The 64,077-nt window shown below is 35.1% G+C and overlaps 4 protein-coding genes across 12 annotated transcripts; 1 reads left to right on the top strand and 3 right to left on the bottom strand.

Moving 5' to 3' along the window:
* On the bottom strand, nt 1,548–7,513 carry LOC18609752 (uncharacterized lipoprotein syc1174_c). 3 transcript variants are annotated; one of them, XM_007045038.2, is made up of 10 exons: nt 7,289–7,513; nt 7,035–7,169; nt 6,832–6,948; nt 6,320–6,448; nt 5,894–6,070; nt 4,759–4,899; nt 3,821–4,006; nt 3,530–3,601; nt 2,119–2,317; nt 1,548–1,952 (listed from the first exon to the last, which is right to left on the bottom strand). In XM_007045038.2, exons 1-9 carry the CDS (start codon nt 7,412–7,414, stop codon nt 2,156–2,158), a joined length of 1,245 nt encoding a protein of 414 aa, XP_007045100.2. In that variant the 5' UTR covers nt 7,415–7,513; the 3' UTR covers nt 1,548–1,952; nt 2,119–2,155. The 3 variants fall into 3 exon arrangements, with proteins under 3 accessions (XP_007045100.2, XP_007045101.2, XP_017971815.1); XM_007045039.2 differs by having other exon boundaries at nt 1,548–1,898; XM_018116326.1 differs by having other exon boundaries at nt 1,548–1,832.
* Nucleotides 20,238–23,986, bottom strand: LOC18609751 (multicopper oxidase LPR1). Of its 2 annotated transcripts, XM_018116300.1 has the most exons (5): nt 23,087–23,181; nt 22,827–23,004; nt 21,036–22,493; nt 20,671–20,761; nt 20,238–20,570 (listed from the first exon to the last, which is right to left on the bottom strand). In XM_018116300.1, the coding sequence occupies exons 2-4, from the start codon at nt 22,827–22,829 to the stop codon at nt 20,708–20,710; spliced, it is 1,515 nt and encodes a 504-aa protein (XP_017971789.1). In that variant the 5' UTR covers nt 22,830–23,004; nt 23,087–23,181; the 3' UTR covers nt 20,238–20,570; nt 20,671–20,707. The 2 variants fall into 2 exon arrangements, with proteins under 2 accessions (XP_017971789.1, XP_007045096.2); XM_007045034.2 differs by lacking the exons at nt 22,827–23,004; nt 23,087–23,181 and adding an exon at nt 23,663–23,986.
* Nucleotides 26,659–35,710, top strand: LOC18609749 (actin-interacting protein 1-2). 4 transcript variants are annotated; one of them, XM_007045028.2, is made up of 8 exons: nt 26,659–27,473; nt 28,042–28,203; nt 29,005–29,191; nt 31,023–31,445; nt 32,679–32,823; nt 32,947–33,086; nt 34,026–34,315; nt 34,883–35,201. In XM_007045028.2, exons 1-7 carry the CDS (start codon nt 27,082–27,084, stop codon nt 34,281–34,283), a joined length of 1,707 nt encoding a protein of 568 aa, XP_007045090.2. In that variant the 5' UTR covers nt 26,659–27,081; the 3' UTR covers nt 34,284–34,315; nt 34,883–35,201. The 4 variants fall into 4 exon arrangements, 3 of the variants coding, with proteins under 3 accessions (XP_007045090.2, XP_007045092.2, XP_017969976.1); XR_001926299.1 differs by adding an exon at nt 35,222–35,709 and having other exon boundaries at nt 27,062–27,473; nt 32,679–33,086; nt 34,883–34,942; XM_007045030.2 differs by having other exon boundaries at nt 32,679–33,086.
* LOC18609748 (myb-like protein I) lies at nt 36,837–39,654 on the bottom strand. 3 transcript variants are annotated; one of them, XM_007045024.2, is made up of 4 exons: nt 39,425–39,654; nt 39,070–39,143; nt 38,810–38,885; nt 36,837–38,197 (listed from the first exon to the last, which is right to left on the bottom strand). In XM_007045024.2, the coding sequence occupies exons 2-4, from the start codon at nt 39,106–39,108 to the stop codon at nt 37,134–37,136; spliced, it is 1,179 nt and encodes a 392-aa protein (XP_007045086.1). In that variant the 5' UTR covers nt 39,109–39,143; nt 39,425–39,654; the 3' UTR covers nt 36,837–37,133. The 3 variants fall into 3 exon arrangements, with proteins under 3 accessions (XP_007045086.1, XP_007045083.1, XP_007045084.1); XM_007045021.2 differs by having other exon boundaries at nt 39,430–39,654; XM_007045022.2 differs by having other exon boundaries at nt 39,070–39,313; nt 39,430–39,653.

The following is a 64,077-nucleotide window of genomic DNA, read 5'->3' as shown; positions in this document are numbered from 1 at the left end:
AATAAGATTGTGAGATATAAAACATGACTTGTTGCACAAAATTTTACCCGAAGACCTATGTAATTACATTTTTATATTTAATTAGTTTGACAATGCATGAATAGATTAAAATACATCTAATGAATATAACTACAACCTATTTGTATGGCTCAATTGATATCAATGTCTAGACGAAAATCTTTGAAAGATTTAAGTTGCTTGAAACATATAATTCCTAAAAAATTTATTCAATGAAATTAAATAAATAATTATATGGATTAAAACAATCTGAATGCATGTATTATAATTACCTTATTGAATTGTCTTAGTAAATATTTGTTGAAAGATTGCATTAAAAATGATCCTATATGCTTTTGTGTTTATATGAAAAAATTTTAATCTAAATTTATCATAATTATTGTTTATATCGATGACCTAAATACCTACTAACACCTAATTTTCTTAGGTTTTATTATTTAGTGCTTGTTTGACCTGACTTTTTTTCAACTTACCTACCTCTTAAAAGTAAAAGTCAAGCCCAAACATAAATTTTGAGAAGCTATTAAAACTCCTCATAGGAGCTTTATCTTTTTCTTCTTTTAAAAATACAAAAAAAAATTTATTTTTATTTTCTAAGATATCNAAAAAAATACATTCTATGATAATTTTAATAAAAATTATAACTTATAAAAAAAAATTTCCCAAACAACTTTAACTTAATTTTAAAAACTATTATTTTTCATAAAAGCTATTATTTTTCATAAAAACTTCATAATAACTTTTAAACTAGAAAAAAATCAAACCAAACAGACTCTTAGTTTGATTTTGATTTGATTTCTTGTTTATTTTAGCTTATATTGATCATATACTAATTGTTTTAATTTGTTTTGGAGCACGTGAAGCAGAGGAAATACTCCAAAATAAGAGAAAAAGGAGTAGAAACTGAAACCAAGGAAGAATTTTGTAGTTTGCAGGCGAAACACGTGTCTCCTGCTAATTGACTAAAATTGATACAAATCCAGTTCTATCCGGTTTCATCAGAGGATTGGTCGATTCTTGACCAGTTTGACATCCCTCTAGTTTAGTTACTCCTTCAGAACCAAATAGGGCAACGATTTCCAATTGGACCGTTCCCATCCACAGATCCAATTTAATATTCAGAACACTGAAGAATTATCAATAAAATTGAGATATGTAAATCATATAAGTTTTCTAGTATACTGTCAAAGGGCGATGTTAGGCGCCGTTGACAATGTAATCCACTTACATCAACATGGTTGAAATTTCCAAATAAATAAATTTCCATATTAGGAGATTTGTTGAACCCTAACTAGGTTACCTTCTCCTTTGAAAAAGCAAGCTTATGAACAATATCCTTGAAATACTTTAGATGCTTGTAATGTATTCTGCATCCTAATTCCTAAGTGCTGCCTTAATCATTCTACATGAGCATAATGCAGAGGACAAACCTAAATATCAGGGCTTTAGCCACTTTGTGAAGGCAATAACTGCAGTTAAAGCCCACAGTCTGAATTCTATGCAGTGTCACTATCATATAAGCTTGGTCACAGGCACTACTGCCTATGGAAACAATCATAGCATAAGTATTAAGCCAATCTGATAAAAGAAAAAAAGGTATACTGCATCTACATCAAGTTAAACTATTTTACTAACCAGTATGAGGCACTCGTTGCATTGACTTACAGTTTTATGTTCCATCATCAAAGAACAACATTTCTCAACAACCTCTCACCAGTGGTTGAATATAGGTACTTTCAGTCAAATTGCAAAGGTGCTTTCAAAGCGATAGCTTTAGATTCAACTTTGGAAGTAGCTATACTTCAACTTTGGAGCTGCAAAAGCCAATCACGGTGCTTCTTACCAACTCACATGACTAGATAACATGAATATTGTATCACCTTTCAACCAAACCACAAGCGTTTCAGCACGTTGAATTTACTTGGACATTATTTCTGGCAAACATATATCACTATATCATATATGTAACAATAAAAATTTTCAACCGAAGAATGTTTTACATTCACTTGAGGTCTCACCCAAAAGATGCCAGAAAGAAACAAAAATTCTTGTACCAGGTGTGATATGAATCAAAAAATGATGACTTCATTTAACACATACCTTCAGTTTTCAATGAAGACTATCCATATTTTTATGATTAAGTGATGGATGTGGCTCTTGAAACTGCAAAGCCATTAGCAGGGACAATGGAAGAGCAGCGAATGTTATCAATTCTGTTTCTACGGAGTGAATTTGGGTCTATTCCTGCCTTATGAGCTGCAATAACACCTATAGCTTCCCAATAGTTTGAGACCTTGACCTGCACAAAAGATGTCATTGCTACTGTTATCAAGTGTTTATGCTTTTGATTTTAACACTAACTATGATTCCACTGCATTAAGTGATTGAAATACTTGCACTTGATTTGTGAGAAAATGATGGCTTTTTAATGCGTCTCTCTTTCCATTTCAAGGAAAAAAATCGTCATCGGTATAAATTTTGATAAACCCTGAAACTAGTTTGCCTTGTTTAACAGAAATAAATTCTGCACTCAAAGGATTGAGAAGGTTTCTTTCCTCAACTTTAGAGAAGCAAACTCTATGGCAAACAATCCTTTTCAACAATAGGTGTTTCTAGAGACAATAACTCACACCATTGTTGTAAGGTTGATGGAGGCAATTAAAACTGAAGGGGGCGAATTAAACTAAGCTGATGAAAGGCTTATACGCTTTATTTTAGAACATGAATTTGGATTTCATTTGTTATAGAAAATGTGATGATGACTACACATATTACGTATTGACAGTAAAATATTTAAAAATACTGAAGTACTGTTTGAGAGAGCATGAGATGAATTTCAAATTCACTTTATTATCCAACCATTTCAAATTCACTACTTTTTTTTTTTTGAAAGGCAAATTCACTACTTAATAGATATGTAACAAATCCACATATTTGAAAATATAATCATAAATGCACAAGTTTATACTAATTTGAAATCCAAATCCTCCATTTAACATTCAAGTTCCAAACACAACCATGATGTATTTACTAAAACATAACTATGATAGTAAATATCTATATTACATGATCCATGAACTGTTTAAAATGTTGCAAATTAGGCCTATAAAGCTTTCCAAGGTTATACAGCTTACATGGCATTTCTCAAGTAAATAAAATTTTGCATTTAAATTAATTGCAAAATCTGAGACCACAACATTTTATGCAAATGCAGAAAATCTGTTGTTTACTGAGTTCAAGGCACACAAAAGAATAGTTTAGAACATGTGCCTTGAGTCACCCTAAGGAACCTCTACTGTCACATAAAGCAACCACCTTTAATTCCCAAACCTGAATACCTAGTTACTCAACCAGAAATTAAACCAGGCAGTTAAAACAGAAAGAGGCTGTTAATATGAGCATCCTTTCTATTAAGAAAATCTTTATTCAAAAACCTGTCTAAAGAAAACTATTCAATGAAAATAGAAAGAAATTGAAAACAAAAAAATTGAGCCAAGAATTAGAAGCATACCACTTTGATCCCAAGTTTATCTGCAGTGTCATTCAGAACTGTTTCATTTTCCTCCACACAGATTATTAGAGGCTGGAAAGGGGTGAGGAGGGGAGGGAAGAGAAGAAAGGACTGTCATTATATATTAATTGAAGCTAATTAAAATTATCATGGTTAAAATTAGAAGATGCTTTTGGTGGATCAAAAAAGTAAGATACCAAAAATGCTAAAGCATATTTCTCTTTAATGAATTTGCCAGCCATTTTGAACCAGAAAAGAAAAAACATACAAAGTTTGCCTTAAAATTAGTACCTTATTTTTCTTGTTTCTTGCAAAAGCAAGAGTAGCATGTCCTGCACAAGCATCTATTGGAAGAATAATGCTGTCAACATCACTTGCCAAGATACAACCTTTCTCTGAGAATTCAGGGTTTTTAACCAAGTACCGTGGAGCGTTACTTAGCCCCGCAAGCACACATGGCAAAAATGTGTATCCTATCTATTCAAAAGGATTGGAATAGACATAAGCATATAAGTGTGCAGGAGAGTGCATTCCTGCATGCATACATGTGTTCGTGAAAAGTTTGTATCCATGAATATTCACACAGAAATTGGCAGAATAATCCATCATATGATTTCTTTTGAATTGTCTAATCTATTTATTTATTTCCCATGTTATAGCATTACTCTTTCAAACCCTCCCTTATTCCAATTACTAAGAAAAAAAAACTTATTGATGCCATCAAAAGACAATAGTGCTCATAAGATTTGTTACTCAAATCTGTGAACATGGCATACACCCTTTTTCCATCTTTTCTAATTTTATTGGCTTAATCTATGAATATTTCATCAATCAACCTTCAAAATATTTCCATCCACGAAGTATTTTGGCCCTTTGGCCATCTATTCTAGTTCATTTATTAATAATTCAGGCTCCATTTGATTGTTACTTTTGCTACTTGCTTTTGGCTTCTGTAAGTTAAAAACAACCACCAATTAAGGGCTTAGTTGTTTAAATTGATTAGGAAGAAATAATTCACATCTTGAAGAGGACAGCTCCTAAAGATAACATGTTTTTCTAAGAAGATATGTTACTCAAGAATAGTAAGAAAAGGCTTATGCTGTACCGAAGTTCACATGCCAAACCCACAAAAGAAAAATGAAAAAGAAAACACCCAGTCACACATAAACATGCTCAAGCATGCGTAGCAAGAGAGAGAGCAAAACTTCTTTTCCTAAAGCTTCACAAACCTCCTCAGCAGCTGATTTTGGGCTAAGAGATGAGGTTAAGGGAAGGGGAGATAGTGCAGGCGCATGTGCACAAGGTATCTGAAATTCCTTCACCACAAGATGACTTATTACTGCCTCCACTCCAGCCAATATATCTATTCCCTGGAAGCATGTGCATGATAAAGAGTCAAATAAAAACCAAATCAAAACCCTATCAACCTTTATAAGTGACATTAGCAGTATCTGCCATCCTTTTTAATTTAAAGATGAAAAAGGAATTGGTAGCTAATTGAAACTTAACAAGAGAAAACCACATACAAGAATGAACCATGAAGGATGGAAGGCAAGCCACGTGAAGAATAAAATCATTTAATATTTTCTAGGTTTAATTGTAATTTTTTTACATAAATTTAAGATAGTTTAGATAATTTGGGTTATTTTATTAGTTAATACTTTGCTTATTTCTCAAGTATTAGGGTTTTAAGGTTACATTAGCTATTTTGCTTTTCTTATTAGATTTTAGGGTTTAGCCTATGAAAAACCTATATTCTTTCACTTTCTAGTAGGTTTTGATTTATGAGATGTTGATTTTTGGATATTTTGATATTTAGACTTTGAGAATTCTTGAGATTTTGGAGATATTCATACAGATTTTTATATTATCACTGGATTGTTATTGTTTGAGAGTACATGTTAAACATCAATAATGCTTATTTAACTTAATACACTTTGTAAGTGTAAGGCAAATATAGCATTGTCTCAAGCTAAGCTCATGGGTACAGAGTGATCACTTAAAATTAATTTCAATGCAAATCAAACTACCACCAACTTACTAACAGGACAAAAAGAAAGTTGAGAATAAAGGGAAAAAGAGTAGCATTACTAGCATCTATTCTTTTATCTATGACATTCAAAAGCCAAAAATATCAAAACTACTTAGAAGACTTCAAACCATGCTAATTCTCAGGTAATTTGAATAAATTTATAAACAAAACAACCGATTGCATACAGCTGCAAAGTTGGAGTTTTCAGCAAAGAAAAAAATCACAGAAACTTCCGCCTTCTTTGTGCACATATACCAGAACTTCCAAAGGGTAAACATAATAGATTCTTTACACCTTACTCACAACGTCAAGGAGAAGAATAATTGCCTTACAATTCCTTGTCTATAGTCATCAAGGTCATCCACTTCATCATCTGGGAAACGCCCAACAACCGCAACAGCATCCACTTGCGATCGTTTGACTAAGTTCTTAACAGCCCGCAGTAAAGAATCAGGGTGTTTAATCCTACCTGTTGATTGCCCAGTTGTTGGATTGACCCACTTTTCCACCTGCAAAACTTGTTTTAGTTTATAGAGCATTAGATTATTCTCTTCTTTTGACTTTATAAAGTCAAATAGATCAACAACAACAATTTTACACAATGACATGCCAAGTCCAACCTTCAGCTGACACAACGAATCAGCACAAAAATTGTCCCTAAAACATTTGAGCCTGAAACTTTTTGTTTTTCATTTTTCACAATTGGCAGATTGAGTTCAGCACCTAAATATCTCTTCAAAGCTAAATCAAATTTGAACCTCTAATGGGGTGTCAGTGACAACATATTCAACAACTGGCAATCCAAGGGAAGCCCTTGAGGCATCAGCCACCTGCAAATGGCGGATTTGAAGGTACTCTTCTATGCCAGCATCAAGAACCAAGCCCACCTGCATCAAATCAAAGCTCAGTACAGTTAAATGCTAGCCACTAACAACAACAAGATATAAAACTCATCAGAGTTATAATGCTTGTTATATCCCATCTCAAATGGAATAGTCATCTTTCTTTTTAAAATGTCCCAAAATTATGTCTTTTTTTATTGTGAACACCCAAAAGTCTAAGCTCTTCCTTTTTCTAGTTCTATATGAATGTTTAGCATTAAAAATTACTGAACATCTGTTTTAAAATTTTAATATTATAATTAAGCAATTCAAAGTTCTTTTTAAATTTGCATACCAAGAAACTCAAACGTGAAAATTGAACTTGAAAGGGACATGATTAAAACAAGCTAGGCATGAGTATTTGAGAATTGGGTAAAAAAAAAAAAAACCTTGTTTTGATGAACAGGTTGCAGAGCCCATAAGCCTTGTGCGAATCTGTCCAGAGCATAACCTTCAACATACATTACATTAGGCATGGGCCAGTATAGCATTGCTGCATTAAGAACCTGCAGAATTTTAATAAATAATTCCATACCTCTACATTAGCATTAAATTTATTTCTAGTGCTAAAAAAAAAAAAGAAAAGTCTTACATTAGGATGTGAAATGAGACAATCAACGACGGAGGATAAGGCGCGAGCAACGGGCAGAGCATCACCAGCAAACCCTCCAATGCTGGCACCCACTCCCGTTGGCACTATCATTACGCTTACATAGTCCCTCTTACACTGAATCCCACCCCCAACCCAGGAAAAAAAAAACCTCCTCAGAAATTATATGTACGTGCTATCAAAAAGAAATGGAAAATTCTTGTCAAAATTTCCGTTAAGAAAATGAAGTCACTGACCTTGTTTATGGAGTGCGGAGCGTAGCAGGTGATACTTGGCCGAATGGGCGGTCGTGATTTGGTAATGAATCGATTATGGGTGGGCAGTGACGTACGATATAGATGGAGAGCTGTGGCTGCTGCCATTTATGGCGGAAATATGGAATGTTATGCCAGCCGTAGCCGTGACTACTACGTCTTTCAAACCAAGAGGCAAGAAGGAGGATAATGCAAGCGGATTGACGGTCTGGCCCCTCATAATATTTTTTTGGACTTTTTTTTTTATTTTAATATGAAATACAGTTTTGATGAGTATTATTTTATTTTTTTTTTGGAAATAAGGGGCATTTCATTAAAGACCAAATCGTGAAAAGTCTCACTTACTCATAATACCTCCATGATGTTAAATTCACACATACTTTCTGCACATTGGGAGAACCTCATTAAAAACCTTTCATGGTAAAATATAGTGGGACAAAAACCCACAAGAAGGAAAAAAGTGTACTCTACTCAACATGCACTCATTTTAATTCAATTAACATCAACAGAATACAAATATATTCCTCGTCCTGACTAACAACTCAACTAACATTGGAAGGCAACTCGTTACAATTATTCCATAATAAGATACCCTCCTAAGTATGCTTAGCATAATGTGCAATTGTATAAGTTGCTCGATTTACATCCTTTAAACAATAATTAATTTGTTTGCAATGAGACTTTTCCATTAACATGCAGCAATCCTCAACTATATGGCTTAATCTGCTCGTATCGCACCTATCACCCACCCATTTAACAACCTGTTAGCAGTCCATCTTAGCCTCATCTAGGCTTAATTGCTGCTTATCGCATATAAACAATGCCCAAGATAAAGCCTTCAGCTTGGCTTCTACAATAGATAGCTCTTGTGAATAGACATTCAACCCAAAAAACACCACTATACCATAGTTATTCCTAACTATGAAACCTGCACCAACTTTCATCACTTGGTTAGCTTTAAAAATGGCAAAATCAAAATTATCTTTAATACTAGTGGGCTTCCTCCATTTACACACAGCATTCGTCACCCCATATTGATGATCTTGATGTACAGAATCAATCATTTCCATAATATTTGCAGAATCCTTTCATCACTCTTCTCCATAATATTTGCAGAATCCTTTCCATAATTACAGAATTATTTACTTGCAGAATCATTGACTATTGACTTGCAGAATCAATGATTTCCATGATTCGTGGCTAGAATTCCTAGCCAGATTGTAGGACATTTCCTTCATTAGCTTATATGGTCTTTATTACACAGATTGTGATTAGTTATAGTGTTCTGTATATAAAGGTGCATCACCGGCTATCAACGTATAAAAAAAATAAAATAAAAATATTCTGATTTTATATGAAAGTCCTCTGATTTTATATGGTATCAAAGCGAGTTTTTTTTTTTTAAATCTGTTTTGCAGGCATGTCTAGAGGTACAGCAGATAACGCTACTGGGGATTTGTTAACGGTTGCAAATACATCCCAAACTGTTGTAGTCGATACAAATTCACCATATCATCTGCATCTCTCTGACCACACAGATTTGGTTTTCGTAACACATTCTCTTAGTAAAAATGGTAAAAATTACTTCACTTGGAGGCGCAATTTTCTAAATGCATTATAGTCCAAGAACAAAGTAGGATTCGTGGACGGAAGCATCAAGAAACCAGATGTTAACTCTGTAGATTTTCAGCCGTGGATGCAATGCAACGCAATAGTGTTGTCGTGGCTGATGAATGCACTAGCTAAAGAGATCCAAGGAAACGCTGCCCATACCGACACTGTAAGTAAAGTTTGGTCAGACTTGGAAGAACGTTTCACTCAAAGGATTACTCCCAGAGTTTATGAGTTAAAACATGCCATTGCTCTCCTCCAGCAAGAGAAGGCCCTAATTTCCTCATATTATGAAAAATTGGAAGCCGTTTGGGGTGAGTTACAATCCTCTAACCCAATTCTTGTGTGCACATGCCGTTATACTTGTGGTGCAGCTAGGAAGGTTCAAATCATGAGGGAAGAAGAGAAGGTTTATGATTTTTTAATGGGTCTTGATGACAGTTTCTCCACCGTTCAGTCTCAGATACTAAGCATCGAACCGCTACCATCCATTGGCCGAGCATACGTTATTACTGCACAAAAGGAAAAGCAAAGGTTAGTCGTCGCTGCTAAGACACTCATCGTTGAGGCAACAGCGCTGATGGCAAAGAACACTGAAGGGGGACAGATGAGGGTTGCAAATCAGACTAGAGAAAAGACTCGAGAGACACGGGTTGGTGGGAATAGTGGAAGCAGTAGCGATGGAAATTTGCATTGCACCCACTGCCACAAGACGACCCACACACGTGAAAACCGTTATGCGCTAAATGGGTATCCTTCTTGGTGGCGTAAACCACAAAGTCGCGGACGGGGTCAAGGAGCAAGTCGAGGCAATGATGCATCGTCATCACATATAGGGACACACGTGGGTGGGTCTTTCGCAACAAATGTGGAAACTATGTCTCCTTTAATTTCGAGCCTATCAAGTACGCAACATCAACAGCTGATGGCTTTATTAGAGACACAAATTCAAAAAACTCCTTAGGCAAATATGGTGCCAATAAACTCCATAAATGGTAATTTTTCTGGTAAGACTGCATTTACAGTACCTTGGGTTATTGATACAGGGGCCACTGATCATATCACTTGTCAGATTGAGATACTATCCAATGTGGTAAAAAATCCTAACATACCTCCAATCGAGATTCCTAATGGAGAGACAGTTGATGTGCGGGCCTTAGGGCAAGTGATCCTTGGCGAATGTTTGGTTCTGAATAATGTCTTTGGCATACCAAAGTTTTGTTATAATTTGATATCAGTGACACAACAGACAAAGGACTTGAATTGTATACTAATATTTTGGCTTGATTTTTATGTGATACAGGATTTACTTTCGAAGAAGCTGATTGGAATGGGTAAAGCGATGAGAGGCTTATATTTTTTGGAATCCACGAGAGGGGGCATGGCACTGGTGGCAAACAGGCAATGGAACACGAGTTTATGGCATCGTCGATTGGGACATCTACCAATTCATCAATTCTCTGTGATTCCTAACTTATCTTGTTACTTTGATACTTAGAAACATTTATTTTGTGATGCATGCTGTAAAGCGAAACAGACACGGTTACTTTTTCCTGTTCGCACGAATAAAACTAATGGCATTTTTGAATTGATTCATTGTGATATCTGGGGTCCATATTGCACTCAATCTTATTCAGGAGCACATTATTTTCTTACCATCGTAGATGATTACAGCCGAGTCACTTGGGTTTATCTCATGAAATTCAAGTCTGAAACAAGAAAATATTTACTTCATTTCTTCCATTGGGTGAGGAATCAATTTAATCTGGGAGTTAAGATTCTGCGAACTGACAATGGTCTCGAATTCAACCATGAGGACTTATTGACTTACTACAGTGAAAATGGGATGGAACGTTAGTATAGTTGCACTGACACTCCACAACAAAATGGAGTGGTGGAGCGTAAGCATTGACATGTATTGGAGGTTGCCAGGGCATTACAATTTCATGCTAATCTGCCCATTCAATTTTGGGGTGAGTGTGTCTTGACAACAACCTACTTAATTAATTGAATGCCTCTTTCTGTTTTGCGTGACAAAACACCATATGAATTATTGATTGGAAAGGCTCCAACTTATAAGCACTTAAGGAGCTTTGGTTGCTTGTGTTTTGGGCATGTAAACAGCAGGCCTCGAGACAAATTTGCCCCACTATCTCGACCTGGAGTGTTCGTAGGCTATCCTAATGGTCAAAAGGGATATCGTATTTTCGATTTCGAAAATAAGTACATTTATACTTCTCGAGATGTTACTTTCTATGAAGATTATTTCCGTTTTGCAGCAGAAGGAATTCAACAAAATATTGGTGGTCCACTAGCAAATTCTCATAAAAAATCTATGAAAGACACAACAAATCTTATGGGCAACAATCATGAGCACATTTTGTTGGATCACACGGAACAGCCTAACATGGGGCATATAGGCTCATGGGTCACAGAAAAGCTAAGCCTTGATAATACACAGTTTACCAATGATCACGTAACTATTCATGAGGAAGTCTTGGGTCATGATCGATCACATGGGACTCCTCCCACTCATGATGTTACAACCGTTGAGACAGTGGCACCTTCAATTACTTAATCCACAGGAATTTCAGCTCCTCTTCCGACTAAACGCACTAGAAAAATTTCTAGCACATTGGCAGATTACAATTTTGTGCTTTTGCCCTCTCTCGCTCCATCACAGCCCACTCCACCATCAGCTAACTCAACGGTATTTCCTTTATCTAAGCATCTCACATATAATCAATTTTTTTATACTCATAATGCCTTCCTAGCAGCCATTTCCATCACAGATGAGCCAAAAACCTTTTCTCAAGCAGTAAAGCATGATCACTAGAAGAACGCTATGGCCAAAGAAATTTCAGCATTGAAGGAAAACAAAACGTGGGTAATCACCACTCTGCTAAAAGGTAAACATGCTATTGATTCAAAATGGGTTTATAAAGTCAAGTACAATCTGGATGGTAGTGTGGAGTGTTATAAAGCACGACTAGTGGCCAAAGGTTTCACCCAAGTTGAAGGGATAGACTTTCATGAGACTTTTGCACCGGTTGCCAAGTTAGTTACTGTCCGATGTCTACTAACTGTCGCCGCTGCTCGTAATTGGGAGTTACACCAATTGGATGTAAACAATGCATTCCTTCATGGTGACTTGGACGAAGAAGTCTACATGAAGATTCCACAGGGTTTTGCACATAAGGGGGAGCATCGTGTTTGTCGGTTACAAAAATCTCTTTATGGACTCCGTCAAGCATCACGAAATTGGTATAAAAAATTTACTTCCTCTCTCATATCCATTGGTTACCAACAATCACATGCTGATCATTCGTTGTTTACATCATGTCATGGTAAATCCCTTGTTACTGTCTTGATTTATGTGGACAATGTTATCATCACGGGCACGGATTTGTCTCGGATTAATTTCTTGAAACTGTACTTAGATGATAAATTCCACATCAAGGATCTTGGTAAATTAAAATATTTCCTTGGCATTGAGGTTGCACGATCATCTACTGACATTGCCTTATGTCAACGCAAGTACGTGCTAGATATTTTAGCTGAAAGTGGCATGATGGGCAATAAACCTGCTACATTTCCCATGGAGCAGCACCACCAACTGATTGCAGGATCTGGCGAGCCTTGTGAAGATCCAGGACAATATCGGCGTCTTGTGCGTCGGTTACTTTATCTTACCATCACACACCCTGATATTAGTTACGTTGTGCATATATTAAGTCAGTTTATGCATGATCCACGACAACCACACTTGGAGGCCGCTTATCGCGTATTCCGCTATTTGAAGAATGCACCGGGCCAGGGTATCTTTCTTCCATCTGACAATTCACTCACACTTCGTGCATATTGCAATGCTGATTGGGCAGGATGCCCCCTCACCCGGTGACCTACTTCTAGGTATATTGTGTTTCTTGGGTCTTCCCCTATTTCTTGGAAGCCAAAGAAACAAACAGTTGTTTCTCGCTCTTCGGTAGAAGCCGAATACAGAGCCATGGCTACAGTCACTAGTGAGATAATTTGGTTGATTCAACTACTTCGTGACTTTGGTGTCATATGTTCTACTCCTATTTCGTTATTTTGTGATAACCAAGCTGCAATCCATATTGCCTCAAATCCAGTTTTTCATGAACGAACGAAGCACATTGAAATAAACTGCCACTTCGTTCGACATCACATTCAGTCGAAGGTACTAATTCCTCGTCACATTTCCACTACATACCAGCTGGTTGATATATTTACAAAAGCTCTTGGTCGGGATCGTTTTCTTGAACTGCTTGCCAAGTTGGGCATCTCAAATCTTCATGCACCAACTTGAGGGGGAGTATTGACGATCTTGATGTACAGAATCAATCCTTTCCATAATATTTGCATAATCCTTTCATCACTCATCTCCATAATATTTGCAGAATCCTTTCCATAATTGCAGAATCATTTACTTGCAGAATCATTGACTATTGACTTGCAGAATCAATGACTTCCATGATTCGTGGCTAGAATTCCTAGCCAGATTGTAGGACATTTCCTTCATTAGCTGATATGGTCTTTATTACACATATTGTGATTAGCTATAGTGTTATGTATATAAAGGTGCATAACCGGCTATCAATGTATAAAAAAAATAAAATAGAAATATTCTGATTTTATATGAAAGTCCTCTGATTTTATACCCCAAGTTCATTAATTCTTGTGGACAGATTTGCCTCACTAAATTACCTCACTAAGATGTTCCGTGCCTTCCATAATACCCAGAAAATATAAATAATCCCTTCAATCTCTGTTTTCTCTATTTTATTTATCAATAACAAGATCCATTTAGTTGTCAAGGAGTTATAATTCTAAATATCCTTAAATCTTGATGCAATCCATACCATCCTTGCAAAACTGTCTATGCATAGATAATGGAATTCGGTTTCCTTTTCCATTTCACATAAAGGACATACCAACTTTACATTAATTCTCTTTCTACTTATCACTATTCTTATAGGCAATATTCTATTAATTACTCTCTAACCAAACAACCAAATTTTCTTTGGGATGGCCAAGTACCATAACTTTTTCCAAATTCTGATATTATTAGCCAAGGTCCCCACATTATTATAATTTACTCTCCACAAGCGAAGCTTTCGATTTCCCGATTTAACCAAACAATCGCCATTAGGATTATCCAGCCACATAAGAGAATCATTTGGCTTTCAAAAGCTCAAAGAAATGGAATTAATCAATCAACATTCATATGGTAAAAACAATCTCCGAATTTTACCTTCATCCCATGTCATTGATTCCAAATCAATTAACTCCCTTACCGTCATTAGCTCACCAAAAGAATCATCACAGACATTTATAAGCCTTGGGGAATCATAAGGAATCCAATTATCTTTCCTCACAAGTATATCCCTCCCATTGCCAACTCTCCATATAAAACCCCTCTTAACAAGTTCTTAACTTTCTCGAATGGTTCTCCATAAATAACTTGGGTTTGCTCTTATTGTTGCTTCTACAAATTCCACTCCAGAAAAATAACGTGTCTTGAGCACTTTATAGGTTAGAGAAGGCACTTTCTTTTGAAGTTCGAACCTTGCTTAGCCAACATTACTAGATTAAACATCCTTGTATCTCTAAAACCCATTCCTCCTGAATGCTTTGAATTACATATAAATTCTCAAGATTTCTAATGCATCTTATATTTTTTTCTCATTACCACCCCACCATAATTTTGCTACAATCAAATCAATATCATGACAAATTGAATTCGACAATCTAAAACAACCTATTACATAAGACAAAATGGATTGAGCCACTTTTTTAATTAAGACTTCCCTGTCAGCTACAGACAGCATTCTATTTTTTAGTTGGAGATTCGTTTCATCACCTTGTCTATGACAAATTTAAAAATTTGTCTTTAAAATCCATCATAAATAATTGGCATTCCCAAATATTTACTTCCTCAGTTGTCTCTATTGACTCCCAAAATTTGGCATACCATGTTAACATTTAAATCAATAACATTCCTACTAAACAAAATAACAAACTTCTCAAATTTAATTTTTTTGCCAGATGCCTACTCATGTTTGTCTAGTAACTACTTCAATGCCAAAATTTCCTACGACTTTGTCTTTCAAAAAATCAAACTATCATTAACCAAAAAAAAAATGGGTAATGTTAGGACCACCTCGACTTACCTCCACTCCCAAAATACTCTTATTACTTTTATCCACAAACAACATGGTTGAGAGTGTTTCTATAACATGGACAAACAGGAACGACGATAATGGATCTCCTTAACAAAGGCCTGTTAAAGGAATAATTATATCTCTTGGATTACCATTGATGAGGACTAAGTATTTAACTGTTGAACTAGAAATAAATACATCTAATTTAAGTACAAAATAACCCACTTTCTTATGTCTTTTGTTATACAAGTAATGAGTAACCTCATGTGCCACTATCACATTATCAGATATTAGGCTTCTAAGCACAAAAGCACTTTGATTCTTAGATACAATACATGGGAGTAAGACTTTCAACCGATTAGTGAGCGTTTTTGATGCAATTTTGTAAATCACATTATATAGACTGATGGGTCTGAATTGACTTACTTGTTCAGGTTGAGATATTTTCGAGATCATGGAAATGAATTTATAAGTAAACTCACCAAGATCAACTTATCGATCTAAACAATCCACGACAAATTTGTGTAATTCATCCCCTAAAATATGCTAATATTGTTTAAAGAACAAAGCAAGTAGCCTATCAGGTACTGGAGCCTTCAAAGGATTCATCAAAAACAATGCAGTCTTTACTTCCTCTTATTTCAACTATGAGTCCCTCATTCATCCCATCATCAACTCTTGAATGCACCTTATCTAGCACTTCATCAATCAAAGATGGTTGAGATGTCATAAACAACTTTGAAAAGAATTCATTAATCTCCATATGCACATCTTTTTGTCGCTTCACCCACTCTCCATTATCTATCTTTATTACCTAAATCATATTCTTCTTCTTTCTTTCTGCTGCTCTCTAATGAAAAAACTTTGTATTTTTATCACCATTTTGGGGACAATCCACTCTTGCCCTCTATTCCCACATCAATTCTTCATCTCAAACTAACTTATTTAGCTCATCTTGCTTACTTTTGAACTCTATAGGATCGAAGGTTCGAGCCTACGTGTCACAAACTACGCTATTTCGTTTAAATATATAATAGTCCGTGCAACTCTTGAATGGATGCTTTCATGCAAGCCAACCAATAACTCAAATATGAACAAACAACAGTAATAGACACAATTGGATTAAGGCAACACAACATCAAAATCGGAGAGCATAACGAATACTATATACATAACCACTGGAACTACATAAAGAAAAATATTTTATTAATATCAAAATAAGTACAAAGGGACTTGAAAACATCGTCATCGGGCCATAAGGGTAGCTCTAGATGACTCGCTATAAACATACTTTTTCTAGTGAGGTAGTCCAATAATCCGTTGACTATTCACCCTCTATAAAGAGATTACGAAGTTTTACAAATATTTCACCAGTAGCCATTACAATGTTACAGATAAGGACATTCTTTTTCTAAAGGGTCTTCCCTTTAAAGACTTAACAAGAATTTCTAGAACTATCACCAAATGCCAATACAATGTTTGAAAATGAGACATCTCCCTTGTAGGTACAAAAGACTTAATCTCCTACGCAATTCTACCCTGTCAGAGCCTATACAAGGTTGGCTCATGACACTAGGGATGTCAACGGATATGGTACTCGCTAGTTTTTTAAGATACTTGAACCCGAACCCAATTAATAAATGGGATACCCAAAACCTACAACTGCTTGAATATTTTTTAAATTTACTACCCCAACTCGAACCCTAGTACATACCCATTACCTGATAATTACTCGAACTCGTTTATAAACCTAATAATTTAAAAAAATTATTAAAATGCTCTTCATAAGTACCCAATTACTTGAACCCGAACCCATACCTGTACGCGTATCCATATACAATAATATTGCCTATCCATATTCTATATAATTCACTAATAATTAGATTTATAAAAGCACACAAATAATAAAATTTAAATTTAAATAATAAAAGCAAATGTCTCAAATATCAATTTAAATAACTAACAAAAAATATCCAAACAACAACTTCAACAACATTACAAGTATACAATAAGATAACAACATTACAAGTTTAACTAACTGTATGGATTTGTCTTTAATTACATGATATTAAAGAAAAAACTAACTGGGTTACAAAACTATTATAATTTCACAACTTCGCTTTAAGTATATATATTATAATAAATAATTGTATAAGTTATAATTTTAATGATATTAACACAAAAAAAAGTAAATATATTTATATTTAAAGTATATATACTAAAAGTGTATTTATAATAGTAATTATATTCCTTATAAATTAAAACAATATATGGAGTACATATATTAAAACACATTACAAGTTAATTAATAATCATGATTTCATGATTTAATTTAATTAACAATATGAGTTTGTCTTTAATTACATCAAATTAAAAAAACATAATCGTGTTCAAGTATTGAGTACCCAAGGGGTGGTACCCAAACACTACTCGAACTTGACACAGGTAGTCTACCCGAACCCGTTCCAAACTCAATTAGAGGGTATCTTAATCATATATAATCGGATTGCTTATAACAGGGTACCTATTGCCATTCTTTTTGGAGCCATCGAATCACAAACCTGTTGAAGCTTTTTTATCTTCTTCAAAATTTTTATCTGTACCTCCTTTAAAGGATTACTTTTAAACATCTTCATTTTCTCCTTCGTTCTCTCCAATTTTCCCATAAAATCTTCAGGGCCCTAATCCATACTGTTCCATTCTTCTAAAATTAATTTCTCAAAATTTATATCATGTACCCAAGTTGCTTCAAAATGAAATCTTCTCTTCTATCTAACAATCTTGACATGAAATAAATCAACCTTTAAAGCCAAGTGATCTGATGTGCCCACCACTTCATTAAAGATTGTTATACGAGGAAATTTATTGCATAATGGAATTGATGCCATTACCTTATCAAGTTTGCATTTAATAAGTTCCTCCTCCTCTTTGTTATTCCGCCATGTATACAGTGAACCCCTGCAACCCAAGTCTCTTAGTTCACATTCAACACAAATATCTCTAAACTCCTTCATTTGTGTTTCGGATCTTTTTGTACCACTTTCCTTTTCATAATCAAACATAATTTCATTAAAGTCACCTAGGCAAAGCCATGGGATCTATGACTATGAATTCAATAATCTAAGAAGATCCTAACTCTTCCATCTCTCCAATGCGTTTGAGTAACCAGAGAATCCTATCAACCTCCAAGTGTCCCCATGCAAATTAATGTTAGAATCAATATGATTTTTAGAAAAAGATTTAATAATAATATCTATAACTTGCTTCCACAATAATGCAAGTCCACTAGCTTGTCCCATTACATCCACTATTACACAAAAGTCCATTATGGTAATACACTATTTCGTTGAGAAACCTCTTAGCAGATTTTCTGTTGGGAATGAAACCAACACCTTTTGTGTCTATGCACTATGATTGCCAAGCGGCAATAGACATTACAAAGAATAAAACTTTCAATGGTAAAATAGACACATTCGTTTAAGACATGATGTAGTAAAGTAGCTGCTTATAAATGAAATTATATCCATTAATTATGTGAAGTCAGAGTTGAATTTGGCTGATCCTCTGACAAAACCCTTGGGAAAAAAAATAATTAATGCTACATCAAGGGGAATGGGACTTAAGCCAATAGAGAAAATCAACAAATAATGGTAACCTAACCTATGTGATTGGAGATCCCATGGATTAGGTTCATATGGGTAATAACAAGTTATTTATTGATAAATTGATGCACTATTAAAATTATTGTCCCTTCTATGGTGTGTGAATAGTGTAAAACTATAATGCAAGAGAGGTTGAGTTAAACTCTGAATGAATTCCATATCCCTTATGGGTAGTGTATTTTACTACAGTATACACTTGACGGAATCAACCTATATAAGTGGGGAGTGGGGCCACTCCTATGAGAATTGTGACAAATTCTCTAGAGCACTTATGAATAACTAGGCACGTGTATGGCCTATTCGAGCAAAACCGCATTGAACAACAGAAATTGTGGGGGTGTAATGTGATTGATGAAAACTATATTTCACATAAAGAATTTTGGTTCATATAAGTTACAAACTTTACCAAAATTCTGTGACTTATGTTTCATTCTTTCTAGGGGTGGTCCAGAGCTTAAAAAGTACCAGTCACAATGCACTACACTCAAATGAAATTTGACCCAGCAAAGCTTCTTATAAAATCTTACGAAATATATGGGGGATTATTGAAAAATAGTGTATTTCATAAGGTTCAAACATCCCATATTGCCAAGATACAAGAAAGGTGAATGCCTTATATATGAAAACCCACTATGGGCTTGTTGCAAGCAAAGAAAATGGAGTGAGCTCACGCGTACACAAGATTGGACTAGACTTTGAGAAATTTTAGATTTTTCCGTTTTGCACGCTAATATACACGTGGGTTGTGCCCAAATGAATTTTTGTACCTTTGACTTTAATTTTTTAAGTTTTTTCAGTCTTTGATTGAATCAAACTCAAACTCTACCATGCTTACCTAGCTTTCTTGGTTTTGCTACAATGTATACTTGACTTAGTATACGTGCTGACCAGGTTTTGCTCCAACTCCTTGAGGCTTTTTCTCAACTCCTTGATTTGGTGCAACGTTTACTTCACTCCCTACCTATAAATGCAGCCTCACACCCTCACTCACAAGACACACCAAAGCCTTTCATCTTCTCTTAAGTCTTCTCTACTTCCTTTCTTTCTTAGCTAGATTCTTTCTTTTAGCTGTTCCTGTCATCCCTTATTAATTTGTGCAAACTATAAGGAAGAGTCTGTTGAATCCTAGAGGATAACCGCTACAATCCTTTAGCACCGAGTTTTATACTCTAAAGAGGCAGAAATTATCTTTAAAGATAATGATACCACGCTTCAAACCATTTACTGTATTTACTTGTTTTATTTTATATTCCTTTGTTTTCAATTATTTTTCTAACAATAAGTCACTCAATTGAGCTTGAAAAAAAATGTTAATTTAGACTCTTTGGAAACGTACATGAGTCGAGTTTTTAACCTGAGTGATTTGAGTCTAAAGCCAGCCGTGAATTGAGAGAAAAAGACTCAACAATGGTCGGAGATCAGTGCTGTACGTAATAGAATGTGGTCGGCTATAATAAAATGTTTCATTCGGACTTATTTTAAATCCTATTTTAATGAAATTGATAACCTCGGAAAGAACTTAGAGTATTTAGCATACAATAAAGAGCATAAACCACACTTTTACAACATTTCTAGGTCATCATTGACCAAAATAACATTTCTAGCTAAATCATAAAGCTATTGCTGCCTTTTATTTTTAACCAAAATCCCCCACAATTGTACACTTTAACATCAGCTTCTATGTTGTCTATATGTTGATAAAATTTCTTCCATTTGTAGCACTAATTATTGAAGAACTCAAGTTCAGGAATATTGACAACTTTAGAATTGCCAGAGTCCTTCAGATGTTGCTTGTAAATAGAGTTCCTGCATCCGTGTTAAAATGAAAATAAGAGAAGAAAGAAACTGAAATTTTCAATGGAAAAAGGACAAAAAATTGTATCAGCTTTTGGCATAATCACCGTACTTAGGTTTCCCCTGGAATGATCTTTCTGTAGCCTTTCTCATTTGATCAGCTTAATGGGCCTCATCATCACATTATCTTCATGATCCAAGATCTGCATGTGCCGAGAATAAATTCTGTCAAGAAACTTCGATAAAATTTTTTTTGCAATTTGGATTTTATAGAGCAACTCGTGAATATATGGCAAAAGGACAGATCTGAGTAATTCTTCATTGGCTAATCCTGACAGAGAAATATGCAGGTAGGTACCTACCTGACTACCAAAGGTTTTTCATTGAACTGCGCAATCAATTTTAAGTTTATTATTTAATTATATCAATACCATGTTTGAAAACGAATAAAATAAAGGGAAAAGGTGATATACTTACATGGCAATGATAGACGTAACCAGGGTTTGCCGTTGGATCAAATGAATATGAAGAGTTGGAATGAATATAAGAAAACCTAACCAGTATTTTTGTCACAAATCCTGGTGTCATCTTATAAACATTCTTCCACCCCTTCTCATGTGCTGGTACCTCTACCTTCTTGCCTCGCGCATACTTGCTTATATGGCACTTGATCGCGTCGTTCTCTTTGGACATGCATCCCTTGAACTCCTCTTTATTCACCAGCTCCGTCTGATCCAACACTGTAAATAGTCCCAAATGAATGTGCAACGGATGATTATCCTCCGTCAGATTAATCACATTCCAAATCTCACTGGTCCCCGCTTTAGGGGTCTCCGTCGCCGGCGCTTCATACGGTTTTCCGTTGATGTAAAGATGCGTCGGCTCATCTGTATCACTGGTGTACTCATACATTGCTATGTATCGCGTTTCCCTTACACTAGATAAATCCGGGGAAGGATATTTTATCAATTTATTAGGTACTCGCCACGTGTCAACCTCTTGATTTTTCTTGATGATAAATTTCATGACTTTGCCATTTGATTCATTCACTGGGTCACCCGACGGGTAAGGGTACGGTGCGTCATTAGCCAGAATAGCATCATCAGTCTCTGACTTTGAAAAGTCAACGACCACGTCAGCAATCTCTGATGGTGCCAGCAGAGTTTCATTGGTCACTACAGGTTCCCCAAGATAAGTTGAGTCAGCTGCCACGTGAATGAATTCCAAGCCATTCGTGAAGAAGAATCTGAAGAATCTAGCATTGCTGGCATTGATTATACGAAATCTGTATTTACGACGTCGTACCATCATCTTCGGCCATGCCTTGCCATTTACTATGATTGTATCGCCAAAATATTCGGGCTGCCATTGTGGATGTATAGTGGGATTATTTCCTGTGGAATTCATGTATATGGAACCATTTGTGCGAAAGCTACGATCAAACACGAGCAAAGGTCGATCAAATTCGTCACCATGCGGAAGTTTAAGTGGGCCCTCGACGTCAGGATGGCGAAGAACATAGGCCCCAATCAGGCCTGCCAACAGGTTGACTCTGGTCAATCCCATGGCATGATCATGGTACCATAAATTTCCAGGCTGTTGGTTATTGTTGTAGTGATATGTTGCGTTAGCCCACGTGGGCCCCTTTTCTTTAAATCCAGCGGTGAACCACGAGTTTGAGTTTCCATCACTGGCGGGTTCATGGATGCCACCATGGAGGTGCACTACAGTAGGAACTCGCTTCTTGGTGGCAGGGAGGGCGGTTGGGATTGTCGGATCCCATGGCAGTATGTGCTTTGAAGGGAGGTGATTTTGCCACTCGACATAAGTGTCAATGCCGTGGAGGGCCTCGATGGTTGGACCAGGTACTGTTGCAGTGAGCCTGGAGGCACCGTAGGCGAACACTGGCGTCGGAGGGAGGTCCCTGTGGAATTTCTGCAAAGCGGAAGGCAACAAACAAGATGAGTTCGGTTATGATGTTTCACAATCACAATAAAAAATTTGGTTTCTCAGAAAAACATATAAAAGACAGAAAGAGTAATTCCTCATTCGTGTACGACAATTCTCTTTGAATACAATATTGTTCTTAGTTAAAGAAGAATTAAATACTTCAACAGAGACAATTTGCAGAAAAAATAAACATCTCCTCCTCGAGTTTACCAACTTCCTTTGATGACTTTGTTGAAAGAAGCTAGTGGTAAACAATGTGTAATTGAACCCAAACTGAAAAGAAACGAAGAAAGAGCTGGCAAACTGAATGGGACTAACCATTAAAATTTAAAACTAATTAATTAATTGAACCATGTATGGTACGAATACAGCTCATAACTTGTTAAAATGGAAATAGCGCCCATCCGCCCAACCCCCAAAACCAAAAGCTTGTCATAACATATTGGGCAACCTATCAGCACTACACCTGAGTTGAGCATTGGTTTTCTTTGGCAAGCTACAAAGATGAGGAAATTGTCAAAAAAAGATAGTTGTGTAGAAAAGATAAAATTCGAAGCATCACTCTGTTCACTGTCTACCTTTTACTTTTCAAGGTGGGAAAGCATCTTTTGCAACTGGCCATGGGGTCGCGGATAGTAGGAAGCAGTCATCACAGTCCCCCTTTTTATCTCAACTATAATTGGTGGTTAATACTTGTGTCAAAATATGAATTCGCAATAGTTTTGGAGAGCGGGTAGGTAAGGAGACAGAGGAAGAGACTTCCTCTTTTTCCTTTTCCTGTTGTTGCTGTAGCATGAGAGACTCGATTCCTCTATTCCCTTTCTCTGTTTTGCCTTGTAATAATATTCTTTCCAGAAACTAAAATACTAAAACATTGTTTAAAAATTATGAATACTGCGGGTTTAACCTAAATTGTTTGTAAAAATTTACATGCATAATTTGAAAAGATGCAATTAACTTGATCTGGTATCGAAGTTGCAGAGTTGAGCTACAGGGCACCCACTGCCCTCAAACTTGGGCGTCCTTGTTTGACTTTGAAGGACACCAAGGGGACTGTTATACTTAATACTTAAATCAACAAGGCAGAGAAACGGGAAGATTTGAACAGGAAAATTAAGAAAGGAATTGAAGAATGACAAGAAAGAAATACTTACCCATTTCTTCCTGAACATGCCAATCGTCAGTGACTTAGATTTGGGAGAACCATTCACTACATCGAAACCTTGGATTTTAGGCATATCTGGAAGCTCATCCACAAACATTTCCAACTGTAATGGATTCACAAGCCTATCTTCCGCCCATGAAGTGCTGAGCTCTCCCAAGAGAGCTAAACATATGAGAAAAAACAGCATCATCCTCCCCATGGAGAACATCTCTTCATTGCATAATGAGCAAACAGGGAGAAGACAGCGTGAAAGCGTGACAGACAGAGAGAGAGATAAGGTTTGAAAAGAATTGAGTTAATTGGAGGTTTATTTGTGGCTTAACATCATTATATAGGGTCGTGGTTCACTGCTTTCCAGACTTACAATACCATACTTAAATTCCACAAAATAGAAATTAGCGATACAGAGCTGGTATCCTTAAAAATAGATATTTTGCATATCAATTATGAAAAATTAGAAAATTGAAAGTAAGATCTTGATTCTATATTAGAAACACCCGAATATTTAATTTAATAATTGGAACATATTCCCTATTCAAGTCATAATTATGAATAAAATAAAAAGCATACCCATTAAGGCCACGCAGACAACAAAAAAAAAATAGAAGAGAAATAGTCAACTTGTAAATAGAATGAGAAATAATCAACAAAAAAATCACCCTAATTATTTAGCTCAAGACTGTAAGTAGTAAAATATAGTTTTCTAGGGCAGGTTATGTCTGGGATTGATGAAGCTACTGACTTCGTCTGATTTTGCATTAAGTTTGAAGTTTTCTTTGTTCCTACTTCAAATAGGTTGTACAGATTCTTCTTCAATTTTAATACCAAAGCTGTTTTTTCGAATATATATATAAATCACATATAATTGACAAATGTTTTGAAAATATTTATAATAAATTCATTATCTCGGGCCAATCATTATAGGCAGAGACAAAGGAGTGCCTTTTCAGTGGTTAGCTTCGATTTCTTCGAAATGGTAAAAGACATGTTTAATCAGGGCCTGCATGCATGCGGGACCCTTTCCCGCTTTTCGTTTCTGAATGTAAATTCAAAAACAAAAGAAAAGCAAAATTTTTTCCGTTAGACATAGCTGCGCCCGCAAATACATGAATAATATTTATTTGTAATAATACTTAAAATAAATTTTAATTATTTATAAAATTTTAAATAAATTATTATTTTTATTTTAACAAAATTTTTATATTTTTATTTTAAATTAAATAAATTTTTATAATTAATAATTAATTAATTATTAATAATCAAAATATAATTTATTATTTTATATAATGTAGTGTTAACGTGATATGTTACTTTAAAAAAAAATGACATGTTGATATATCATAATATATTATAATATAATATATTAATATAATATGATAATATTTAATAATAATTAATTAACTGTTAATTATAAAAAATCAAAACAAAAATATAAAAATTTTATTGAACATAATAAAACGTTATAGATTTATTTAAAATTTTTAAAATAATTTAGTGATTTTCTTAAATATTATATTTATTTATTTATTGTAGTGATAAAATTCTAATTGAAGCTAATTAGGGTAGAATAGCATATGCTATTATTATTAGATTGTTAAATATAACATTAGAAATTGCAGCGAAAACATGGTTGGGGTTGTAATAGTCAAAGCCAAGGGCCACCGAATTTATTCCAAGTTAAGAATATTTTTGTAGTTTCTTCTCATTGCAACTGGCGTGAGATTTTTCTTTTAAAGTGGGGGCGTTACCTGCTAGGCCGAAGACCATAGATTTTTGTGTGCGTGGGAGCCTAGCATGGATGAAGAGAGACCGCATACATATTGTTAGAAAGGAAAATGAAAAAGGATGTCCAGAGCAGCGTAGGGGACCATCTATTGCATATTTAAAAAGAAACTTCAAAAACCTTCCTTATTTTGCCACGTGCTCATCTAAAAGAAAAGCCACGTTTTCAAGTTGAGATATTTAGATTTATATCAAAATTTGTAAAGGATAAAACCACTGGCAATGAATAAGTTAAATTAAAATATTTTTTGTTCACGAGCGATTTTACTAAAATTTAAAAGAGAACAGTTCAATCCAAACATGGTGGGGACCACATTCTAGTAAGATTAATGACCAAGTCAATTTTTTAATAGATTCACGTTCCAGTTGAAGCGTGAAACGTTTTTTGTCTCTTTTTCACAGAATTTCAAACCACAACCAGAGCTTTTTGATGGATCAAGTGTTACATCACCACCAAAGTCTTCCCACTACTTGACTTCATCACCTTGCTGTTTGCCCCACCCAGTCTATGACCTTATTGTTACAATTTAATTTAACGATATTTCCAAAGAAAAGAAAAACCCACTTAATTTAAGGAAATTGTAGTTGATCTCTCTGTTTCTTTTCCGAAAGAGGAACTGCATCTTCACAGGCTTCTCCAATATGAACTAACAATGATGCAAAAAATCAAACTTGATGTCGCGCTTTACAAGGTGGTGAGCAAGTGCCGCTCGATCGAGACTTAACCTCTGAGATGAACGAAACATTTTCGGAGGTGACATCGTATAGTAATTAATTACTTGGGAATCCTACTCTTTAAACTAATTAATTTTTCTCACTCTCTCGGTTGTTCTTAAATAATAGGTATGCTCGGGCATTTGCGAACTCCTAACTTCATCGCTCATCATTGTCATTGTTAGAGTGCAATTATATTATATATTTTTATTTTGTTCTTGTGGGGTTTTGTCCCTCTAGAGCAAGAAGAATGACAAGGAATCTTTTCAGGTGAAAAAGTGGGCCTTTGGTCATAAACAATAAAATGGATGAGGCGCTTCTTCGTGGATGTCTCAAGTGTCAAGCACTTATGCACAAAGTGATGAGTTAGTGACATGTTGGGTAGAGCATTATACGACATGTCTGCTGTAAACAAAATGATTACTACTTACTAAGAAATATTTCGACATTTTTATACAAATTTAGTAATTAATTAAAATACATCGCAAATCTGTGGATGCAGAGTACGCACATTGTTTTGGTGACTGTAAGCTTTATATGCGAAGCAGTATGATTTTGTGAACTAAAACACTGTTCACTTGGGATATCATTGTCTAATAACTAATAATAGTTCAACATTTTCAGTAATTATTTAATTAATAATTTGCAAAAAATAGTTGTTGGGGCTTGTGCTAAATGAATACGCATGGCCCGAGTTGGACCTTTTCTTGTAAGGCCTGAATGAAGCATGGAGCCATGGTGATCCCTAACGGATCTGAACAGGAATGGCCCTTCTCAACCCAGCGAGTAGCGACCAACTCGTTCAAAAAGTCCCCTCCTCAATTCCCGCACTTTTCCCATCAACTGAAAAACTGAAAACCTGCTAAAATAAGCTCCCTTTGGCCACAAAAACTTCAAACAAGCAAATAACAAATGGCGAATCTCGTAGAAACCTATGCCTGCACCCCTTCCACGGAACGAGGCCGTGGAATTCTAATCTCCGGCGATGCCAAATCCAACTCAATCCTTTATTGCAATGGAAGGTCCGTCTTCATCCGATACCTTGACCAGCCTCTCGATGTTGCCGTTTATGGCGACCACGGCTACCCTGTCACTGTCGCTCGTTACTCCCCCAACGGCGAGTGGATCGCCTCAGCTGACGTCTCTGGCACCGTACGAATCTGGGGGACCCATAACGACTTCGTTTTGAAAAATGAGTTCAAGGTCCTTTCGGGTCGGATCGATGATCTCCAGTGGTCTCCCGACGGGTTGAGAATCGTTGCCTCTGGCGAAGGCAAAGGAAAGTCCTTTGTCCGCGCTTTTATGTCAGTATTCTTTATTTCAATAGTTTCTACTGCCTGCTTTTTTATATACAAAATTTTGGTAAGAAAGCAGCCTGCCTGAACACTCGAAATGACATGGAGTATAATTAGTTTGAAATTTAGACCATTTATATACTGTCTCTGGTGAGAACAGTTTGTGGACTAAATATATGGAAATCACGTATTTAAGGCTCCTTTTGATTAGAAACTTTGATTTTTGCTTTTCATTTTTGCATGTAAAAAGATTCCGCGAGGATAAACGCGAAAGGGAAAGAGAAATTTTATTAAATATGTTCTTTGGCCGTTATTTTTATTCGAAAATTAAGCAAAATAAAAAAAAGTGTAGTGATAAAAATTAATAATATAATTAAAATAGAGTGATAAAATTTAATATTGAACTGTAATTTAGTGTTAAATTTGATAAAAACAAACATAATTTTGGAACAGTAAAAACAAAAGTTGCAGATTGAAATTGGAAGGGCGAATGTTATTTTTTTTTGAATAAAAATTAAGTTTGAATCAAAAGAATATAAAACGCTCAGATTTTGATTAGGATTTGTGATGGTTGAAGGTGGGACTCGGGGAGTACTGTGGGGGATTTTGATGGGCACTCGAGGAGGGTGCTGAGCTGTCATTTCAAACCGACAAGGCCGTTTCGGATTGCAACCTGTGGAGAGGATTTCTTGGTGAATTTTTATGAAGGTCCACCCTTTAAGTTCAAGCTATCTCACAGGTAGGCAAGAGTGTTGAATTGTCGAATGCTTTTACCATTTATCATGGCACTACATTAAGTGAATTGCTCAAGTAAAGCCTTTGATTTAGTGAGGAAAAGATTCCATTCATGGATTGGTCTTGCTTTGCATTAATGTATTAGAAAAGGTTGTTACCTTGAATCGTAGTCTTAAACATGGTGTGCTTGTCATTTTTGCTATTCAATTTTTGTTGTCAGAAGCAGAAAGCAAGAGGTTCATTTGGATATAAAAGCAATAGTAATGTTTTTTTTATTTTAAAACAAAAAAAAATGCAAATTTAAGATTAAAGAAGTCCTGCACTTTCACCTCTTTTTTAAGTTTTATCGGTTGGCATTTGGAATTCATCCACAATTAGCTGATTCTCATTTCCACATGCAGAGATACTGGAGAGATGGGCTGTTTTTCTATTTATTTCTTTTTCAATGTTAGTTTTTAAAAGTAACTATGTGCTCACAATCTCTATGCCCATGGCAAATTAAAAATGTGAAATTAAAACTTTCAATTTGTAAATCTACAATGCAAGTCAATTGATGATGCTAACAAAGAACGTTTCCCATACCTGCAATAATTTGATAATTGCATAATGCTTGTTACAACTATTTGTCGCTTCATTTTGGAAATAGTCTTCTACTGGTTCTTAAGATGTGTGAAAACTGAAAAGAATGCACTATTGAATGAACTCTTTTGAAGAAAGCATGAATTCCATTTTGAAAGTAGTCTTCTGATTGTTAAGATGTTTGTTAGTTTTAGGGTTATTCAAGGATTTGTTTTATAATCTGCAGGGAGCATTCAAATTTTGTCAACTGCATTAGATTTTCCCCAGATGGCAGCAAACTAATTAGTGTAAGCTCAGATAAGAAGGGTATAATTTATGATGCGAAGACTGGTGAAACTATTGGAGAGTTGTCCTGTGAAGATGGTCATACAGGCAGCATTTATGCTGTTAGCTGGAGCGCTGATGGTAAACATGTAAGCACCTTGGTCAATATTAATTTAGTTGCTTTAATTAAGTCCATTGCTCTATCAAAAAAAAAAAAAAGGCATTGCTTCATTAAAAGACCAGTACTAAATGCAACTGTGCTTCCGATCATCACTCTCGCCTTTGTTGATTTTTCTTGCAGCCCTATTTCGTGTTAATAGCTTTTGAATTTGTTTGTCACCAAATTGATTTGGTTTCATTATCCATGGGTGTGTGCATGTGTAGGCCATTGCCATCTCTGCGTATATTTACATGCAGTCTTGTTGGGAATGCCGAAATCCTTTGAAATGTCTATTTTGATTAGTTTTTGAATTTAGGCTAGATATGTTGACAAGCTGGGGATAGTGGAAGAAAAACCTTATTTTTTGGAGGATATAGTACCACCTTATGCACTCAGGAGCTTTTAGGCTCAAAGGAATTATAAAGATAACTAGACAATAGAGCATTTCGTGATTGAGATTAAGACTAGGCTTCTTTAGGCTCTGTCTAGGAACTTTTGCTATTTACTTTTTGTTTTCGAAAACTAGAAAGCAAAAATACATTTGGAAATAAAAGCAAATAAAAATTTGAAGAATTATAAACAAAATGTATGTAATTCTTTTGGATAACAAAACTGCATGATCTACTTCTATATGAACTAATTATGTTATAATTGGTGTTAAATTTTAATTATTTGCCCATTTTAAATCAATTATAATATTGTTTTTTACCTTTTGTTTTTGCTTTGTAGCAATTTTTCAAAAAGCATATAGCAAAAAGAGAGTAGCAAAAATATAAACCGAATGGAACCTTAATTTTCGGTTGTAAAGTCAGAAAAAGGTTTTGCAGCTCTTTTCTCTTCTTTCCGGATGAATATGATGTTAGGAATCAGAAAGTTTTTCCTCTTGATATCTATTTGTAGGTCTCTTGTATACTTCAGTTCACTAGGTTTCAGCTTCCTCTTTTGCAACTTTTGTGTACTGTTTGTTACTTATTTTCAGGGAAAAGAAGAGGAAAGAAACCCAGCATTGCATGATTGCTTTAGCCTGAAATAAGAGAGAGGAAAATTGGAAAAGTAACCTATGATTGGCCATTATTTGCACTTTAGAATGAGGTGTCTGGACAAGAGAATAAGAGGAAGTTTAAAAGGAGAGAAACTGAGAAACAATTTGCTGGGAAAGATTAAAATGTGCATACAGCTTGACCTCGATGGCTTTATTTATAACTCAGAATTCAATTCCCTGCATGCTATTTGATCTTCAAGCTCAATTAAAGCAGTCTGATGAAACTTGTAAACAAATTCTATCCATGTCTTAAGCTATCCATGACTCACTTGCTTTTCCTTAATAATTATTTTCAGACAAGTAACGGAGAAGAACACTTAATATTAATGTTGCTTTAAATTCACGTATTGTCGTTTAAGCATGAGCTCTCTCTCTCTCTCTCTCTCTCTCTCTCTCTCTTCAGAACTGCTAGGTCAAAATACCTTCAAGAAATTCAGTTTTTGTAAACTCAAAACTTAGCAGTCTCCTTTAAATCCATCTCTGTTTAGGTCCTCTACTAAGTATATTGTTTATCCAACAAAGTCATCGGTTAGAGTATTGCATTCACCTGTTCCTTTTTATAAAGGCATGAGAGATCTACAAGGTTTAACCCACAGTTTCACAATCATTAACAAAAGTTGACTGGAGTTTTCGTCACAAATGTCATGTTTACCTCAATGAGTATGTTGACATGAAACAAAAATTTTTGTAGCTCTTTCTTCCATTAACAACATCTAATCTCTTCATTGCAATTCTATGTTTCTCACTTATCTGTCTATTATTTTATTGATGAAATCAGGTACTAACTGTTTCTGCTGACAAGACTGCAAAGATATGGGAGATATTTGAAGATGGTTCTGGAAAAGTGAAGAAAACATTGGAATGTCCTGGATCTGGTGGAGTGGAGCACATGCTTGTTGGATGTCTGTGGCAGAATGATCATCTTGTTACAGTTTCCCTTGGTGGCACAATTAACTTATTCTCTGCAAGTGATCCTGATAAACCCCCATTATTGTTGTCTGGACATATGAAGAACATAACTACCTTAACTGTACTCAAAAGCAACCCAAAGATGATTCTGTCCAGCAGCTTTGATGGATCCATCCTTAAATGGATTCAAGGGGTTGGATACAGTGGCAAATTAAAGAGGAAAGATAGTTCTCAAATTAAATGTTTGGCTGCTGTTAAAGAAGAGATAATTACATCTGGATATGACAACAAGGTAAACTTGTACCACAAAACATATTGCATTTTATTATTTGTTAAACAAAGTATGCATTGATAATCCCTGTTTTTTAATCTCATCCACCAATAAACAGAGGAAAATGTCAAAACAAAAACTTTGTTCTTCAAATAGAAATTCAGTTATTAAGGACTTCCCTGTATAAAATTTTAATTTGCCTGTTTAATATAAACATATTTGCATTAGTTGCCGTCTATTTTTGTTATATAAGATCTTTCTGTGGAAAAAGGTGGTACTATGGAATCATATCAAATTTAGTTTAGTTCATATTTTGGATGTTATGCAAAGTGTGGTTAAATATATTTCACCTAACTTGAATTGATGGTTGCATTTTGAATGGGTGCCTGGAGTGGTATAACTCAAACAGTATAGAAGCTTTATTGGAACAGCTTGTTGCAGCAAAAAGAGCTAATTTTCTAGCAACCTAACCTGGCAATCCAGATATTTTGTTAATGGATGAATTTTTGGGTTGATTCTTGAAAGCAGTATTTAGGGCTAGCACTTCAATGTTTTTGAAGCATTTTCTGTGATTGTGCTGAATATCAACTACAACTTTAAACTTTACTGAAATATTGTTGATTCTGTTAGATCCTAATGATTGGTTCTGTTTTCCTTAGTATCTATGGTTATAATCTTGATGTTCAAGTACCTTAAACATTCATCAAGATATGTGATAGAGCATTAGGATTTCATGAGTCTATTCAGCTCATGATGTTCACCTGATTATCCAGTTTAAGATAACAGAGTGCATGATAGATGAGAAATGGTTAAAAAACACTAGTGGTGGGTTTCGATCCTGGTTTATCCACTTAGGCTTGTTTGGATGCATAGTGGAATTTTCTACTTATGTTTATTAATCAAGTAAAACTTAAGTGGAAGGAAGAAAAATGTAGAAACTTGAAAGAAAAGAGAAAGAAGTTTGCCTTTGTCAGCACCAGATAGGTACTTTATAAATAGACCATGAAAATTTGTGACGGAACTTATAATAATTGGGTATTAGATCTCATTGTGTAGCTAATTAAAACCGAATCTGACCCTAAAGAGATTAATTATTCTGGGATCTCCATACTTGGGTGATCTTTTTCTATCAATCAATTTCATCTCTATCTAGATAAGTGCTTTCTCGGATTAATGTCAACTGTGAATACTCTGCATCCTTTAAGATTGAAAACCAGTTCTTTTTTTTGGTGATAATGCCTTAGTTAATTTCAGGTATGGAGAGTTCCTCTGCACGAGGAAGAATGTGGGGTTGCAGAACATATAGATGTTGGCAGTCAGCCGAAAGACTTGTGCTATGCCATCAATTCCCCTGATCTAGCTTTAGTTTCAACTGATTCAGGAGTTGTATTGCTTAAGGGTCTGCAAGTACTATCAAACATCAACCTTGGATTTACCGTGACAGCTTCTGTTATTTCACCTGATGGAAGTGAGGTTATTGTGGGGGGGCAGGATGGTAAATTGCATATATATTCTGTTTCAGGTGATTCTCTTACAGAAAAAGCAACCCTTGAGAAGCATAGAGGTGCAATTAGCGTGATACGGTATTCTCCAGATGTTTCCATGTTTGCTTCAGCCGATCTCAATCGTGAAGCAGTTGTTTGGGATCGTGTCTCCAAAGAGGTAGCTTGAACTTTAAAATATTTTTATTATGTCTTACCGTTACTAATGAAATCAAGAATGGTGAGTTGACTCATCCCATTTTTGAGATGAAAGACGCTGCAGCAACGACTGTTATGTTTATTCCTTACCGGGCACTCTAATTGCCTGACATTTCCTAAATATCAAAAGTAAATTGGGGAATACAATTTCAAATGAGAGATAACATCCTCCTCTTTTTTTTTTTTTTTGAGATTAAGAGATAACTTACTCCTTAACAAGAGTGGATGCTTCAAGCAACAACTGTTTCCCAAAAGCAATGTCGTAGATTATTGTGGGATGCAGATCCATCAGTCTCATTCCTGTAGGGACATTAGTCATGGAGAGTCGTCTGTTTTTTTTTGGTTATCCTAATGTTTCTCAGTAACATTGGGTCATGCTTCAAAGCCTGCATGGCTAGTATCCTGGTCTGCTGGGACTCTTTTAGGACTGTTTGTGGAATCATAATGGCGGTTGTGGAGCTTGTCTAATCATTCCTCAGTTATCAGGTTGTTTATGTTTGCTTTTGGCATCAACTGCTAGGTAGAAACCTGTTTTATTAGCTATAATTCCATGGCATGAAGCATCTTGCCATGTAAGGCTGTGGAGCAAAAGCTCGCCACTTTCTAAAGTTTGCATTTTATTTTATAGCAACTGCAATATGTTATTTTTGAACTGGAAAACTTTTTTAATTTGTAATTAGGATATCATGAACTTCCATATGCACGTCATCTATAAGTACTCTTTTAGTTTTTTTTTTTTCTTTGTTACAGCTTAGTGTTAATCAAGAAACAGATTGAAGTAAAGTGTCACCAAGAATAGTCAAATAAGTTCTGAATATTTTGAAGAACAGGATATCTTAAAGTGCTTCTAGCAACTGAGTGGATGTATTAACCATCTTTTTCTGCAATTTATGTCTTGCAGGTGAAGCTTAATAACATGTTGTACCACACAGCTCGTATCAATTGCCTTGCTTGGTCTCCTGATAGCACTATGGTGGCTACAGGATCACTAGACACTTGTGTGATCATATATGAAGTTGGGAAGCCTCCTTCGAGCCACATAACTATAAAGAATGCTCATCCTGGTGGAGTTTATGGTTTGGTTTTTACTGATGACAGCAGTGTGGTCAGTTCAGGAGAGGACGCCTGCATTCGTGTTTGGAGGGTAGAGCGGCAATAACATAAGTACTGGATCAGACATGTATGATGCAGGTTAGATCTTTAAAGTTTGAGGGAATGCACATTCATTTGATTTTTACCTTGAGATTTCAATTTGAATGAACTATGATGACAAGCAAAATCTTCATGTTTCATGTAACTGATGCAGTTCTCATGTATTAGAAGAAGTTGAGTTAGTTGCATTTTGCACATATTACATAAAAATAGTAATTTCTTTCAAAAATTAAAACACAACATGAGAAAATTAGGAAGGAAAAGAGACAAATTATATGATTTGCTTGCATATGCAGTACAGAGAAGTGAGAAGGCGTTCTTTTCATGGACTGAATAAGAGGCCCTTATTTTGGGTTATGCACACATTTCTGAATTAAAATTATTTTTCGGAATTCTAAAGTAGTTATTAAAAAAAGCATGGAATCTTTCATTTTTCAGTTTAGAAATAAGAGAAAATCGAATAATCCACGCTGCTAAGGTCTACATCAACCTGTTTAACCTTGTTGTCCTCAATCTAAGAGTTACCAACTTATTTTTCTGGTATAAAGCAGAGCATGTCATCTACTGCAGTTGTTACCATATGATGGTTTTACAACTGTTTTTCAGGACACAATTTCCATTTTCAGAATTTGTGCCAAAGAATAAAAATGAGAGCCAAGAATGCAGGTAAGCAGCTTCATGGAGGGTTTTGTGAAAAATGTGTGCAATATATTTCTGCTCACACGGTTTCATCATGTAGCATACCCTTCAGAGAGAAATAGCAATTGCAATGTGTAATACAATAATTCTTTCTTCTTTCATTACTTTTTCATAAAGAAATGCCTATGGCAACTGTCTTTCATCCTTTGATCGCCAATTTAATTGGGGGAAGAAACTGTGTTTATTTCTTTGGTGTGATTGTGAAATCTGGTGATGTCTTTATTTATTTTTACTTTCTTGCTTTAGTTTGAATACATTTCAAGCCACTCAATCCCTAGATAGAAAGGTTGGTTGTAGCTGCATTAGCTGTTTGTGGAGAGTGGACGATTGGGTCAACACGAGGGAAAAGTTCTATAACGAAATAAAGCAGGCAGCATTTGAATACGGAGGTGATGTTGATATTCTACCTTTTTATTTAGAAAGAAAAGAATTGAAATCTTTATTTGATTTTGGTTCTCTCATGGAATTTGGTTATTGTTCATGACAGTTCTCTTGCTATTAATCTGTAGTATAATAATGTTCTAAAAGTGATGATGTATTTTGCATAAATTGATTTATTTATTTGTACATATTGCGAGAAAGCTTCGAATCCGAAAAGAAGTAATAACTTTTTCTACCAAATTTATGTCCTGAGGGAATCAAAATGTAACATTTTTTGTACAAAATTTTCTGCTTATTGTTGGAGTATCATTATTAGTATTATTATTATGCTAAATTCCTGCCTCCTATTTAAGCTTTTGCTAAATGTCAGGGACGTAAGCTATTGCGTACATTTTGCACAATACAATAGCTCAAACGTTATACTTGTGTGTTAATTTGACGTGTTTTCTTATTTAACCAGTTTTCCTATTTCATTAAAAATAGTTGACCTCAACCATGTCTATTAGCAGACAGTATTAGTTCTCTGTTAGCATTGTGAATTAGGATTGGTTGTCTTCTAGGAGGGTAATATGTTTTCTCAATCAATGGAGCAGCAGGGGGATCATCCAATAGTGGATGGGTTCTGCAAAGGAGGCGCCAGCAGAATCCATTAATGTCGCCTATGATGTCTACTCTTCTACGAATGCAGGCGCCTCCTCTTTTATTACATGCTGGGTCACTTGTTTATTTACAATAATAACCACTCTGTTCTGCATTTTACTCCTGGTTTTCTTTTTTCAGTTCTTCTTTACTTCAATTCCTAGTTCTTTTTGGTGAATCAGTGAACCTTCATCTATATATTAATTCTTCTCGGAGTATCTAGAATCCTAGATGCCCCCTTGCAAAGGCTATCATAGGTTTAGGATTGGGATTCCTTCTCGGAGTTGAACTGCAGAAATTCCTGTTGCAGTCCACTCTGTTTGTTGTATATCCCATAGGGTAGACGCTTCCTTCGGGTGGAAATTTCTCAAATAATGAAAGAGAAATAATCAATACGACTGAACCAAGGAACTCAAATTGTCGTCTGGGCACCAATTTTTTAAAGGTTATGAGATAACATGAGCTCCGCTGCAAAAGCAATGAACCAACTCTTTTAAACAATAAATTATTGTCCGGTATCTTTGCTTGCAATGGCAAAGCTTTGCATTGCAGTGGCAGGATCGCTGGAGTAGGGTACTGATGTTGGATTGGGTGGTCCTGTGGCTATAGGTGACAGACAGCATCACTCTAGGAATGCACGTGAGAGGCACGTGCACATCTACCTAACATTCACACTTTTCAGCGCAAAACGTGACCGATATTGTCCAGTCTCAACCCAGCTGTTCCTATTCTCTGGCAGATAGTGTCATTATGCTCCATGAAGATACAGTAACCAATGTCACCTCGTCTGGTATTGGAATAAAATAAAGCGACTCCAATTTGACCATAGTCATTCCAGGAATAAAATAAAGCGACTCCTCTGTTTATTTACTAGTTTTGTGGTTCACATAGTCATTCCAGAAACAGAATAAAAAAAAAAGGCAGGCAGAAGCTGGAGTGAATTAAAAAAAGAGAACATCTACTTAACAACTACACAAATACACAGATAAGATCCACTCAAACATCCCATTCCAGCATCTCTGCTACCCTCCACATCAAACAGTAGAATACTGTCAAAACCTACTAGCTCCACTTAGAGAGAATTTCCATGTCAAACCCCATGCATTCTCTCTCTACATTTTTTTTTTCTTTGTTCTCATTACATTATTGAACAGCTGCTGCTTGTGTTGTCATCACTGAACATATGGGTTGCTGCAGAGTGATCAGCATTATAACTGGGGGCTTCAGGGTATGAGTATGGAGGAGGGCCATAATTATAGTAATACCCAGTGCTAGGAGGAATTACCGGGGATCTATGATACATCATCTGGGGTTGTTGCTGCATGGCATGCCTGTTCTGCAGGTTCATCATGTTCATCATTGATGATGGATAGTTGTAGCCATTCATGTTCATGAGCACAGATGATGGATTTTGACCAGTAACATATCCACCATTTTGAAAAATTGCTGCAGAAGATCCCTGCAACCCATTGTTGGATTGAACTTGAAATCCTCCAACTGCATTGGGATTGCCTCCTAACGCAGCAGCATCAGCAACATTAGCACCATTTCCATGAAAACCTGAAAGACCCATAATGGGGTTAATGTCGTGTCCCCTCTTGCCCTCTGCTGCATTGATGTTTAAACCACCCAACTGAGCATTATTCATCTTCAAAGCAGCCAAGGTTTTTTGATCTAGCACACCTGGATTTACCTTCATTCCCATATTCTGATTCTGGTTTCCTTTCTTTCCATCATTCACATTAATAAGATTGTAGTTCATTTTATTATTGTTGTTGGAAGTTGCAGTAATGTTTCCAATACCGTTCTTGGCATTATTTGCATCAAGAGCTTGTTGCCTAAGCAAACCCAGCTGACCCAACTGACCCAGTTGACTTGGTTTGAGAAATTGCAGCTCATCCTCTTCATTCTCTTCGTCATAATCATCCATATAATCATCATCTTCCTCAGAAACGAAACTAGGAAACTTCTGCTGGGTCTTGAAGGCTTCAAGGCCTTTGATCAAGCCTTGCTTTGGGCCTTTGTTGTTCTTGTCATCCTTGATGCAGTTGTTCTTTGGCTTTTGGTTTTGGTTGGACTTCTGGGACCAAACCTCAGCATGTTTACCAGCTCTGACCAGTTTCTTGATCAATGTTGCAGAATCTACACTTCCTGAGACTGTGACTTTCTGCTGCTCTGCATCTATGCTTACTTGGTAAACACCTAGAACAAAGAAGAAAACAACAAACAGAAAATTACGCAAACGGATTAGACATGCACATGCCACCAACTATTAGGACCAATGAGTTGGAAATTTTCCTAGTAATGTGTTCCAGACATCTGGAACAGGACAAAAATATATCCTAGTAATCTATAATTCAAGAATGTTCATCTTCTGTAATCATTCCTGAAATGAAGATGAATTGGTCAGTCCAGATAACAAATCATTACATCCAGACTGATTTGAGAACTCGCAAATATTTACATTCTTCCTTCTCTTACCCAAAACACAGACCAGCCGGAAGATCCACTGATGGAACTTCCGAGAAAAACAAATCATTGTTCTCGTTTCTTTCAAACTATCGAGCAAGGTGAGATAGTTTCCTGATATTTTACTCTTCTCAGTGATCAGAATTCTGTGCACTTGAGATCATTGTTTTGAACTATTAGCAGAGCATTAGTGATTATTTTGGCATCTTTTCCTAATTTTCTCAGCAATCTAGCAAAAATACTAGGAAGAACATGTTTATACGGGAGAGAAACGAGGTAGGAGAGGAGTGCACAACCAGTCACAAAAAAGAATCATAGGAGAAAGCTGATAACAACAGTGAGCACCTTCAATTCTCTGAAGGAGTTTCTTCACTTTCTGCTTACATCCATCACAGTGTATGTTCACTTTGAGAACACAAGTCTGTGGATAAAAATGAAAAGAAAGGGAAACAAAGCAAACAACAAAAACAAAATAAGAAAGATTCTTTAGAAGAAAAGACCACCAGCATCCACCTTTGCACAAAGCTGTGGATATAGATACATAAAAAATAAATCATAAAAAGACTTTAAAGGGACAGAAAAGAATGTGGTAAAAGAGAAAAGACCTGAATCTTGAGTAGCTTAAAGTCTTCCTCTTTAGTCATTTCTTCACCTCTGTTTTGAATGAAAGACTTGCTCTCTATGAGAAATACAGGAATAGATAAAAAAAAAAAACAAAACAAAAGATAACGCACATAAGCTAATGAGATAGTAAACAGGGCTGCATGTGAGTTTCTAGTTCTACAACGTCTACAGATTCTTTCTTTTCTTTGCTTTTGCTGGCTTGTTGCCTCCTTCTCTTCTTCGGTTCTATTCAAAAGAGACCACAACAAGAGCACATGGGATTTTTAAGCTTGAAAGCTTTCCTTCTTTATTAAAAGAGAGACAGAGAGAGAAGGAGAGAGAAGAAAGTAAACCAACCCTACCACAGCTACAAGCCTACACCATAATGCCAAGACAAACAGGAGAAAATTCACCAGCACAAAAGGGGAAGAAAGGAGCAATCAAAAGAGAGAAAGAGATGGAGGTCAGAAGGGAGGATAGTGAGCAGGGGGAGTGAAATGTGGGAGAGAGAGCCAGAGAAAAGAGAGGATAGAGGAGAGAGGAGAGAGGAAAAGGTGCGGGGGAAGGGGGAGAGAAGAGTGCTGTGTACTACTGCTCTTGGAATTCTGAAATGATGTGATTTAACGTTAAATACTGAGGAGAAACAATAAAAGAAGAACAACGACTTGACAAGCCGACTTCTATCCCTGTCCTGTTTGTCACATGTACCTTTTTTATTTTCTCCTGAAAATGAGAGTAAAATTTTGCCTTTTTAATGAATTTTCTTTTTTTGGTTTTTGGGGTTGGGGGTGAATTCTTCCTGAGTTGGTTTCAAATTTTCAAACTATTTACCAGTACTTTTAACGGAGCCTTAGGACTCAGAACTCACAACGAGTTAATTGCCTGTCGGGACCAACGGCCTTCATCTATATCTGCTGGGCGATTGAATGGCTTGTCGGTTGCCCTTTCTTTGGTTAATAATAATATTATCCCAACGTGTCTACAGCCTGGACTATTTTCTTAATCCAAAATTCTCTGTTAGCTATTGATTCCTATGATAAATGCACAATTTCTGCATCTCTCCCTTTTCTTTCTTTGTGTTTTGTAATCTCTTTGCAGTACTTATTTCGGTTGTAAGTGAAAGACGAAGAAGGGGCAGGGGCACTATTCTTTTAAACAGAAGAATAAAGTGACTCAAGTCCTCATGCTTGATTTAAGTGACTCCATGTTGGCGATTAGGCAAGGGCGTTTTGAGAGATGGGTGTGATCCTTGATTATATTGAGGCCTTTCTTTCTTTAATTGCTTCTTCTTCCCACCATGTTAAAAGGGATGCTTATATATTTGCCTCATTCTCTAGCTATGCCTTGATGGTGAATATTCCTAGAACTCTTAAGTAATCTTGTATTTGATGGTTTAATGAATTTTTTTGGCCCTTGATTCCAATTTAAAAGTTTTACATTTCGTGCTAAAGATATTGTTTTTCATACAAGGTATTGATTTAAATGGAAGGAAGAGGAGGCGCTTTGATTTGTAAGATTGTATCCCTATCGACCTTTGCAACAAATTGTTAAAAGAACAAATACACAGTTAGAAACAGAACATTTGCTTGCTAGAATATGGGCAGAGCCTTTAAAGCTTTGCTCAAAACAGAAGGACTATTAAGGTTTCCTTAATTACTTGGGGTCCACTCGTTTTGTTTCAAAGACTTGTCATTTTCTTACATTCCCAAATTTAGAGCATTAAAGGTGATTGTCTCCAAAGAATACCTTAACACTTGGATAAGATTGGTTAAGGGTGTATAAATGGGCGGTTTGATTGATTCAATATTCAAAATTTTAAATTGAAAAAATTAAATTTGTTAATTTTAAAATTTAAATTGAATATTTTAAAAAATCGAATTACTTTAATCGGTTTGATCGACTTTTGAAAACCAATCTTGTATTTGTATTAATAAAAAGTAATATACATTTTAACATGACATCTCAATACAATAATACAAAGCAAAGCAACTTAAAACACAATTGAAGCAAACAACTAATATATATTGATTAAAAACAATTCTATTAGAAAGCCAAGGGAAATTTTATTTTTGAAAAGATATAAGTTATTTTAAACAATTAATAAGGATTACTAAATATAGTATATGTATTAATTAAAAATATTTTAGTTCATGTTCAGTTTTTTTACCGGTTCAGTGAGAAAATTTATCATAACAAATCAAATTGAATAGATAAAAAAGTCGAACTTTAAATATTAAAATAACTATTAACTGTTGTAGCCAAATCAAAATGAATTCGATCAATTCAGATAGGTTGATTTTTTGATTTGAAGTCTTTTTTCTCATCCTTAAGAATGGGTGTTTTTAATGAATTGTCGGACAAGATAAGATTTTAATTAAGTTTAGAATTTTTTTTATAAAAAAGAAGATTAAGCAAGAATTAAAATAAAAAAATCAAATTGATAAATCAATTGACCTTGTTAATAGAGGGAATATACAAAATTTTAATATTTATACAAATATGCATTTTTTATAAAAAAATCACAAAATTTCGCCATCTTTGATTATTTTTCAAATTTTTATATATACTATTCTTGATTAATGATTCAATTATTTTTATCTGATCATTGACCTTTAGTAAGCTATAAATTTTGATTTTCAATTTTAATTTTTATTTAATCATTGTTAACCAGAAAATTTATCTAAATTTTACTCCTAATGAATCTGGAACTTTGACAAATTTTTTCCAATAACTACATCATATTATAAATTAATGTTTTCATACAATGATTACATTCAAGCTTTGAAATGTATCAACAACACAGAACAAATTGTGATGCATAATAAGAACCCAAATTCAATTGTTACCTCTTTTCAAAAGAGTTGAGGTTTAAGGTTTAAATATCTTCTTAAAATTTGTCATATGTACAAAAAAAAATTAGAATAATTGTGTGATTAGGAAGTCTTAGTTAGTATGTACCCAAAAGCCTATAATCGGAGACCAAAAAAAAGAAAGAATTAGTTGTTGAAATTGTTTTCATTGCAAATTAATTAATCGAGTTAAACTTAATATCTCAAGACCTCTTTATCGATGAGGACTTTCTTGTAGTTAATATTGAACCAAATTCGTATATAGATAATATCTTCATGGTTTTGAATGATGAGCACTATTGACGATTCTTTTTGCCTTTATGTTGTATTTAGATAAGATATTTTTTGAAAATATATGAATTGACTTGATAACTCAATTAATTAAATATGTTAAATGCATTATTTATGGATTAAATAGATTTAAACGTGAAATTATCGACTCCTAAATAGATCTTAAACGAAGTGGTGTTAAAATCGTGGGATCTATATCATACACATGGGCAATAAAGCTTTTAAATGTAGTGCATTAGTGTTAGCAAAGTTAATATTTTTAATGAAAACGGGCTGTAAATGGGAAAAAGTAAAAAAAGTAACAGAGCAGTTAGAAGGGAGAGAAAAATGTGAGGGCTTGGACTCTAGCATAGTGGAGCCTGGAACGGGATTGAAACGTTAAAAACAAATCAAAGGAAAAAGAAATGAAAGGGCAAAGGAGAAAAGGGTCGACTTCTTAACTTTTTATGGTTCACAATTCCCCATCATACTTCCTCTTATTTTAACCTTTTTCGTGTATTGGATTACACAACCAAAGCATTCAACGTATTCAGCAGCAGCAAGTTGTGTGGGTTTGAGTTTTGTGGACTTTTTTGGGTCTCCTCCCCGTGTCTTATGTAGCTTTTGTTTTTTGTTTCCCAAAGGCTAAAACCGCAGAGCAGCACGCAATCACACAAAAAATATAAAAAAAAATAAAGTAAGAAAGAACGTAGAGGAGGCTCGCTGGGGGCCGGTGTTGGTCTGTGCTATGTGTGTGTGACTGTGTGTTAGGTCCATCATTACTCGCTCCCCATACCTGCAATCTCCACTGGCACGCTGTCTCGACCCAAAACCAAAAAAGCTTTCAAACCCCTTTATTTATTTTATTCCTATCTATCTCTCTCTCTATATATAAACATAAAAAGTACTAGTAGTATTATATTGCTACTGCCTGCCTGCCTACCTGGCCCTGGGCTGGGGTCCCTTTGCTTCTTTATCAAGTCTAGTGATCTGTATTGGTGTTGTTTTAACTTTTATCCCAAGGGTTGAGTTCCCCGAAAAGAGGGTAAGTGAAAATAAAATGGTGTGGGGATGGTTGGAAATCCACTGTTTTTGGGATCCCCATTCCCATTCCCATGCGCCGGATCATCCATCTAATCCTGTTTTCCTTGGACCCACCTTGCATAATTCATCTTCTTCGGATTCTGACTTGCGTTAGGGACACCCTCTTTGCGCTGTGACTCTTGTCACTTCCACTTCATCACTTGACTCACATTTACCCTTTTCTTATAGGCCCATTTTATTAGGCACAAGAATTACCAGTAAAACAAACGAATATATAGTAAGTAGCTGTTATGAAGGGTAACCCTGGTTTATTACAAAATCCTTGTTATGCTTAAAAAAAGGCATGGAAAAATAAGTTCTTTATGCTATTATAATTATATTTAATTTTCACATTTATCCATTATATAAAAAATATTTTATTTTCATTTTCCTTCTTTATTTTTATACTTACCAAATAATAAAATAAATAAATTGAATAGATAAATAATACATTTTTAATAAATAATCCATAAACTAAGAAAATAATTAACAACAAAAGCTAATTCTAACATCTACTCTTAAATATATCATTTTATTTCACCTTAATTTTAAGTCGAAATTATACTAAGTGAATAGTTATTTAATTGGTATAACCAGTGCAATAAAGATTATATCTTTTTAGATAATTTAATGTTTTCTAATTTATTCTTTTTATATTATCTTATATTTATTCTTTATTATTTAGCTTTATGATACCATAATTAAAAGTTAAATTGCATTACATGTGAACGAAATGTGACTCTGAATAATTTAATTAAAATTGCTAAAGTAGGATTTTAACCCGAAATGATCCATTTGAAAAGTTAAAGACTTGACTTGGACATTTCAAACCCCAACTACTTAAATTTCAAAAAAAAAAAATCAGAATTTGAAATTGTTAATGATTTGAATTTTCATTAATCCGATTGTCCAATCCGCACTTTTAAATTATAGTATGAATTACAAGAGAGTTAATGCTTAAAAAATAAAACTAAATCAAGCAAAATGTTTCTATTTACAAAAGAGCCAAACTCAGTAGATAATGTAGTGGCGACATGTTGCAAGTTCTTTCTTTGGTTTAGGTAGGTGATAGAAATGGGCATATGACGGAAGAAATAAGAAATTGAAGTTATGGTGGAATATCATTGGTAAGTAGCATCCATAATAGCCAACTTACCAGTTTGATGATATTGACTCTGCGCTGTTTAATCGTTCCCTTTCTCACAAATTACAGATTAATTCAGCCAAGCTAGTCTTACTGTCATTGTTGGTTTATGGTCTCCCTCTACTGCTCCACACTTTTGTGAGGTGGGATCATTTTGTGAATTCTTAATTTGTCGATTAATGAATAGCAGTTTTGGTAATAGCCAAGCTTAGATTTCAGTTTATCTGTTTGCATTCATAAATGAGAACGTGTGTTGCATAGTTTTTATTTATTCTGAAAATGGTGGTGCACAACTCCTCATATATATTGAAGTTTCATATGGTTTAATATAACTTTTTTTTTCCTTTTATGCTTTTCACTGAAAATTCCAATTATGAGGTACGGTATAAAGGGGTTAGAACCACATGATGAATCTTTGGTGAAAAAGAAATATAAAATCTTCATTTTGAAGTGGATTCTATTTTATATTATTAAGATTAATTTCGTGCTTTGCGCTCGAGTGAGATATAAAATGTTGGATGAATTTATACAGAAAAATTGCTGACATTTGAGCACAAAATGTTGCAAAAAGGTGATGGCTATGAACAAACTTAAGAGCATGGTTTGTTGTTTTGCTTGGTGTACAACAGTTATCATTAGAGTGTTCAAATTTCTACTATGCCAGGAGTCAAAAAATATAAAGCAATGTGGGTCATAATTGTTGTTCAAATTTCAGCATTTTTTTGTATCAAGGGCTGGCCGACTGGTCTTTGGGAGGGCTGATTTTTTTATGGCTGGAGCGATTTGGGTGATCTTCTGCATATGATAAAATGAATAATATTAATTTGCTACTATTTTAACAGCAAGAAAAGAATATACATCTGTTTGCAGTAGGAAAAAAAAAACAATTTAATCTAAAAAGTTTAACATGAATACTACCAAAAATATCTAATTACATATTTAAATGAAATTAAGTGGTAGCCAACGCTCAAATACAGGTCATTAAAGACCTATTCAATTTAAGAATCAAGTTTCGTTTCGCATAATTCAGGATAGAAAATCAACATCCAAAGTTTAATGTGAAGATAATGACATAAGTATATACATGTTTAGATGGTGAAAACCATGAAAATGACTGAGTTTGCAGATCAGGTAGAGTGGAACGTTTTCACATGTTACCTTTGAGGATTAAGTTTAATGTCATGCAACTAAAAGAGCAGGATAATGATCAAACGAAGCAGGAGTAATGTGGACAAAACAGTGATTATATGGTCATACGCAAATCTTAGGTCAGTAATATGAACTCTTTTATATCTTGTTGTGATTGTCGGCATCAGTTAATAATCATGATTGCAATGAGCCTTTGTTTGGAATTTGATGAAAGGCATAGTTAGAGTAAAGATAGGAAATAAAATAATGTTCAAATTTTAAACAAGTCATATAGGCGAACGCAGAGCTGACATCCATGATTTGGTCTCATGGAGGTCAGTGTATCATTAAGGTTTAAAATTTGATCTAGGACACTAACAGGTGTGATTTAAATAATTAATTGGAAACAGAGCGTTATATGAATTTTACCTGTATTTTTTTGGTTGACTATTTTTCTCCTCTGGTTAGAGGTGTCAATATGGGCTGACCCGATTCAGCCCAACCCAAGCTCTTATGAGTTAAAAAAATATGAGTTAGACCGAATCAGTTCATTTTTTATATGGACCATCAAAACCTCAACTCAATCCAACTCTTGTTAGCCTATGGGTCGGGTTGAGCCAACCCATTTCTTCTTTTTTTTTTAAAAAAATTTATTTTTATAATTTTACCTGACAAATTTTCTATCAAGAAAATTGTTTTCTGATTTAATTTATAAATTGAATAATAAAAACATATTACAAACAAATAAATTACACCAAATATAAACAAACAAATAAATTACATAAATAAATTATAAATCTTTAACACAAACTACCATCCCATAAAGATTAATATATAATCAAATAATAGAAACTTCAAGACTCATATATATCCTCCTCAATCCTCATCTTCAAGCAAAACATTTAAATATTATTTAGACAGCAATAATGTCTCAAGGTTTGAATTATTATCAATTTATCATCTAATATTAATTGTCATAAAAGAAAAAGAGATAATAAGTTTTAATCTAAATTAAATTTATTAATTTGACTAACAAAGATTAAAGATATTGAAATATATAAAATAAGCAACACCATTAGTAACTAAATTAGTAATTTTATATAATTAAATATATAAAATTATTAAATAATTAAAATTATTAATTTTTTTTTAACCCACAAGATTAGCTTGTCCCAACCCACTGATATGATGGGTTGACCCATTTAAACCCAATTCTAATATGAACTTAAATTTTCAAACCCAACCTATCCCATATTCAATAAAAAATAAACCGATCAAATGAGCTAAACCCATTTTGACAGGTCTATCTTTGATGTTTTGAGGCTGTTACTATGGTGTTGGCTGTGAGAAAAGCTCTCTAGCAAGTTGATTGTCAATCAGTGATGGCACAAATTGTTCTTCTAGTTGCTGCATTAATCGTGAAGGGGTTTTGGATGCCATTGTTGGCTTGTCAGTTTATGACAATCAAACATTTTGTAGTTGCTGATTCCCGTTTTAATTGCTCTGGTGGTTAAACCCACTGTGAAAATCTTTTCTTACTTGATCAATGATTTCCGAGGTTGAGACAGCATCATGTGACTGATAGTTTGTAATGCGGCAAGTTTTGTAATTATTACACCAATCAACTTCTATGGTAAATTCAACTTCAAACAAATTTACATGATGAGAACAAAACAAATACAAAACAGTAAGTGTAAAATGAGACAGAAATTGTTAAGAAATTACGAAACATTGTGTTATGCACAATAGTCTATAATTGACATATCAGCCAAACTTTGAACTGGGCGTGTCAGCTAGAACAACAGTTTCAAAAGTGACAAAAGTAAATGTCAGCACCAGCAAATGTATAGAAAAGAGATAAGTAGTTACATAAATATTGAACACCAATTAGCCAGACGAACTGAATTAAATCATCATATGCTGATTAAGATATAATGATTAACATGTAATGTTATCTATCAATGCAAATCAATTAAATTAAACCGATGAATTCTTACAAAACTCCAGTTAAAAAATTTAGAGAAATTAATGATGAAGAGAGTGTTTTTTGCTTTCGCAAACACATCGTTTTTCAAGGATTAGTTATAAAAAAAGGCATTGAAACAAATTAATAATATATAATAAACAACAAACAAAATTTTTTTAATAATAATAAAAAATGGGTGATCAAATATAGTTCTTTAATTATATACATCATTTATAGTTTTGAAAACATGTGCAAAAAATTTGATAAGTAGATTGGCAATCTATCATTTATCAGTTGTCATCAACTATGGCCACTAATGTCATATAGGACAATGAAGTGATAAAAAGTTTAGTCATTGTGGTTTTTTTTTTTTTTTTGTTTCAGTTAAGATTATCATTCACAATTGAAACTGGCAATTTACATCATGGATGAGTGACATAAAATAGCTAAAAATTCAATATCATAATAACGCAGTTAGATTGTGTCTGCCTTTATTCTATTATAGACAATGATCTTAAAAAACAATAGAATATCAGAATAGTGGAGCCAAATAATACACTACAATCGAAAAGAAAAATCACTGAAAAACCTTTACAAAATCTGGCAATACCTTGTCTCAACGCCAAATGGCAAATCAATGTGTTCACTACAAAATAACAAACAAAGACCATATTATGCTAAGACAAATAAAGAAACACTTGTCTTAAAAAACTGGACCTTCATTTGACAGGACAAATGCATCATAATATTTTTTAGAAATAGGGCAAGTGTAATTAATGCATGTCGGTTAATATTGAATTGATAATTCACACCAGTTTTATTATTTGTGTCAGCGGAACATAAGATTAGAACAGGATTTGTAGCAGACATTGTAACTGTCGTCTAACTAATGTATGTATTTGTAAAATGAGAAGACAGAAAATAAAAAGGAAAAAATAAATTAAATCTATTTTAATACAAAGGATAATTATATGTCTATATATGCCACTACATGTATTGAGTAAACAAGGTTTGCACTATCATGGGATGGTTTAAATTTCGGAGAAATAATCTTTCTCGCCTCTAAAAGAAAAAGAGGTCATACTGTACCTTATCAATCTTATTTAACGAACAATCCTTCTCTTAATAATAAGAAGGATTTTTTTTTCACATCAAAATTGGACCACTAATGATAGTAGAAAATATTGCCACTCTTAACCTTAAAGACCATGTAGAGAAACCCTCATCTGTAGAATGAAACAATAAACACAAACTAAATCACACAAACATGAACATAGAGGTACTTGACTTAAAAGTCATGAGCGTGATTTGACAATGCAAATGCATAATAATATCTTAGGAACAAAACAAATTAAATTAATATGTCTTACACAATATTGAACAAAAAATTGATGCCAGAGGTCCTATTTGTGTTAGCTAAACATTAAATGAGAATGGGATTTGTAGCATATATTGTAAATGTTAGGTCAGCAAAGAAGAGCCTCATATTTTTTGTGGACTATTAATACATATGGAATATAATTACTATATGTATTTATAAAATGAGAAGAGAGAAAACAAAAAAAAAAAACAAATTTTTAATGCAGAAAATAGTTATTTGTTTATATGTGTCATTGGTTCTATTGAGTTAACAACAATTGTATTATCATAAGAAGGTCCAAATTTCGGTTAGAGAAAATATTTTTCTCATTGTTAAAGAAAGGAAAGGTTGTACATGGTTTGCCAATCTTATTTGACAACCAATCCTTGCCTTAATAATGAGAAAGATTCATTTCACACCGAAATTGGACCATCAATGAGAGCACAAACCGTTGCTGCTCTTAACCTTAAGCACCATGAAATAATTTATTTGATAAAAAATAACTGCATATGTAAAATAAGATAATAAACAAACACCAAATGACATAAACATAAGCATTGAAGCATCTAGCTTAACAAAAGCTATGAAAATCAAAATCAACATATCTGGATAAACAACATTCATGACCAAAAACATCTTTGGATGCAATATACATGAAAGAATTAAATTTAGAACTCCATAGGGCCACTCAAACTTGACCTGATTGTAGACACCCATTCAAAATCAATCAAAAATAAAAATAATAAATAATAAATAAAAAAAAAAAGGAAAGAAAAGAAAACAGGGAGAAGATTGAGCATGTACTCAGCCCCCCCTCTCCAATCTGTCATTACGGGGCACTTAAGGTCCTTGGAAAGTAGTCAAATTTTAGGGAATAGTTACCTCTAGCAATTAGCCCCCATTTATGTCAGAGCCTTGTGAAATCATGCTTAGAAGAGCATGATTTCATCGTTGGATTGTTGAAATTTTTGGACAATCCATCTCTTAAAAAGAGGCCTCGGACAGATTTGAAAAGAATACACAATCCAAAAAATACATACAAAAAAAAAAAGGAAAAGCACGAGCGTTTATTTTTGAGAGTTGGTCAGTTTGGGCTTGGCTTTGGGCAAGCAGCAAAGGAGTGAGTTTTCTCTTGAGGTTAGTGTCACCTGTTGAGCTTAGAGAGAAAGAAATGAGGGGAAGGAGAAGAGAGAGGCACCGACAGTGGGGAGTGATGCGGACTGGCGAGGGGAAGAAAAAGAAGGAGAAAGAAAGAAAGAGAGAAGAAGAAGGGGGAGCGGCTGGGAAAGAGAAGAAGAAAGAAAAAGAAAGAGAAAAAGAAAGAAAGAAAAGAAAAAGGATTTGGGTCAAGGGTCCAGTGGGCTTGCAAAACAGGCCTGGTGTGGCAAGCTTGGGTTCTCTGCGGGCTTGTGGAAACTTGGCCAACCTAACCCAACAAGGTAAAATTCTTTCTTTTTGTTTGTGAGCCTTTTTAATTGGTTTTGGGTCTTGCCCATTTTGTGTAGATAAAATGTATTGTTGATTTAATGTTAATTATTTTAGGAAAAGTTATAAAAAAATTTAAAAAAAAATTTTTATGTTGATTTTAGTGTTAGAAAATAAAAAATGGAAAATGAAAATAAAAAAAAAATAAAAATAAATGATAATATTAAAAAATCATAATACAAATATAAAAATTATAAAAAGTAAAAATAAATTATGAAAAAGAATAAAGAAATAAAAAATAAGAAAAAATATAATAATAAAAAGAAGTAGAAGTAATAAATAAATAATAAATATACATTTTTGAGTAATTTCACTTAAAAGGGGCACAGAGTTGCCACTTTTAGGTGGGTCACTTAAATTTGGAGATCGAAACGGATTTTTACCGAAACGTCGAGATAAATCCGAACTCTATACTTCAACACCCATTAATTCAAATAATTATTTAAAAAAATATAAATGAAATAATAAATAATAAATAACAAATAAAAAATAAAAAAGCAAATAGCATGCATTAAAGAAAATTTTTTTAATAATAAACACGTAAACAAGGTAATAAATCACCTTGAACTATTAAACACATTATCACATGAATTTTAACTAATTAAATCAATAAACGCGATCATATAGACATCATCATCTTATATTGTCATAGCATGTCACATTCTTCATGTTAATGGGGCGAGAATCCCGATGATGGGATTTTCTCGAAGAATTAGTAGAGACGAGTTCTTCCCGGGATATCTCTAGGTGAGAAAAACTTTGAGATTTCACCAAAGTGTTGGGATATTTTATGAATGATTTTTCAATAAGCGATTGTCGACCTCATTGTTCTAAAATTGAATAAATCATGACATCATTTTATGATTGCATCACATGCATACGTAAAACGAGTAAAAGACTTAATCAACCAAATAATTAGTTAATAAGCAAAGGTTAAGGAGACATAGGAATAAAATCAATGTGGACCACTATTGGATAATTTAAGATTAAATGGTACCTGTCGTAACGTGCGAGTCCGGGAACCCGACCGCTAGACGTGAAAGTGAAAACTCACTAAAAAATTAAAAATTAAACTAGGAGTCGCCACCAATCTTTTTTACTAGGTGCGATTGGCCACCTATTGACTCGATTCTAATCGATGAAAACTTAAATTAATTTTGAGCCCACCGAAAAGAACCTTAAACCGGTCTACGATTTTTTAGATCTAGGTTCGGGAGTACGGTTACGCCCGGGGAAGGATTAGCACCCCCGGGACGTCCGTTTCATGAACGGTACCATTTTTAGATTATCCTATTGGGCTTTAATTTTTAATTTCACTACATTTCCTTAATTATTATTCTTTTATTTTATCTCCTATTTAACCTAAAATGGAATGCAAATGGGTAGTGAAATGAAATGCATGGGATTAGCATCCCCGGGACGCCCGTTTCATGAACGGTATCATTTTTAGATTATCCTATTGAGCTTTAATTTTTAATTTTACTACATTTTCTTAATTATTATTCTTTTATTTTATCTCCTATTTAACCTAAAATGGAATGCAAATGGGTAGTGAAATGAAATGCATGGCGTGAGATAAAAATGCCGTACAAATAACCTTTTATCGAGGATATTTTTTCGAATCCGCCCATCATACTGGTGGGACTCGAGATATTCTCTCACCTAGGGAATTATCCGAGAAACTCGCATTCGCAAATTCGACAAATAATTCCCGTCATCGGGGTCATCGTACGTTTTTTTTTAAAATAATATTTTTTGTGCATAATGAACCTAATTCGGGCAAAAGCCTTTTATTAAAGATGGTTCTCGAGCCCTCCCATCATACTGGTGAGGCCCGAGGACATCTTTTCACCTAGGGAACTTTTCGAGAAATACCCGTCTTCGCAAGATCCCCGGAAGATCCCATCATCGGGGCTTAAACTCGAAAACAAAAATATTTATATGCAATAATATGTATGATGCAATATATATATGCTGTGCTAATGCAATTATCTATATTTTTTGTTATTATTAATTAATTATTTTTTATTTTATTATCATATTTTCTATTCTTATATCTTATTATCATTTTTTCATACTTTACATTTTTTGTTCTAAGTTCTTATGTTTTCCATTTATAATTAGACAAATTGTTTATAATTCTATGTTATTTTAGTGAACAAAAATTATATATATTTTTTATTATACTATTTTTCATTTTATATATTTTTATATTTTTATTATTATTATATTCTTCATAAGCGATTTTTATTCAAACCTAATACCTAAGATCTTATTTTATATATATATTTATTATTTTTTATCTTTATCTTCACATTTTTTATAGTTTATGCCACTTAATACTCAATGCTTAATTTTGAATTAGTTATTTTTTACTTTTATTTATTTATTTTTATCTATTTAAGGTCATGTATATTGTATTTTCACAAATTAATTATTTATTATATGTTTGAATTGTTATTATTTTATCATTTTTTATCAAGTAATTTATTTATTATTTTTATCAAGTAATTTTTTTTGTATAATCAAACTCTTTATTTATTAAGAATTTCGGAATCTTGAAATCGAGGCCCTCCCATCGTACTGGTGGAGCCTTGATTCGGATTCCGAGCCTAGGGAACATAAGCTCGGGATTGCGACTTCTCACATCCCGATCGATTATCCCATCATCGGCTTTATACTCATGGTCAACATCATGTTTTTCCTTTTTGGTGATTTTATTATCATTATTTATTACTATTTATTATTTTATAAGTTTATTATATATTTGTAATAAATATTTTCCTTCTTTGTTTTTTTTTATTATCATTTTCTATTTTCTCTTAACATCTAATTATTTTTAAAGTATTTTGTCTTTTTATTTTACCTAATAACATACTAAAACTAATTTACCCTTCAATCAAATATTGGGCCAAACATAACCACAAAAATCAATTCAGAAATAAATTTACCTTTCACGGGCTAAAATGACCCAAGATAATCGGATCACTCCAACTGGTCTGCTTCCCAAGGCCTCAGGCCTCTCCCAAAACGCACCGCTTTGGTGTCTTGTCCAGCAACCCTTGGTGCGCCCAAAACGATGCCGTTTAGAGAGAATGAATCGGACTTTGGATGAGTTACAGGACGACGTCGTTTAAGGCCTCTGCGCCCTAGCTATAAGAACCTCTTTTTCTTTCCTCTCTCTCCATTTTCCTTTTTTGTTTCTCTCTCTAGCCGCCTAACTCTCTCCCTTCTCTCTAAATAAATTGGATTCTGCTGGGTTTCTCCTTCTCAAGCCGGCGAACTCCCCTTGGCCGCCGATCTGTTGGAGGACCCATATCGACGAGCTCCCTCTCTTTGTTCACTCCGACGTCGCCGACGTCGCACCCAAGACCGACAGCACCGCCTGCTTTTACCCAAACTAAACCTCCCATTTTTTACGCTGTCGCCAGTTCCCTTACACAACCGGATCTGCCTCTTTTTCCGTTAGCGGCATCCAAAGCCCAAGCTCTCCCTTCACCACCGATCAGCTCTCTCTCTCTCTCCCTATTCTGCCGACTTCCTTCTCTCTCTCTCTCTTTATCTAAAGTCGGTGGCACCCCCCCCCCCAAAAAACAGGGCTCTCAACTCCTTTGTGCCCATATTTTCTGATTCCTTTTGGTATTGCTTGGTCTTGTTTTTGATTTCTGGATTGTGGATTTTGTTTTGGCTGTTAGACTAGGGATTTTTTTGATTTTTCAGGTTGTTTTTGGGTTTTTGATTGCTTGTTTTCTTTTGCTTGTCGGATTTGGGATTTCTTTCGATTTTTCGCCCCCCGAATACTACAGTGCCCCCTCCCCTTTATACCCGGTTCCTGGGCTCTGGAAAGGGCACGCTCCACTGCCTTGTCCCTGGGCACCAGGGGGCAAGTTCCACTACCCTGCCAGACGCAAAAAATTCACGTCTGGCAGGTGAGAGAGGTGCCTGGCAGGGTGCGTCCGCACCCTGCCAGTCGTACCTCTCTCCTTTCTTTTTCATTTTTTTTAAATTTTATTATATATATATTTTTTAATTCATTTTTTGTTTGTAATTTAGTGTCTACAGTACCGTTCGTGGAACGGGTGCCACGGAGGTGCTAACCTTTCTCTGTGTGTAACCTCACTCCCGAACCCATCTCTAAAAAAATTTGTAGACTAGTTCTCGATTTTTTTGATGGATCTAAAATTAATTTAAGAATTCGTCGATTAGAACCGAGTTAATAGGTGGCCAATCGCACCTACATAAAAAAAGATTAGTGGTGACTCCCAAATACTTTTATTTTTGCCCACATCTAGCTAACGGATTCTCGGACCCACATGTTACAACAGCTTGGCGACTCCATTGGGGACTAAAGAGAGTCGAGCCATTAATTAATCATAAGTTATTCTAGGCCTTAAATAATTTAGTGTTTTCCTTAATTTCGGGCATTTACTTTTGCTATTATTTGTTGCATTTATTGTTGTGATAATTGTTATTGCCATTTAATAATTGTGGGGAATTTAGGATAGAAGGATGTGAGATCATTAATCCAAAATCGAGATATTCCTTCACACACACATGACACATTTTGCATTCATGCATAAGCCTTCTACTCGGGCTTTATCCTTAATTAGGAGAGGGTTAAATAGCTACGCTCTTGTGAGGTGATAACCTCCGCATGGGCTAGTGAAGACTTTCACTCAGATCGAACTTAGTATGTTTGAAGCCTGTAATGGGTGAGGATTGAGGTGCCTTACTAGTCCACGTGGACGACGGTGATGAGCAATTTAGGAACCTTTAGGTCCATTTTCAACCCAAACTCAGCATGTAAAATACCAAGAGTCGCTTTTGCCTAGGTAGAGCTTCTCCCATGAGAGAATACCCTCTGATTAGGTACACATGAAGGAATGTTCATATTCCCCTTACCCTAATTTTTCTTCGTAAACTAATGAAGGTATATCGCGTATCCATGTTATTAATTAATTTAGAATTACTCTTGATTTTTCTTGTATATACTAACTTAAACTTGTTGTCATTTTGGATATGCATATTTGCATCATACTTTTGCATATAGGAAAAGTATTTGTCACTTGACAACTATTGATGGAGTAGCTCCAATTGCATCCATGGAGTCATCATGGCCACTTTCAAGCTACGACAGAATACATGAAGTGACTCAGCACATGGCGAGTGCCCAACAAAGTGAGGGGGATTGCTTGGCAAAAGATCACATTTCACTGCTACCTGATAGAGTCCACCCTGACATAAAACATAATGACTTCACAGATTTGCTTGACATATGGGAAAGGTGGGGGGCCACGACTTGAGCAAATTTTGATAAGAGATATGGCCACATAGCCCAGCTCCTTAGGGTCCAGATTGATGAACAATTGTTGAAGGCCATTGTGCAATTCTGGGATCCATCGTATAGGTGTTTTGTATTCAATGAGGTGGATATGGTCCCAACAATCGAAGAGTACTCAGCTCTCCTTCAAATTGATCTTGACAATCCAGATAAAATATATTAGAGAGGACAAACGACCTGACACAGGCGAAAGTTAGCTAAGATGATGGGTATTACCCCGGGAGAAGTTGACCAAAACCTAAGAAAAAAGGGGGACAATGAATGTATCCCATGGAGTTTTCTACGTAGCTATATCATGATGTATCGAGACACCGAGCAAGGACAGCTTTTGATGACCTTAGAAATTTATGGGCTAGTGATTATTCCCAAAGTTTTGGAGCATATAGAGGTCGAAATTATAGATTTCTTCGAGCAAGTTATCAATAAGGCCAATCTTTCACCTTCTATTCTAGCAGAAACTCTCAGATCACTAAACTATTGTAGGAGAAATGGGGAAGGACGATTTGTGGGATGCACACAGCTTCTTTCCATTTGGATAGTGAGTCACTTTGAGTGCAAGGTCAAGAGGTTTAAGAAGCCATTTCATCCGCAAAGCGCCCTTATCAAAGAATTTTATGAGAGTGAATGGCCAAAAAATAGGACTACGGAGCAATGGATCTCTAAGTTTCAAAAACTCATGAGCGTGGAAGTAACGTGGAGAGCTCCGTGGATGCCTCGTCGCCCGGTCTTGTACAAATGCAGAGATGAACCTTGGGTGCCGGTAATGGGGCCATGGGGAGTAATCAACTACGCCCCAATCAGGGTGAGAAGACAGTTTGGGTCAGAACAGTTTATGCCGATGACACACCGACTTAACACTTTGGAGTTTGCCTATGGAAAGCCAAGTTTTCTGAAAAGGATTGAGGGGATTGTGCAAGCTTGGAAGAAAACCAACTGAGTTGACCAAGGGAGGTACACTAATGAAGTAACTATTGGATATCAAGTATGGCATGCTCGACAAGTTAAGGATGTGGTATACCCGAAAGAAGATGCACCTTGTGGCTTAATCGATCTGGAACTTTGAGATGCTTTGCTCGAAAGTGAGTTGGCTCAAAAAAAATTTGAAGCTGAAAACTTTAATTGGAAACAATGATACGAAGATCTCCAAAAAAGGTGTGAGAAGATGACTATGGAAGTGGCCGAACAAAGAAAGAAAATCCAAAAAATAGAACGTGATTGGGAAAAGAAGTATGAGAGCCTGAATAAAGAGTTTTCTACCACAACCAATGAACTTCGAAGGGAAATACAAGTGAGAAAAAGTCGAGGCAATGAGCTTCAAGCGTACAATGATGGATTAAAAAACCAAGTACGGTTCCAGCAAGAATCCATTTAATTACTAAGACAAGAGTACAAAGAGCTTAACGGGGTTATGGGAACTTATCAACTAGAGTATGATCGCCTCAAGCAAGAAAACACCCGGATTCGAGAGTGGGGTGAATCCTACAAACAAGCTTACATGGAGAAACATGACCAAATGGATTACTTGCTTAGGCAAATGAGGGAGGTGGCTTACAAGGCAAAAAGCATGGCTAGGAAGATAGACGTATTAAGGAGCCAGGTCTTTTCGACTGGGAAACAAGAGCAACAATTGATTAAGCATCTTGATGAAGTGTATAACCATTACGATAAAATTGACGAATATTTCTAGATATAAAAGATGACTTCTGAATTGTAACCAAAGACAATATCTTATGCAATGGATTACTTTGTTGATGGGTGTTATGTGACAAGTACTTTTAGTACATGATCATTCATTTATACATGCATAAACCCCATTTCATGATAATAAGTGTTTTCACCTATAAATAAAGATAATGGGTGCATTTTTTTCATCTCATTCATGCACCAAAATGCATCTAATTCATGTTTATGATTTAAAAATAAGGATTCCAAGATAGACCGACAACCCAAAATCGATGACCAACGTGTTCATAATACGCGTCGACTAGTAAGAATCATGGAAGAAGAACAAATGGAGCGAATGGATAAAATGGAAAAAACTCAAGGAGAAATGAGAGAACAGTTAGCAAAGATGATGGAATTGATTATGAGTTTAAGTAAAGGAAAAATAGTAGCAGAAGAGTCAGCTCCTCTAAAAAACCCACCGACACAAGACACTGGAAACTCAAGGGATGATCCACCTTATCCCTCGGGGTTCACTCCACCCCACGCCCAGACTTTTCCAAGGGTCCACCCTCAAGTGACGCCATCTGGTTATTACAATATGCTACCCCCGATGAGCCTTCAACCAACTCATGGGCAATTTGGATTGAATTATGGGACAAATCCTACTGAACCAATACACGTCCCAAATTTAGACGATCCAAAAGAGCAAGAGAAATTAAGAAAGGATTCATCACAAGTAGGAGAAAATGAAAAGGTCAAAAAAAAGTACGATATGTTGGAAGAGCGCCTTCGCACTGTGGAAAGAGTAGATAGGTTCGGAACCATGGATGTAGTAGAGTTATGCTTGGTTCCCGATGTAGTAATCCTTCCCAAATTTAAGGTGCCAAAGTTTGAAAAATATGATGGGACAAAATGCCCAATGGCGCATATTACCATGTACTGTCGGAAAATGGCTGCACACTCACATGATGATAAGTTGTTAATTCATTTTTTTCAAGACAACCTAACTGGATTGGCAGCCAGATGGTATGTTCAACTTGATCGAACTCACATCAAAACTTGGAAGGATTTGGCTAGAGCCTTCATGGCACAATACAAACATGTTGCTGAATTAGCCCCTGATCGCTTATCACGTCAGACCATGAAAAAAAAGGCTGGAGATAGTTTCAAGGAATATGCCTGGAGATAGTTTCAAGGAATATGCCTAGAGATAGAGAGATATAGCAACACAAGTCTAACCACCCTTAACAAATAAAGAAATGACTGTATTGTTTTTAAATACGTTCAAGGCACTTTTCTATGAACGGTTGATTGGCAACGCCACCAAAAATTTTACAGATCTAGTCCTTTTAAGGGAGATAATTGAAAGGACAATCAAGAATGGAAAAATTGAAGGGAACGAAACCGTTAGCTTTAAAAGAGAGACGACATTCAAGAAAAAGGAAGCGGATGTACAAGTAGTTGCTTATACCAGCCCACAAATCCATAATTTCAACCCTTACCATCCATATCCTCCATATCCACCTTCCTATCCAAGTATAGGCAACGTTGCCCAGAATCCTTATGTCTATCAGCCTGCTCCACAACCAGTCTTTCAAACCAATGCCCTCCAGCAAACACCAGCATCGAAACCTACATTTTCGACAGACAACTTTAGTAACACTCAAAAGGGATCCAAAACCACTCAAGGAAAAACCCAATTTGATCACATCCCAATTTCTTACACTGCTCTATTACCGCAATTGATTGAAAATTGACTCCTTACCCGCACCCTTATAGAACCACTTAAACCTCCTTTTCCAAAGTGGTACGATCATAATGCACATAGTGATTATCATTTTGGGGTTCAAAGGCACTCTATAGAAAATTACACTGCCTTAAAACATAAAGTCTAAGCACTCATTAGGGCAGGACTTTTAAATTTTACTAAAAAAGACAGTTCAAATGTCGACGGGAATCCCTTGCCTAACCATGGAAGGTCGATAGTGAACGCTATACATGAAGGGATGACTCGAAGGGTAAAAAAGAGTGTCGATGAGATTCAAACGCCAATGGATAGAATGTTTGAAGCATTGTTCAAAATAAATGTCATCACTCCAGAATTAGTAGACACAAAGGAATTTGGGCATGATCTCACTCATTCCTGCAAATTTCATATGGGGATCGTTGGACATTCCATTCAAAATTGTGATGACTTTCATCGTAAGTTGCAAGAGTTGATGGATTTGTCAGTAATCGAGTTTTATGTAGAAGGTGAAGAGGATTTGGTTGGAACCATAAATGAGGAGCCCCTAACTGAAGTGGCTTCAAATTCATCCCACTTGGACAAACCTAAACCTCTCACCATCTTTTATGAAGAAAACAAGAGTCCGATGAATGATACATCCACTACTGTTGTCAGAAATGGTATCACCATTGAAATTTCCATCCCATTCCCATACAAAAGTGAGAAAGTTGTTTCATGGAATTACGAATGTAACATCTTAGGTATAGCCCCCCTTACTTCCCAAGTATCTTCTGTAGATCTAATCGGCGTGAGAGGTATAACGCGATGTGGGCGATGTTATACTCTTGTGATAACAGAAAGGGTTGAAAAAAAAAGTCCAAATAGAGAGAAGATCCAAAAGAAATAAGTACCTTTCTCAAATACCAAACCATCGAACCTGCAGTTGCTCCGAGCAATGAGGTTAAAATGCTTGTCACGGAGAAAGAAGTAGGCGAATTTCTCAAATTTATCAAGCACAGTGAATATAATGTAGTGGAGCAATTGACAAGAATGTCCGCTCACATTTCACTGTTATCTTTACTCTTGAACTTTGAAGCACACAAGAATGCACTACTCAAAGTCTTACGTGGCTCATGGCATATCGATGGAAAAGTTAGACCATATAGTGGGAAACATCATAGTGGGAAACTTCATTGCCTTTAATGATGAAGAAATTTCGTCGGGAGGCCGAATGAATAACAAGGCTCTCCACATAACCATCAGATGCAAGGACCATGCCATACCCAGAGTATTGATTGACAATGGTTCGGCCTTGAATGTCATGCCTCGTTCAACATTAACAAGGTTGTCGATCGATATGACTTATATGAGAGCCAGTCACATGATAGTGAGAGCATTTGATGGAACTAAACGGGAAGTGATAGGTGATATAGAAATACTAGTGAAGATCGATCCTTGCATGTTTGATGTCCAATTTCATGTGATGGATATATTCCCATTTTATAACTATCTATTAGGACGCTCGTGGATTCATATGGCTGGAGCTATACTGTCTTCTCTGTATCAAAAGATAAAATTCATAATTGAAGGCCAATTGATAAGCATATTTACGGAAGAAGATATACTAGCCATCCAATCCTCATCCACTCCCTATGTAGAAGCTGCGAAAGAAGTTCCTGAATGCTCATTCAGATCTTTTGAATTTGTTAATGCTACTTATGTGGGAGAAGGGGTGGTGATACCAACTCCTCGCTTGTTGATAGTAACTAAAATGGAGGTTCAACAGACAGTGAGAAGGGGATGTCGTGCTGGTCTAGGGCTAGGAAAGAATTTACAAGGAATTAACTGTCCTTTGATTCCGATCAAGAATGAGGAAAGATTTAGTTTGGGGTACAAACCTACCAAAGAAGAGAGAAAGAAATTGGTAGCCCAAAAAAAGAATTAAGAGGATGGTTTAGCTTGAGAGAAAAGAAGAAGAATTGGAGAAAAGGATAATTTTGTACTTGTATGAGACTTTTTGCTCCGCAAGTTACATTCACCCCAAAGCACCGAAAAAGGGCAATCGGGTTTTGCAGATGTTTGATAAGCTATCAATCCATATGACCAAAGATGAAGAACCTAACAAGAAGGTCCCTGTGGTGTATCCAGTATTGCTTGGAGAGGAACTAATCAATTAGACAGCCACGGAGTTGCTCGTCATCTTTAAGTCTTTGGAAATGTAATGAACAATTTTACCTAAATGGCTATGCCCAAGGGCGTTAAGAGTAATTTCTTGTTTAAGTAGAGCTTTCTGTTACCTTAATCATTTAAATAAATGATAAAGCATGATGTGTTTCATAATTTGTCAACCTTTTCGCATATTTCCTTTTCATTTATTTTAGCCAATAAATACTTGCCTATACACGTGTCCAATTTTACCTATTTGTAAGTCTTTAAATAATGAACACAAAGACAATCTAGAGAACAATTTGAATTTTGATTTCGAGAAAGTTTCGAATGTTGATGAATTGAAAAATGAAGAGGAAGTGGATGACTATGACTTACCCCTTGATTTGTTGAGATTGTTGGAATAGGAGGAAAAGGAGATTTTACCTCATTAGGAACTCACAGAAATGATTAACTTGGGAAATGGGGAAGAGAGGAAAGAGGTTAAGATTGGTACCTCGCTATCATCTAGTGAACGGTAAAAGTTAGAAGAATTGCTTCGTGAGTATGTGGATGTGTTTGCTTGATCATATCAAGACATGCCGGGTCTTAATACTGACATTGTTGTACACAAGTTACCTTTGAGACAGGATTGCAAGCTGATTAAACAGAAATTAAGAAGGATGAAGCCAGATATGTTGCTGAAGATTAAGAAGAAGTAAAAAAGCAATTTGATGTTGAGTTCTTGGAGGTGGCTAGGTATCCTGAATGGGTAGCTAATATAGTTCAGGTTCCTAGGAAGGCTGGAAAAGTTCGAATGTGTGTTGATTATAGAGACTTAAATAGAGCGAGTCTGAAGGATAACTTCCCTTTGCCACATAACGATACTCTTGTAGACAATACAGCAAAACATGCTATATTCTCATTTATGGATGGTTTTTCTGGATACAATCAGATTAAGATGGCACCTGAAGACATGGAAAAAACAACGTTCATAACCATGTGGGGAACGTTTTGTTACAAAGTAATGCCATTTGGACTGAAGAATACAAGTGCCACCTACCAAAGGGCAATGGTAACTTTGTTCCATAATATGATGCATAAGGAGATAGAGGTGTATGTGGATGATATGATTGTAAAATCTCGTACAAAAAGGGATCATATTGTTAATCTCAAGAAGTTGTTCGAGAGATTGCGAAAATTTCAGCTTAAGTTGAATCTTGTAAAATGTACTTTTGGTGCTACTTCTGAGAAATTGTTGGGATTTGTAGTAAGTGAAAAAGGAATTGAAATGGATTCAGATAAAATACGAGCTATTCAAGAGTTGTCAACTCCTAAAATGCAAAAAGAAGTGAGAGGATTTTTAGGGAGGTTGAACTACATTGCTCGATTTATATCCCAACTCACCCTTAAATGTGATCTAATCTTCAAGCTGCTTCGAAAACAAGACCCAGAAGAGTGGAATGAAGAATGTCAGATAGTCTTTGATAATATCAAAGACTATCTTACAAATCCACCGATGTTGGTACCACAAATGGCAGGAAAACCTCTTATTTTATATTTGACTGTGAACAAGAATTCCATGGGATGTGTACTAGGGCAACATGATGAAACTAGAAAGAAAGAACAGGCCATATACTACCTGAGCAAGAAATTCACGGAGTGTGAGTCCAAATACTCTGCGCTCGAAAAGATGTGTTGTGCACTAGCGTGGACCGACTAAAGGCTCTAGCAATATATGTTGTATCATACAACATGGCTGGTGGCAAAATTGGATCCCATCAAGTATATTTTTGAAAAACCTTTTTTGTTTGGAAGAATTGCACTATCTCAAGTTCTACTATCTGAATATGATATTGTGTATGTGTCTCAAAAGTCAATCAGAGGGAGCGTTATTACTAATTTCCTTGCAGATCGAGCTGCTGAAGATTATGAACCTGTAAGTTTTGATTTTCTAGACGAAGATTTGATGGTCATCTTGCACATAAAAAAAGAAGGTCTCAACGAACTTAATTTCTGGAAAATGTATTTTGATGGGGCGTCCAATGCTTTGGAATTGGAGCAGTGTTGATTTCTCCAGATGGAAAGCATTATCTAGCTACGGCAAGGTTGAATTTCAACTGTACTAATAATATGGCAGAGTATGAGTTGTAGGTGATGGGTTTACAAGCAGCAATCGACATGAAGGCCGACACGATAAAAGTTTACGGAGATTCAACTTTAGTGATTTGCCAAATGATAGGTGAATGGAACACTAGAGATTCTAAACGGGTTCCATACCAAAAACTAGTTGTAGAATTAAGTAAACAATTCAAGAAAATTAGCTTCAATCATTTGCCTCGAGAAGAAAACTAGATTACCGATGCTCTAGCCACTCTAGCAGCAATATTCAAAATAAATAACGGGGTTGACATCCATCCTTTTAATTTAGAAATTCAGGAGGTCTTTGCATATTGTATGAATGTTGAAGAAGAACTTGATGGCAAACCATGGTACTATGATATCATGCAATACATTAAGCATCAAGTGTATCTTGAGAATGCCACAAAGAATGACAAGAGATTACTCAGAAGGTTAGCAATGGGTTTTTTCCTCAATGGGGAAATACTCTACAAAAGAAACTGAGACCAAATTCTCCTCAGATGTGTGGATGCAGCCGAAGCTAATAAGATAATGGAAGAAGTCTTGTAGACACTCAAATAAAATAAAAAAATTAAAAATTAAATTAAATTAAATAAATAAATAAAATAACAATAAATAAAAAAAATAAATCCGGCTCTTTAAAACCCTGCAAAACCTGCAAAAGAAAAGGGGGACAGCGGTTAGCCACAAGGAACAAAAAAAAAAC

The sequence above is a fragment of the Theobroma cacao genome, chromosome 2 (assembly GCF_000208745.1).
Source record: "Theobroma cacao cultivar B97-61/B2 chromosome 2, Criollo_cocoa_genome_V2, whole genome shotgun sequence".
NCBI classification, from domain to species: Eukaryota; Viridiplantae; Streptophyta; class Magnoliopsida; order Malvales; family Malvaceae; genus Theobroma; species Theobroma cacao.
This window is presented reverse-complemented; position numbering and strand designations above follow the sequence as displayed.

What these genes read in the sequence shown, in the direction of transcription:
- LOC18609751 (XM_007045034.2), bottom strand. Translation starts at nt 23,881, where the DNA reads ATGTTCTCCATGGGGAGGATGATGCTGTTTTTTCTCATATGTTTAGCT. An exon ending in GCATGTTCAGGAAGAAATGG is followed by an intron (nt 22,494 to 23,662) that starts GTAAGTATTTCT and finishes TCCGCTTTGCAG; the next exon opens with AAATTCCACAGGGACCTCCC. An exon ending in GTTACGTCTATCATTGCCAT is followed by an intron (nt 20,762 to 21,035) that starts GTAAGTATATCA and finishes CGGCACATGCAG; the next exon opens with ATCTTGGATCATGAAGATAA.
- LOC18609748 (XM_007045024.2), bottom strand. Translation starts at nt 39,108, where the DNA reads ATGACTAAAGAGGAAGACTTTAAGCTACTCAAGATTCAG. An exon ending in TTAAGCTACTCAAGATTCAG is followed by an intron (nt 38,886 to 39,069) that starts GTCTTTTCTCTT and finishes TTTTATCCACAG; the next exon opens with ACTTGTGTTCTCAAAGTGAA. An exon ending in ACTCCTTCAGAGAATTGAAG is followed by an intron (nt 38,198 to 38,809) that starts GTGCTCACTGTT and finishes TCTTTGTTCTAG; the next exon opens with GTGTTTACCAAGTAAGCATA.
- LOC18609749 (XM_018114487.1), top strand. Translation starts at nt 27,082, where the DNA reads ATGGCGAATCTCGTAGAAACCTATGCCTGCACCCCTTCCACGGAACGA. An exon ending in AAGTTCAAGCTATCTCACAG is followed by an intron (nt 28,204 to 29,004) that starts GTAGGCAAGAGT and finishes TATAATCTGCAG; the next exon opens with GGAGCATTCAAATTTTGTCA. An exon ending in GGAGCGCTGATGGTAAACAT is followed by an intron (nt 29,192 to 31,022) that starts GTAAGCACCTTG and finishes TGATGAAATCAG; the next exon opens with GTACTAACTGTTTCTGCTGA.
- LOC18609752 (XM_007045038.2), bottom strand. Translation starts at nt 7,414, where the DNA reads ATGGCAGCAGCCACAGCTCTCCATCTATATCGTACGTCACTGCCCACC. An exon ending in CTCCGCACTCCATAAACAAG is followed by an intron (nt 7,170 to 7,288) that starts GTCAGTGACTTC and finishes GGTGGGATTCAG; the next exon opens with TGTAAGAGGGACTATGTAAG. An exon ending in TCACTGACACCCCATTAGAG is followed by an intron (nt 6,071 to 6,319) that starts GTTCAAATTTGA and finishes CAAGTTTTGCAG; the next exon opens with GTGGAAAAGTGGGTCAATCC.